The 72,089-nt window shown below is 38.6% G+C and overlaps 1 protein-coding gene across 1 annotated transcript; it reads left to right on the top strand.

Annotated features, from left to right (window-relative positions):
* The first annotated feature begins 31,525 nt into the window (after positions 1-31,525).
* On the top strand, positions 31,526-33,365 carry LOC149139110 (uncharacterized). The gene has a single exon (XM_089448229.1). The coding sequence runs from the start codon at positions 31,711-31,713 to the stop codon at positions 33,229-33,231; it is 1,521 nt and encodes a 506-aa protein (XP_089304355.1). The 5' UTR covers positions 31,526-31,710; the 3' UTR covers positions 33,232-33,365.
* The last annotated feature ends 38,724 nt before the right edge of the window (positions 33,366-72,089 follow it).

The raw sequence follows: 72,089 nt of genomic DNA, 5'->3' as shown, positions 1-72,089 counted from the left end.
CATTTTGTCATGTTTAAATATCGTTTTCTCTTTAAGTCATAAAAATTCATATGTGTTTCTTTTAAAATCTTAAAAGAAAACAAGGAATGATATCATCAGAGTTAGATTAAGTGCTCTTTGTTTTAACTGTATGCTTTATTTATGTTTTCTTCTAAATTGCCTTGATCTGGAGATTCTTAATTGCCTCCATACTTCCATAGTTTATCCCCCTTTTGGCCCATAGTATAGGATTCTTCATTGCCCTTTGCTACTGGCCATACTTCCTTTCCTCATCTTAATCCCTGTTAAGGATTCCTCATTGCCCTTAGCCCTGGTTAGGATTTTCATCCATTTAAACCTGCAGAATTTCTCTTGATGTGTTAACCTGCCCTGTGGACTCTTACCTTAGTAATAGATCTAATCTAGTTAAGCCTTTCTTGATTGACTCCTAAGCTAATGGCCTAAATATTTGCTCTGCCCATGTGTCTTCTTAATTCCACCACCCAATCAAAACAAAACAACCCTGAGCATTAAGAACTAGCCTAAAATCATATTCAAACAAAGTTAAATTATAAAGAGAGAGCCCTCTCTAGACTTAGGTTGGCTAGAAACTGAGTCTAAAAGATTGGTTGGTGGTTACATTAGAAATTTCTTTCTTTAACCTTGAGAAAATTCTGAGTGATAACACCACCAATGCTCAATGAGCTGCGGTTTTACAGGTTCCATCAGCTTCAGATAACCTTCCTTTGGTGAATATTTCCCATGTTTGGCATAGGCCCATATGATCTTATCCTTACCCTCTGATATCTGAATATGGGCTTGAGTTAGAGCCTCTGTATAGTCTTGCCAGTCCTGATGCTACTCAGCGGGAAGATGAATCTCGAGGGTAGATTTCCAAGCCTATTGGAATAAAGTAGAGTTTAATGGATCTGCTATGTGGCCAATATAAGTAATGCCCTGTCCGGTTAAGTATCTTATTATATCAACTCGTAATCTATGGGCATTACCACATCCTATCCAAGGATCTACTCCAATACGAACTGCACTACCATCATGTATTCTCCACGTTAAACCTTCTCGTATGAGAGAGATGGAATTTATCACCGCCTTCCAAATGATAGAAATGCTACTGCTGATCCTTCAGTTCTGCTGGACCCAGTCCATGATGTTAGCTCGGCTGATATATTTTGCATAGGCAACCTTGGTCTAAAGACTATGTGATGTATGTAGAACTTCTTGTACAAATCAGCTCGCTCTGATACCATGTAGAAATTTTGAATAATAAACACATATTCAATGGAGATTATCCTGATCATGTACTATCGCAGAATACATACACAATACATAAGCTCCTCTACGTTGATCATCAATATAGCAGCATCAATAACAATAAAACATCAAGAGCATTCACACATTAACACTGTATGTAACCCGGGGAAAGCATCTCGCTAAAAACCCCACACTATTTGTATATTAATGATTGAGAACATGTAACATTACAAAGTACAATGCTTATCACAAGAAATCCAGTGTCAGCTCCACCTGTTACACACAATACAGCTCAGATCTAATCTCCAAATCTATTCCACTGCTTGCCTGCCTCCACATCTCAATACCTGCTCAAGAATGAATGAGAATGGTTTACCAAACTCGTATTTAACCTCCAAAGAATCACTCACACTGGGAAAGACGTGACGAGAGGCTATAATACTTTGTATTGGCCAATTCATTGGCATACTCAATCCCTTTGATTGTGCAAATCATCATACACAACTATAGTCACAACTGATAGTAATCTGATCCTCTAACACCTGTCCCTGCTGAACTGAACATGCACTGATATGCAACTGAGTTAAATGATGTATTCTATAGTTGCATTATGAGTTAATAATTAGTTTAACAACTCATCATTAGTCTATTTGCAGTTAGACTAATTACAACTAGTTTAACCAAGTCAAACTGAACACAACTCCATCAACTCTACAATTAACTCCACCAAACTCAACTGATTGAATTCTAACTGAAGTCATAAATGCAACAACTCAACTGACCCACAAAGAAAGCGTACTTCCTTCTGACAGCTGCATGTGCCACATTTGTAGCTCAAACTGAAGTGCTCCAAGAGAATAAAATCAAGTTTATAGTCCAAATATTATTATGAGACAATAATATTTGACTTTTCTATTTTTGATAGCCAGTCTAAAAATAGACTTTGATCACTCCTGCTGTGATAACTCCTGCTGTGATCACTCCTGCTGTGGTCACTCTTGCTGTGATCATCCCTGCTGTGGTCACTCCTACTGTGATCATCCCTACTGGGATCCAAAAATAGAACTTGCGCCATAATTTGCCTGCGGGCCCACTTAGTGAAGGTGACTCCTTTCCACTAAGCTCCATCATCTTGTTGCATTCTCAACAAGCATTTCTTGTTGCACACTTTTCAACACTCCCTCTCAACAAGAAAGGCTTCCTCTCAAACCCGATCCTGTAACTCTAGAATGTTCTCCATGCAACACATCTAGCTGGTCCACTTGCTCTGTCATCAAAGTCTCTGACTGCTATTGCCTCTGTCGACTGAAAACTCTGCATCTCTGTGCTCTTCAGTATCTGACTGCTCTAGCCTCTATCACTTTGATCTCTGACTACATCTGTGCTACTGCTAGTTCTATCTCCGAGCATTGCATCTGCACTGCACCTCCCAACTAACCTCCATGTTGGGCTAGAAACACCCTCTGATGTTGAAGCTCTACCTGCTGCTGACAAGTGCTCCCTCTCTAACATTTGTGCTACTGCAACGTCTCCATGCAGATCGTACCATTGCACACCTCTCTGTGCCACCTAGCACTGTGCAAAACACTTGTGCCTCTCGCATTGCTACAGCCTGCTAGCTATGCGTTGTCCTGGGATTCCCTGCACTGTCGCTTTCTCTGCCGCTCCATCCACATCTGTATCTACCTAATTGGTCAGTTCCTGCTACTACACATCGGGGCTCTCGTAGCAAGGTCTCATCCAAGAGGTTGGGTACCTCAAGGATCCTACACCTCCTCCTTGGGACGATCAATCCACATCACCCCACCTCCTACCTAGAGGTATGGCTGCATGCGATCCCTCAGCCCACCTGGCTCAAAGTTTCCCCCTACTGGAGGTCTCTGCATGAGTAGATGTCTCTACTTGATCTCCTCTCAGCTTCCCTTGTTGTGGCTGCTCCACAACCTCCGACGTTGTTGCACCAATCGTGGCTCCTCCACAATCGTCTGAGACTTCTTCTGGTTTTGCATGTTGAGCAGTAATACATGCTCCCTCTCAACTACCAAGTCTCCATCAGTTGCCTCGTTGCTCAAGGTTTTGCATGCATCTTGAACCTCAAGAGCATACAGGTTCTTGACCCATGAACCAATCTGCTTCACCTGTCTAGTGACGATATGTCTAAGGAAAACCTTTCCCTTATTGAAGACAACATCATATCCTCTATCTTCCAGCATTGCGATCAACACCAGTTTCTCTTCAGTCCTGGTACATACTTAACATCGGTCAAGGTAAGGCGAGCTCCATGCTCCCTCTGAAAAATAACTGTGCCGACACTTGAGACACTATACTTCTCATCATTACCCATCCCTATGAGTATCTGGAGATCTTTCTCCTCCAAAGTACAGAACAAACTTTTGTCACCGGTCATGTGGAAAGAAGCTCCAATGTCAAGAAACCAACCACTTCCCATCATGGATGAAACCATGCATGCGAAGAGTGTGAAATCCAACTCAAACTATGAAGCAAGTGCCTCACCTTCAGATCCTTCCCCGGATCCCTTCTTGGATTTCTTCTTTAGGCAATTAGTAGCATAATGACCCAACTCATGACAACGAAAGCATCTCACCTTCGCCTTTTCAACCTTCTTCCCATCATTGGAAGAACTGGATTCGGAAAGAGAAACCTTCCCCTTCCCCTTCTTCGCCTTACTCGCTAAGGCACAGTTCTCCTCATCATGCATAGATGAAGAACTGTCTCTGGTGCGTCGTCTAATCTCCTCTTGCACAAGATCCGATCAAAGTCTCTCCCATCCTGTCAATTTCTCCCTTCCATTCACCGAGTCCTGGTAGCTATGCCAACTCTTAGGAAGGCCAAGGAGAGCCAAGCTCACCAAGTCCTCATCATCGACAGTAACCCCCACACTTCCCAGCTCATCTCGACACTGAGTGAACTTCGTGAGATACTTGGGCATACTGTCACCATTCTCGCATTTGATGTTTCTGAGTTTATCTTTGAGCGCCAACTTCCTCTGATCGCTCTTGGTTTGGAATAGATCTGTTAAAGCCTTTCACATCAGATATGGAGAAGTCTTTGCATGCAGGCTGGACACAATGTGATCCTTCATGCCCTCCAACAGAATGCTTCGACATTTTTCGGTCTTCTTTTGGCAAGCATCAACTTGAGTAGCATCAGTAGGCTTTGGGACATCCGTCTCTATGAACTCCTTTAGCTCGTTATCATCCAATACTGCCTCCATCCTATCCTTCCATGCAATATAGTTTGAGCCACCCTCAAGGGCATACTCCAATCGCAATCCTGTGAAAGACATCTGAGTTTTGACACCAAGAAAACACTACTACAAATTCGAATTCCACCAGCAACCAACTAAACTGCCTCGGATCTAAGATTCGTGAGAACACAATATTTCTTGTACAGAGATCGACTGTATGGGCTTTCACTGAATATCTCACCTTCCAAAAGAAGGATGAATCCAGAGGCTACCTGGCCCAATTATAGACTCTGCCTGAAGAAATAGAACGTAAACACTTCTTGAATAGTAGATCAGATGATCAACAACTCCGATACCATGTAGAACTTCTTCTACAAATCAGCTCGCTCTGATACCATGTAGAAATTTTGAATAATAAACACATATTCAATGGAGATTATCCTGATCATGTACTATTGCGGAATACATACACAATACATAAGCTCCTCTACGTTGATCATCAATATAGCAGCATCAATAACAATAAAACATCAAGAGCATTCACACATTAACATAGTATGTAACCCGGGGAAAGCATCTCGCTAAAAACCCCACACTATCTGTATATTAATGATTGAGAACAGGTAACATTACAAAGTACAATGCTTATCACAAGCAATCTAGTACCAACTCCACCTGTTACACACAATATAGCTCAGATCTGATCTCCAATTCTATTCCACTGCTTGCCTGCCTCCACAGCTCAATACCTACTCAAGAATGAATGAGAATGGTTTACCAAAATCGTATTTAACCTCCAAAGAATCACCCACACTAGGAAAGACGTGAGCAGAGGCTATAATACTTGGTATTGGCCAATTCATTGGCATACTCAATCCCTTTGATTGTGCAAATCATCATGCACAACTATAGTCACAACTGATAGCAATCTGATCCTCTAACACCTGTCCCTGCTGAACTAAACATGCACTGACATGCAACTGAGTTAACTGATGTATTCTATAGTTGCATTATGAGTTAATAATTAGTTTAACAACTCATCATTAGTCTATTTGCAGTTAGACTAATTACAACTAGTTTAACCAAGTCAAACAGAACACAACTCCATCAAATCTACAATCAACTCCACCAAACTCAACTGATTGAGTTCTAACTGAAGTCATGCATGCAACAACTCAACTGACCCACAAATAAAGCATACTTCCTTCTGACAGCTGCATGTGCCACATCTGTAGCTCAAACTGAAGTGCTCTAAGAGAATAACATCAAGTTTATAGTCCAAATATTATTATGAGACAATAATATTTGACTTTTCTATTTTTGACAGCCAGTCTAAAATTAGACTTTGATCACTCCTGTTGTGATCACTCTTGCTGTGATCACTCCTGTTGTGATCACTCCTGCTGTGGTCACTCCTGCTGTGATCATCCTTGCTGTGGTCACTCCTGCTGTGATCATCCTTGCTGGGATCCAAAAATAGAACTTGCGCCATAATTTGCCTGCGGGCCCACTTAGTGAAGGCGACTCCTTTCCACTAAGCTCCATCATCTTGTTGCATTCTCAACAAGCATTTCTTGTTGCACACTTTTCAACAACGTAATGAGCTGCCAACCCAGTTTTGCGGTCAGGGCTCTAGCAAAGATGTCTAGTCTCTTAATACCCCATCCTCCCCATCTCTTAAGCCTTGCAATGGTGTCCCATTTTACCCATGCATATAATCTTCCCTATTGATTACCTTTCCATAAAAATCTACAGCATATGTTTTGCAGTCTAGCTAGAATACCCCTAGGGATCTAGCCCAAGGTCATCCAATACATAGGTGTTGCTTCCAGGACTTCTTTCATAAGGATAAGCCTGCCCGCTCTTGAGAGATATCGATCATACCAGATGTTCAAAGGTTTTTCTACCTTTGATATTAGCCAGGTCCAATCTACAATTTTGTATCCTTGAGGTTTCAGCCTGAAGCCAAGATATCTTAACCCCTCTTCTAGATTAAGTAGGGTAAATGGAAAACATCTTATAGCATATTGAACTTCATGCTAAGAGCATCCTGGAGTAGTCAAGGTAGATTTGCTGACATTGATGACCATTCTAGTAGCCTGCTGAAAGAGGCTGAAAGCATTCTGTATAGTAGTTATATCTCCAATGCTCCTATTCAAAAATATAAGGACATCGTCCACAAATTGTAGGTGAGTAAGAGTACAGTTTTCTGGGATTTTGATGCCCACAATTCTTCCTCTTCTATGTTCAACACTTATGATTCTGCTTAGGCCTTCCATTATGAGGAGTAACAATAGGGGGAAAGAGGGAACCCTGCCTGAGGCCTTGCTCCGCACAGAAAAAAGAAGTAGCAGCTCCATTCAGCCGAACACTATATGAGACATTAGTGATGAAACACATAATCCATTTTATATACATAAAGGGAAATCCCAGGTGAGTAAGAAGCAATCTAATGTATAACTTGTTTACCTTATCAAAGGCCTTCGATAGGTTTACTTTTAGAATCATTCCTTTCAATTTCCTTAGGTGAACTGAGTGGAGAAGTTCTTGGGAAATGCCGATGGCTTCATGAATCTGTCTGTGCCTGAGAAAAGCAAATTGTTCAGGGGAAATATGAGTCAAAAGGACAGGTTTGAGTTTATTGGCAATGATTTTGGCTGTAATTTTATATAGGCAATTGCATAAGGAAATAGGGCGGAAATCATTGAAGGATGAGGGCTTATATGATTTGGGAATGAGCATTATGAACATTGATTTGATAGCAAAGGACATCCTACCAATATTTCAATAGTCCTCCACCACTTTAAGCAAATCATTCCCAAGAATTTAAAAAAAAGCAATGTAAAATTCGATGGTCTATCCATCCGGTCACAGACTCTTGTCTCTTTTGAAGCATTTGATGGTGGCCTCAAGCTCCCCTGGAGTTACTTCCCTTGTAAGCTCATCAACATCCTCCTATTCAACAAACCGAGAGAAGAGTTCTGCTCTGTGCATGACTTCCAGAATGTTGGCTCCCAGGGGGGCCTTGTATATATCTTTAAAATGAGAAATGGCTAAGGAGGCCAAATCTCTAGAGGTGTTAACCATGTGTCCTTGTTCATTCTGGAGCTCCCAAATAGTATTAATTGCCTTTCGACCATTGAAAACCTATGGTAAAACTTTTTGTTTTCATCTCCTTCTTTTAGCCAAATCGCCCTGCTCCTGAATCTCCAACTCTCCTCTCTATCTTTTAGAATTTGGGTTCTCTTCTTAACGAGGAATGAGATGTGATCTTTTTTTTCCTGAGAGGTGTAGATGCCATCTGTATTTGCTTCGAGGGATGTGATAGCTTGTTCCGCTTCTCTTATAATATTATCTTCTTGCTCCCTTTTCTTGTGTGCCCATTATTTGGAGATGCCTTTTAATTCCTTTAGATTGTGGACAAAACCCTCAGCAGAGTCTTCATCATTTCTGATCGGATGAGATTGCCAGTAATCAATTATCAGCTTGATATAGGCAGGATCCTTGAGCCATGAGGAGTTGAATTTAAATGGAGCTTTGATTCTGTGAATGTTATCATCCAGCTCCAGATATATTGGACGATGATCTGATATTCGTCCTATTCCTACCCATTGCCTGATACGGGGGTGAGCAACATGAAAAGCTTCCTTGATAAGAAAACGATCCGGTCTCCTAGCCAGACTGTGTTCACCGATGCGGTTGTTTTTCTAGGTGTACTGGATCTTAGCTGATGGAATGTCAATTCAGTGGTGGCGCTCTAGCATGTTCATGATAACATCGGTTAATCCATCTACTTGAGCCATATGTCCCCATGATTCCATGAAACCCAAAGAGAAATTTAGATCTCCTCCAAGGATGATGTTATCAACCTGCATGAAGGAGGTGCTAAATAGCCTTCTCCAAAATACCGCCCTATTATGACAAGGACCATATACATTAATTACTCTAATATCAGTCTCCAGGGCTATAAAGTAGATGTTAGCCCCAATAAATCCTCCACCACCCCACATATTCCTCAGATCAATTGTCTGGCTTTGAAAACCAATTGCAACACCTCCTGATCGCCTGATACATCTAGAGCATGAAAATTCCAGCCCGACATCCATGATTGCAGTAAAGGAATAATAATACTAGTCATACACAGGGTTTCTTCTAAGAAGATCATGTCTACTAGAGTAGATGTGATAAGTCTCCTCAGAACTAGTTTTTTTTAGGGCTAGCTAACCCTCGACAATTAAAAGATAAAATCTTCATGGAGGGGGAGGGGGGAGGGCATCCTTTGCTCTAAGGACCCTATCAATAGTCTTCTACTTTCCCTGGGCCACCTCCTCCCCGGCCTAAAATTTTGCTCTGGAGAGATTTGAGGGGTGACCCCTAGTAGGCTTCTGAGAAACAAGGGTAACTTCAACATCTAGACCTACTACATCAAGTTCTCTCTCTTTGGTTTTGGACTGAGTAGGGTATCTTGGGGATGATTTTATAGATGGGGAGGGTGGAAGATGAGAGGGGATCGGGAAAGTGGAGGGGTGGAAGGAGGTGTAAATCGGAGGAGGTGGGGGAAGGGTACAGGACAGGAATGATTGTCCTACCAGATGAAGAATCAGGTGATCCACTGAGGCAGTGATGGGGGATGAGGGGAAAAGAACAGGGGTAGCCACAACATGATTGTGCAAATGATATGAGAGAGATGAATGAGATGCAGAAAGATGAGATACAAGAGAGTGAGCAAAAAAAGACATGCCCAATGAGAAGACATCACCCTTGGCTACCCTTGATCGCGTCATAGGAGGAGAGGGAGGTTGAATAGGAGTCTTGCCTTGCTTCTTCCGAACTTGAACAACAGGGGCCTCAACAGTATTCGAGGTCTTGATCTGCTCCTCCGTATGGGTCTCGGTAGTAGGTTGTGGAGGTTATTCGGCTAGGGGATCCAAATCCATTGCTTGAGTACCCAATTTGTTTTTCCTGTTAAGGGGGTAGGCCCTGAAGAGATGTCCCACCTGATGACATCTTCTACAGTGGTATGGGGTCCTTCATAATCAAGTAGTTGTTTGCGCGAGGAGGCTCTCCACTATATCGTAATATGCTCCTGTAAATCTCTTCTAGTTTCCAGATGAACCAAAATCCTCACGTAAGCCATCATGCCTGTAGTCTGGTAGGATTTTTCATATTCCATGTATGTGCCTAAAGAGTTCCCGATCCTTCTGAATATGTCCTTGGACCAATACTGCAGTGGTAGGCCTTGTAGCCTGATCCAAATAGGGCCAACGCCAATTTACTCAGTCTATGGATCAAAAAGAGGCATCCAATGCTTTAGTAACATAGGTACATGTTCAAAATGCCAAAAGGAAGAAAGGACCCAACTCGTATGGTTTGCGCTCGCAAATCTCAGCGTGAACCACCCCCTCACAAATGTTTGAACAAATGGGATATCCGCTAGGTGATGTCCCCAAATTTCTGTATCCCAGGTCTTCAATCGAGCTGCTGAGTAGCTCCTGCCTCTGATTCTACCAACTAAAACCCTATCTGCATAATCCATCATATCACCCCACTGAATATCCTCTTCGAGTCTTAAAATCACGTCTTCTGCCCTGGACTTGAAGCACTTCTGTTTCTTCCGTGGCTGGCAACCGGGATATTGGGCTGCCCAAAAACCCTCGCTGAATCAGGGACCTCAATTGAGGGGTTAGGGTTTAGAGGAATATTGGGTATGGCCTCTGAGAGAGGGGGAATAGAGGTAAAGCTACCTGGAGGGGCATAGGAGGAGGATGGGTTAGGGTTAGCGAGCAGAGGTTCAACGGAGGGAACTTCAGTTATGAGCTCAAACGGGTGGGGCAGTGGGTCATATGATGGGCCTTCCAGATCCGTGGAGGGGTTAATATAGCCCGTAACAAACCCAAGGATAGTTGGGGACGGTAGAGAGAAAACCTACCAAACAGGGGGTTCCTCCAGTAGCACAAAATCAGTATGGACAGGTTCAGAGCGCTGGGGGTAACCTTCAAAATTGCCAGAAAAACCTTCACTGAAGTTTAACATACCTTCTGAGGCGGCATACGTGGACTGCCAGATGGAGCCTTCCTCCAGCGGATCCTCCGAATAATCTACTGCGTCAATATCCATACCGACAGCTGCACCAAAAATGAGGGTTAACTGCCTTGAACAAGATGGCTGACGGGAAACGGCACCAACATGAAAGAAACGGAAATGGTTCACAGTGCAAAACCCCCGAGGAGCAGGTTACGGTGTAGGGAAATGGTAATGGTCAAAGGCGCTCAGGTAAATGTGAACGGAGACGGAGAGACCTGTGAGCATAAAACCCTCACAAGGCGAAAACATGTAATAAAAAATTCTAGCGTATAAAGTAATAAACTGCTAGGGGTTAGGTAAATTACTAAGGTGACTAGGGTAGCTGCAGGTCAGGTTACGGACTGCAGCAGTACCCCTTACCACTAGTAGTTTCCCCTCACCTTTTTCCGCCTTGGACACTCCATCGCCATTAGCTCCTTCTCCTCAAACCTATGACAAATGATTAAGTCAATATTAATATTTATATTTATATTTATATTATACACCGAATAGATTAATATTATAATAATTATATTATATTTCAATTTAATATACAATATATATTTAATATTTCTAATATACTATAATATTATTATTATATTACTACAATACAACTATTACTCTTTTTATTATTAATATATATTATTATATTTTTGTTTATATATATTAATTACACTGAATATATTAATATTATAATAATTAGAGTACATATAATTATATTATATTTCAGTTTAATATAGAATGTATATTTAATATTTGTAATATAGTATAATATTATTATAATAATATAATATATTATTATTATTATTATTATATTACTACAACATAATTATTACTCCTTTTATTATTAATATATATTATTATATTTTAGTTTGTTTATATATATATATATAGAAAAGAATGGTTAGAGATAAATACATATTATTAATAATAACCATATGTCATTATTATATTATGTTAATTATGGTATAGTTTGAAATATAATTGTTAATATAATATTATATAAATATTATAATATTAATATTATTCATATGTGTATATAGCGTGTTACTATTATTTATATTATTATTAACAATTATAAATAGTTAATTTTTAATAGAAATTTTTACATTATACAGCTAATAATTATTAATATAGTTGTATTTGTCAACCACATTAGTAAATGTGGTTGTGCTATTATTATTTTTTACCATATTTTTTCAACTTCAAAAATATTCTAATAATTTACTTATAGTAATAATTTATATTATCTGTAATCAAATTTAGTTTTTAAATAATTAAAAATTAATATAATTTATATCTTTTTAAGGTATATTTATTATTCTTATATACTTAGTAAAATATAAATTATAATATTATTTTTTTAATATTTTCAATATTTAAGAAAGATATATATATATATATATATATATATATATATATATATATATATATATATATATATATATATATATATATATTTCTATATGGATTTGGAGTATGTCTAATTTCTCTTTGGTTAAGAGTTTATTTTCTTTAGACATAAAGACACAATTTAGTGGCCCAAACCTTAAATACATGTGGCCTTAATGAAAGTCTGCCTCTTAAAGACCACTAACAAAACATTAATGAATAAAGACCAAAAATAAAATCCTTCTTACTAATTAAACAACTAAATTATAATAATTTTTTAATAAATTTTTTCATTAAAAATATGTACTCTTCCTATATTCAATATTCCTATATACAAAATATATGCTAAATACATGCTACATGTAAGGTCGTATTCATGAAAATTATAATTATTATATCTTTATATTCCCTTGTACCTTGCTTCTCACAACCTGAAAGTATGCTAACCGTTTAGTTGTAGTTCTGGCTTATGGAAAACTTCCTCGGAAGATACACCGTCCGCTTTGTCGTCCACCGTTGTGAGTGTCAAAATTTTGATTACTAAATTGGCTGAGGTAAGTAGATTAAGGCGCCGGTACTCACTTTACCAAAGTAAAGTCAACAAGATTCATTGCGCTGCAATACAAACGTCATGCCCAAATAAAGACAAATCTCATCGAACAACTTCCCTGGCATAGAAAGCTGGCAAGTGGATAATACGCTTTGCAATGAATTCGTATAAACGTTTTCTGTTTTTAATAAAAATGTTATAATATAATTTATTTTAAAAGATTTAATAAAATTGTTTGTTTGGGTAGTTTAATTGTCAATGGTCTTAACAATGGAATCTTACTGAATTAGTTTTGGGTTCGAATTTTGTGTAATTCCTTATCTAAGTGAAAAGTTAGAGATAATAATTAATTTCTGAAAAAAAACTTAAAACTGTAAATTGTTTGAATTTTTTTATAAAAGTAAAATAAATTCAGCATTCTCAAAATCTTGGGAACTTTAAAAATCTGGAATTTCACAATTATAACTGGTTTCAAAAAATTTCTGCCAAATTTTAATGAAAAAACCCTTTTTTCGAAATACACCTAAACTTTTAAAGTATCACAGTTATACCAACGTACCAGCGTTCAAAACTTTTCATAGAAACAAACCTATGTATGACCGTTACAGTGTACGAGCCTTCAAATTTTTCCCTTCAAAAAAAACCTAATTAAATAAACCCTTGATGAACAAAAAAAAAATGGTTGCCAATGAGATCTAGGTCTGCGACTCTGTCCTCATATGGAAAATAACCAATATCATGATAACGATAAAACGTGGATAAAGATAAGATTTACCAAAATATCATTATTATTACATGTGGAAAAGTGTGGCCCGGGAACATTAAACTCATAATTACTCATACCGAGCAACATCACTTTATCTTCAATATTTCTTCAAAAGACAGATACGTCCTCTGCAAACTTCCATGCATACATTGTTCAAAGTCATCTTTTTCATTATATATTATAATTTACAACACATGCTGGCCACTATTGCAGCTTTGCATGGGAGGCATGTGATTTGGTTCCTTTACAAATATACATTGTCAAAGCAAGGTCATTGCAAGCTAATATACCATCATATCAGAAAACCATTATTGCCTAAATGGAAGGCAACTTTTCAGGAAAAATATCTTGTTTCAATGCGGCGACTTTGTATATATGTTCGTTGTTATGAGACCAATGAAGATTATCATAATACAAAGATCATAAACTCTGTATATTTAACAGAAGTAGGAGAGAGTTTGTCCCTTTAAAACTGTACAGCTTCTCTGTCATGGTCAAGGTTAATAATTTCTTTCGAACTTATTCATTCATAATAATCTTATTCAAACCTCCTTTTGCATAATTTAAAATTCACAGAAACGGTCTAAGGATACTTTACAGTTCGTGTGGAAAGAGGAATGGAATAATTAATTCATAGCCTCAGTTTTCTCACGCCAACCAGATTATAAACATGAATGGCATTTTCCTAAAGATTTGGGAAAGAATTATCCAGAACTCTGCCTTTTTATAAGGTGAAGTTGTGTTTATTATTCTGTGAGGAGTTATTTTTCTAATCCAATATTGGAGTTAGGTTTATAATTCTGCCCGGAGTTACTTATATATTTCAATATTCTTTTACAGTTCGAAAACTAGGGATACAATTCAACGGGCAAATTACTGTTATAGAATGATTTGCTGCCAATACTACTAAACAACAAAATTATAAGATTTATTAACAGTCCGTTTTCCTATAATGTTTTATTCGCCCTAACTCTGCCTATAGACTCTCAAGCGAAGCAGGGATAACGGGTCAATGAATTAATTTCCATTTTGTCGGCAAGTGCTTAAATTAGTGATTTAGATCAAAATTTAATAAAAGTTGGTTTTAAAATTTAAATACCAGAATTTACGGAATTAACAAGTGATATTTGATAAATTGATCTTTATTTTAGTAAAAAGATTTTTGTAACTACACAATTCTGCAGGAACAAAATCTCTTATTTAAATGGAATGGGTTTCAAATATACAATTTAACCTATTTTATCATAAATTATTAAATCAATTCACTCCACACATAGTATCTAGAATATATATGATGGCTATTAAGAACCTTCATAATATAAATATAAATTTGATTTTAAAAAAATTCTTCAAAGGTACTTCATAATCCATGTAAAAGATATCTAACCAGAGGATAACAAAACACTGGATATAAAGACTTCAAACAAAATAAAACATGATAGGCTTATTGCCAATTTACATATACCCTAAGACATGACCTTTGTAGAGGGAGCCACTTTCTTAAGTTAAGTGGAGCTTTAATTACAATGAATCAAGTGGAATAGTGTCTTGAGAGTGGATCTACATAATGATGATTATTGATATTCTCTTGAAAAGGCATAAGGCTGGATTTGTTGGATAGTTTAGATATGTTGAAATAAAATATCCAAGTCCCAAACTATACAGAGAGATTGAAAATATTGATTTGGAGATGGTAGAACTAAAAATGAAAGTTCCTTAAAATCGTTTATTGGTTATTGAAGGGCCATCTTGAGAGCATCGATTTTGCTCCTCCTTGGACTCAATAAAATAAAAAGGGCGTAGTCAAACTAAATTAAATACTGAATGAGATTGAGACATGAGACATTAAAAATAGAGGGGACTTTTATGGAATAAAGATGGTTGAACCTTATGCATTGATGATAAGGTCTTTCATTTTGGCACTATTTGCGAGATTGGTTTGGAGATGAATATGATAATTTTGTCATAAATTGTTAGATTGATTTGGAGATCAATATGAGAATTATTGATTCAAAAAACATGATAGAAGGAATACAAGAAATTAATGAAGGAAAAAATATGTGGAGATCAATATGAGAATTATTGATTCAAAAAACATGATAGAAGGAATAAAAGAAATTAATGAAGGAAAAAAATATGATGGAAGATCCAGAGAAAGAGGGGAATTTAATTAAAGATGTTAGTAATATTTTTAGAATACTCTCCAGTAATGAGTTTAGAGATGCTCATGAACAAAGTTAAAGTAAGACGGAATAACTAATTTAAGACTAAAGAACTAGGCAGAAACTCCACTGTGATTGTTGATGGTTCATCCTATGTTCCAACAAAAATGATAATTCAATATTTTCTTCTCGAGGAAAGAGTACTTTTACACAGCACACAATATTTTATGATAAATTTGATGTAAAATTATTTAATTTAATTCTATATATTTTTCAATTATTTTTAATTTAAAAATTATCATATAAATTAGAAAAATTTAATAATAAAAATTTTAATTTCAATATCAGAAACTGTAATTTCCAATTTCTATAAATTTAACACTATAATGTATTATTTCTATTCATTGTAATTGTTCTATAAAGCAAATTACAATGATCCCAATTCAGAGTTTTTATTTTTTTAAATAACTTAGAAATATATAAATTAAATTAAATTAAAAAATCATGTATACATATTAATGGGTAGAATTTATTTCATTCTAGGGTTTAGAGTATATCCTAAAACTGTTTATGCTTGGTTAAGAGCTCGTCTTCTTTGGATTTAAAGAAACATGTTAACCATGAATTTGGCAGGAGTGAAAGCCTGGCCCCTTACTGACCACTAGGGTGTTATGCTATGCTGAGGAGGGTGGTTTTCCTTAAATAAGGATAATAAATCAGTCTGCATTTGCAGTTAGCAACTAAAGATAACTTTCCTCAATACTAGTTTGACAATTAAATTATAATGGATTTTCTCACCTATAAAAAAAAATAACTTATTACATTCTTTATCAATTATCCACTTCCATATATTTACACAAAAAAAATTATACTGAGCATGAAAATGCCATGTCAAACCTGAAAATGCTTTTAGCCATCTAAGCATTTAGGTGTTTTCTGATACAAAAGCTGTTTTTTTGCTAAGGTGGGACTGTGTTTAAAACTCTATGTCAAACCTGAAAATGCTTTTAGCCATCTAAGCATTTGGGTGTTTTCTGATACAAAAGCTGTTCTTTTCTAAGGTGGGATTGTGTTGAAAACTCTGCGATAAATTATATTTCCCGTATAAAATTGCCACGTTCTTACAGTTGTTCCGAAGGTTTTGTGGTCACTAATGGGTATCTGGCCCGAACAAATTGTCAAATGCAAAGGACGATTAAGAAATAATTTGCTTTTGACATTTTATGCATGTCCCAATGACAATGGTACCTCTGTGTACGCTGATTCGTGTAAACATTGAATCCATGAAACCCGAAGATGATTAGATCTATTACCAGCACATTAATATCTGTATCATGCTTTATATGCTAAAGCATGATACAGATATTAATGTATTAATATCTGTATTATATGTATTAATATGTATTAATATCTGTATCATGCTTTATATGCTTTATATGTGGAAGAAGGTGAGTGGGTCAATTGTTAATTTAAATAATTGCCTCTAGGCTTTGTGGGTTTGGGTTTGAAGCATTTGATGGATCAATCAAATTAAGTAGAGATGCCCTATGATTATATAATCATTTACCTTAAACTTAAATTTTAAGGAAATTATTATAATAAAGTTTATGATATCATTTGCGATAACTTAAAATTTAAGGAAATTATTATAATAACCATTATGATATTATTGGTAGAATGATATTATTATAATAGATTTTTGAATGGGATGGATTTAGAAATTGAATTTCAAATTAATTTTTATAAGTTTCAAATTGAATTTGGGTGAGAGAGATAATAATCATTTGATTATATGATTATGTAGTAAAGTTAATTAAATTAAGAAAATCAATATAATAAAATTTATTATATTATGATATTATTTGTTGTAATTGAATTTGAGCCGCAAGGATTATCATCATTGCTTCTAGTTATCCAAGATAAATCAAATTAATTATCCCAAATTAAAACAAATTTACGCTTTACAATATATTTGATAACAAATTTTCATAAAAAATATTTTATACATATGTGATAAATTGTTTCTTAATAAACATTTTTTTTTAATAATTTAATTAAATTTAATAATAAATTCTTCTCTAACAATTTAATTAAATTTAATAATAAAAGTTTTCTATTTTTTATAAGTAAAAATTAAAAGTAATTTTAGTTTTTATATTTTTTAACTCATTTCAATTGTTAGTTTAGGACGTAGTTTACTTGGTAAGCATGTAAACATGTTATATAAAATATTATGAAGTCTTTGGTTTGATCCCTTCATTAATCTATGTCCATTTTAAGAATATGCATAGTAATGATTAGCCAAACATTAATTATAAATTCCATTAATACCCGAAAAAGAAAAAGAAACTCCTTTATTAATTCATCATCTTAATCCATCAAGTTCTTATATTTTTTAACTCACTTCAATTGTTAGTTTATGAAGTAGTTTACTTGGTAAGCATGTAAACATGTTATATAAAATATTATGAATGTTGAAAATGCAACAAGATGATGGAGCTTAGTGAAAAGAAGTCGCCTTCACTAAGTGGGCCCCCAGGCCATTTTTGGCGCAAAGTCTATTTTTTGACTATGTCTATTTTTAGACATATGGATCATGGTCTATGAGTTGCAGGATGCTATTTATGGATGATTGGTGATGTTGGTAAAAATAGATGGACCTCTATTTTTAGACATATGGGTGGAGTCTATTTTTAGACTGCCAGTCAAAAAATAGAAAAGTCGAATATTATTAGCTCTTAATAATATTTGGACTATAAACATTATCTTATCCTCTTGCAGCACTTTAGTTCGAGCTACGGATGTGGCACATGCAACTGCCAAAAAGAAATACGCTTTTCCTATGGGTTAGTTGAGCTATTGCAAGATGGACTTCAACTAGAACTCAAGTGATTGAGTTTGGTGGAGTTGATTGAGGAGTTGATGGAGTTGTGTTCAGTTTGACATAGTTGAACTAGTTGTATTTAGTCTAACTGCCAAATACATTAGTGATGAGTGATGTGAATTAATTATTAATTAATTCACTAATTATTAACTCATAAATCAACTAAAGAATACATCAATTAACTCATTGCATGGACAGTTCAGTGGAAACAAGTGTTAGAGGTGGGTGAAAGGGTGAGACTACTATCAGTTGTGACTATAGCTCTGCATGAGATTTGCACAATCATTGATTGAGATTGCCAATGAGGATTGCGCAGTACAAGCCAAGGGAATTCGAACTTGGATCTGATCTATTCTTAACTTGGATTGCACAGTAGAGGCAGGCAAACAGTGGAGGAGATTTGAACCTGTGACTTGTTCAGATATGAGCTAGTTTATGTGTAGCATGTGGAGATAGTACTGAGTACTTGTGAGGAGTATTGTACTATGTATTGTTACATGTTCTCTATCATTATAATATACAGATAGTTGGGGGTTTTCAGATGTATGCTTTCCTCATTACATACTGTGTTGATATGTGTGATCGATGTTTCAATGTGCGCATGCGATTGTGTTTTTAATTCCGAAAATTGATGATCAATAGTAGAGGAGGTTATGTATTATGCATGCATTCCGCAAATAGTGTATAATTAGGATAATCTCTGTGAATAAGTGTTATATTATTCAAATTTCTACATGGTATCGGAGCAAAGTTGATCATCAGATCTATTATTCAAAAAGTGATTACATTTTATTTCTTCAGGCAGAGTCTGTAATCGGGCTAGGTAGCCTCTGGATTCATCCTTATTTTGGAACGTGATATATCCAGTAAATGCCGATATAGTCAATCTCTGTACGAGAAATACTTTGTTCTCACGAATTTTAGATCAGAAGCGGTTGAGTTTTGAGCTGGTGGAATTCGAATTTGCAGCAATGTTTTCTTGGTGTCGAAGTTGAAACGTCTTTCAATAGATTGTGATTGGAGTATGCCTTTGAAGGCAGCTCGAATTATATTGCATGGAAAGACAGGATTGAGGCAGTGTTAGATGACAATGGGTTGAAGGAGTTCATAGATGCTGAGGTCCCAAAGCCTACTGATGCTGCTCAAGTTGAGGCTTGGCAAAAGAAGACAGCAAAGTGTCGAAGGATTCTATTGGAAGGCGTGAAGGATCACATTGTATCTAGCTTGCATGGAAAGGCTTCTCCATACTTGATGTGGAAAGTGTTGACAGATTTATTCCAAAGCAAGAGCAACCAGAGGAAGTTGGTGCTCAAGGATAAACTCAGAAACATTAAGTGTGAGAAAGGAGACAGTATGCCCAAGTATCTCACAAAGTTCACCCAATGCCGAGATGAGCTGGGAAGTGTGGGGGTGACTGTCGATGTTGAGGACTTGGTGAGCTTGACTCTCCTTGGTCTTCCAAAGAGTTGGCATTCCTATCAGGACTTTGTCAATGGTTGGGAGAAATTGTCAGGATGGGAGAGACTTTGGTCTGATCTTGTGCAAGAGGAGATCAGGTGGAATACCAGGGACGGATCTTCATCAAAGGCATCTAATGAAGAAAATTGTGCATTGGCTGCTAGAGCAAAGAAGGGGAAGAACAAGAAAGCTTCTCATTCCGGTGCGAAAGGAAAGAAGCAGGACATGTCCAAGGTGAAGTACTTTCACTATCACCAGCATGGACATTATGCCACAAATTGTCCGCAGAAGAAGAAAAATAAGCAAGCTGCTGGATCTGCAGTGGGAGAGGCCTTAGCCTTGCAGTTTGAGCTGGATTTTTTGCTGATTGCATGCTTGGTATCAAGTGTGATGGGATCGGTATGGTTCTTGGATAGTGGTGCATCTTTTCACATGACAGGAGATCGAGATTTGTTTTCTGATCTGGATGAGAAAGATCTTGGAGTGCACATCGAGATGGGCGATGATGGTAGATACAGTGCGACTGGTATCGGTACCATTTCCTTTGAGAGGGAGTCTGGTAAACCATTCGTATTGAAGGAAGTGATGCATGTTCTAGGATTGAAGAAGAATCTTATCTCTGTGGCGATGTTAGAAGACAAGGGATATGATGTTGTCTTCAGTGATGGAAAGGCTTTCCTGCACAGTAAGACAACTAGAGAAACCCGGAAGATAGGGGTTCTAGTCAAGAACCTTTATCAATTGCATGTAGATGGCTGCGCAGCAATGGCATGCAAGGTAGAAGGATTGGTGAGCCGAGATGATGGCGAGCTGTGGCACCGGAGATTGGGCCACCTTCACCATGGAGCCTTGAAGATACTGCAGCAGATTTCTACTGGGCTTCCTAAAGGCACTCTTGCGCAGTCAGATCAGTGCAAGGGGTGTACTTTGGGAAAATTTGTGAAAGCCACCTTTCACGAGAATGATAGTCGCGCCACAACGATCCTTGAGAGAATTCACATAGACGTGTGTGGACCTTTCTCAGTAGCTTCGACAACAAAGCAAAAGTACTATGTGATCTTTGTTGATGATTTCTCTCGAAAGTGCTGGATCTTCTTCATACAGAAGAAGAGTGAGACATACTCAAAGTTCTGTGAGTTCAAAGCATTGGTCGAGAAGGAATCAGGGAAGAAGGTGAAGGCTCTTAGGAGCGACAATGGTGGTGAATTCATCTCTGGCGAGTTTAAGGACTTCTGTAGCGCAGAAGGGATTCGAAGAGAGCTCATAGCTCCCCATAACCCACAGCAGAATGAGGTTGCTGAGCAGAAGAATAGAACGATCATGGGTGCTGCACGGGCGATGTTGCATGATCAGGGCTTACCCCTTCACTTGTGGGCGGAGGCATGCAATACTGCAGTATATGTGCAGAACCATTGTCCTCACAAGATACTTGGCATGAGTACACCCGAGGAGGCTTATTCTACTAAGAGGACTGATATTTCCCATTTGAGGATTTTTGGTTCTCCTGTTTACATGCATGTGACAAAGGATGCCAGGAAGAAGCTGGAGCCAACCGCAGAGGTTGGGATATTTGTGGGGTACATTGATACGCCCACAATTATCATTTGTATTTTCGAGACAGTCACAAGACTGTTGTGAGAAGGGATATCCAATTTCAGGAGGAGAAAGCCATGAAGTGTTCGCTTGAGAGGAAGCCACACTTGCATGCAGATGAGGAGCTATTAATTCCTAAGGATGAGCTTTAGGATGTGGATCAGCCACAAGAGGAAGTTCATGGAGTGGAAGAGACCACTTATGTAGTGCCAACCATTAGAGGGCGAAAGTGCACTACAAAAGTTGAGATATTGGCTCAAGATGCAGAGAAGGTTGTAGGACCACCCACAGTATAGCACAGACAGAGACAGTCACCTGATCGGTACATTGGATACATGGCTCTTGTGAGAAAATGTGTCGTGACTGAGCCATCCTCTTTCGAGGAAGCTGTGGAGGATCCCACATGGGTAGATGCCATGGTGGAAGAGTATGATTTGATTGTTAGAAATAGTGCATGGGAGATTGTCCCAAGACTGGAGGGGAAATCAGTGGTGGGTTTGAGATGGATCTACAAAGTGAAGCAGGCAGCTGACGGGAGTGTGGAGAAGTACAAGGCAATATTTTTTTCCCGAAGCTTCTCACAGATAGAGGGGATCGATTATGATGAGACCTTTGCACCTGTCGCAAGGTATTCTTCCATACGGACGATTCTTGCTCTCTCAGTGTAGATGGGGTGGCACATCCATCAGATGGATGTGAAGACTGCGTTCCTCAATGGAGTCATTAAGGAGGAGGTGTACATAGAGCATCCCGAAGGTTTCGAGATCTTCAGCAGCGAGTCGCAAGTGTGAAGGCTCAAGAAAGCGATGTATGGGTTGAAACAAGCACCTCGTGCTTGGTACACATGGATAGACAGTTATTTCACCAAACTTGGATTCTCCAAGAGTGAGGCAGATCCTAACCTATACTAGATTGTGGTGGAGGGTAAGTTGCTGATCATTGTATTTTATGTAGATGATTTGATTTTGACGGGAGATGAGCTGTTGATACTTTCATGCAAGGAGGATCTTGCTAGAGAGTTTGAGATGAAGGAATTGGGCCTCCTTCATTATTTCCTGGGATTGGAAATTTGGCAACGCAGTGATGGACTATTTGTTTCTCAGGGTAAGTATGCCCGTGAGATACTGGAGAAGTTCAACATGCATCGTTGCAAGCCTGTTGATACTCCTCTTTCTAGAGGTTGGAGGAAGGAGGATGCTACCTCAGCGGAGGTAGTGGATGCCACTGTTTGTCGATAGTTGGTGGGGTCACTTATGTATCTAGTCAATACACGACCCGATATATGCTATGCTGTTAACCAGCTTACACAAGCTACGGTTAAGCCAAACAAGCTCTTCTGGAAGGCAGGCAAGCATGTATTGTGTTATCTCAGAGGAACATCGGGATATGGATTGTGGTACAGATAGGAGGATGAGGTGAATCTATGTGGCTTCACAGATGCATATTGGGCAGGGAGCCCAACGGACAGAAAGAGCACATCTGGAGGGATCTTTCGTATCGGGTCAACAACAGTTTCTTGGTACAATAGGAAGCAGAGATCCGTGGCACTCAGTTCAGCAGAGGCCGAGTATATGGCAGCAAGTTTGGCTGCATGTGAGGCTATATGGATGAGGAAGATCCTGGTTAGTTGTTCGGGTCACACTTGGAGCCTACTGTGATTTATTGTGATAACCAGAGTTGCATTAAACTCTCGGCTAATACAGTATTTCATGATAGATCCAAGCACATTGACATCAGGTACCATCATATCAGAGATTGTGTGCAGTGGAGAATCATGTTACTTTCAAACATTCCCATGGAGGATCAAGATGCTGATATCTTGATGAAGGCACTCACCAGGAGAAAATTCAAATACCACAAAGGCATGATAGGGGTTGCAAATAATCCATATCTTGTTGAGAGGGAGTGTTGAAAATGCAACAAGATGATGGAGCTTAGTGAAAAGAAGTTGCCTTCACTAAGTGGGCCCACAGGCTATTTTTGGTGCAAAGTCTATTTTTAGACATATGTATCATGGTCTATGAGTTGCAGGATGTTATTTATGGATGATTGGTCATGTTGGTAAAAATAGATGGACCTCTATTTTTAGACATATGGGCGGAGTCTATTTTAAGACTGCTAGTCAAAAAATAGAACAGTTGAATATTATTAGCTCTTAATAATATTTCGACTATAAACATTATCTTATCCTCTTGCAGCACTTCAGTTCGAGCTATGGATGTGGTACATGCAACTGCCAGAAGGAAATACGCTTTTCCTATGGGTTAGTTGAGCTATTGCATGATGGACTTCAGTTAGAACTCAAGTGATTGAGTTTGGTGGAGTTGATTGAGTTGATGGAGTTGTGTTCAGTTTGAATTAGTTGAACTAGTTGTATTTAGTCTAACTACCAAATACACTAGTGATGAGTGATGTGAATTAATTATTAATTAATTCACTAATTATTAACTCATAAATCAACTAAAGAGTACATCAGTTAATTCATTGCATGGACAGTTCAATGGAGACAAGTGTTAGAGGTGGGTGAAAGGGTGAGACTACTATTAGTTGTGACTATAGCTATGCATGAGATTTGCACAATCATTGATTGAGATTGCCAATGAGGATTGCGCAGTACAAGCGAAGGGAATTCAAACTTGGATCTGATCTATTCTCAACTTGGATTGCACAGTAGAGGTAGGCAAACAGTGGAGGATATTTGAACCCGTGACTTGTTCAGATCTGAGCTAGTTTGTGTGTAGCATGTGGAGATAGCACTGAGTACTTGTGAGGAGTATTGTACTATGTATTGTTACTTGTTCTCTATCATTATAATATACAGATAGTTGGGGGTTTTTAGCTGTATGTTTTCCCCATTACATACTGTGTTGATATGTATGATTGATGTTTCAATGTCTGCATGCGATTGTTTTTTTAATTCCACAAATTGATCATCAATAGTAGAGGAGGTTATGTATTATGCATGCATTCCGCAAATAGTGTATAATCAGGATAATCTCTGTGAATAAATGTTATATTATTCAAATTTTTACAATGAAGTCTTTGGTTTGATCCCTTCATTAATCTATGTCCATTTTAAGAATATGCATAGTAGTGATTATTCCAACTTTAATTGTAAATTCGATTAAATTCCCCTCCCCCTCCCATAATTAAAATAGATTAAAATATGTGAACCATCCACACTTTGAAACTAAAATTTTGTGATACATAACACTTCATTTTCAGGGTGACTTCCATTTAATTTTCCCCAAATGATTAGATATCTATCTATATATATATATATATATATATAATCAAAATAACTTCATTAATTCGTTAAAAAATTGCATCATTCATTCCATAGACCCTCCACTTTCCCGATTGTAGCAATTCCTTGTAGATTCAAACTGCATATTGTAATATGCTAAAACAATTGACTTGAATATACTCTACTCATCAACGGAAACAATTAAACAATCAATGAAATCACAAAGAATATAAGAGAAATAATTCAATCACACATAACACAATGATTTCATGGGGAAAACCACAGTTAAAAACCCCTGATATCTGTATATTGCATTGATCAGAAAATATGAAAAGATTACAATGCTTTGCTCAAGCCCAAGCAACCTATGCACTATCTCTATCTATCTCATTGTTTCCTAGGCAAGCCATGGATGAATACAATATGCTCTGCTGAACCTTCAGCTCAACCTGCACAATTATTTTCTATCCTCTACCTCACTAACTACCTTTGGCCAATACTTAGCCAAATTTCCAAGCCTCCAAGATCCTACTTCATTGCATTTTTCCCTTGGGAATTAGTCCCTATTTAATTGGGAAATTCCACAATTATGAATTGCACAATCCTCATACATGTTCCTTTGATTTCATGCATCATTAGTTTAAGTTAGATGATTTTACAACTGATAGTACATTGTCCTTGAACTCCAATCTCAACTGGGTCTTTCTCTGATTTGACATGCATGAGTTAATTATGAGCGAATCTTCAGTTTACTAGTTGATCATTGTAGGAAGCACCCCACTACTGCACGTTTCACCCCACTATTGCAGATTACACCCCACTACTGGACCTCACATTAATTCATCCATCAATTGGAACTAGTTTAACTGAATTTAGCTCAGTTGGACTAAATTAAATAATTACAACTCAAAATAAATTCAACTAGTGCTCCTTATTGTAGGAGACACTCTACGTGACTCTAGTTAGACCTTCAAGTTAAATTAACTGAGCTGACTATGTCAAATTAACTTAGTTAACTATTACAAGTTGTCATGAGATGTGGAATTACAACTTAATTCCTAATTTAATTCAAGGACAAAATTAATTTGGATTTTCTTGATGCTATTCTTAACATTCCTTGTTGCTATTTTCAACACTACCTATCAACAAGAAAAGAATTCACCCTTGTTGTTTCTATTGCAACATCTACAACCAAAAAGCTTCCAAACAAAATAAATTGAATCAACTATGTATGCAACTATCTACTTGGAAAATCCCAGATGCGGGTGTGTAACATTGCGTTTTTTACGTGGGCGGCTTAGTGGGTTGGTGTGTGGCTTATTACCACCGCCATTCGGCCTCGTGTGATGCTAGTATTTAAGTCTTCTGCTATCATCTTCAATGCTGCATTAATGCAGCTCATCCCTCCACACTAGCCTGCAAGTTCATTTGTCATGGCGCCCCTCCAAGAATTCATTCATGCTCCTCCCCCACGCTCGTTTTGTTCCCTTGTTACCGCAGAGCCTTGCTCTCAGACCAGCCCAGGGAAATGTTGTGCTCTGGAATGCTGTGTTGATTTATTGCCTAGATTTCATGTTTCACAAAGCCCATTCTGCAAATTCAGTTGTCGCTCATCCTCAGTCTTTCCTAGTGCTCCTCTGTGAGCTGAAGCTAGGCCCCTTTCAGTCCCCCCTACCTTCACAGTATTGCTACCTGTTCAGCACCTCCTACTCTTTTCATTATGCCTAGATTGTGCCAGAGAATGCGCTGCAGGAGGGGAAGTTCCCGTGGGCGAGTTATCCACCAGCCCTCCTCCTCTACTTCGGACTCCTCGTCTTATTCCTCGGACTTCTGCTCTAACCGCTATCCCGTTACCAGGAGTGGTCATGGACGGGGTTGAGGGCAGCATAATTCAGCAGTGCGCTCTCATAATTCTCAATCTCACATAGCTTGTTTTCAGTTCCCATGTACACTCAGTAATTTCTCCTTCATAGTTTCAGTCACCATTGAGCTTTGAGAGGATACTTTTGGTCTGGTTGTTGTGACACCAAGGGTGACTCTGGATATGAGGGCGGAAGATAAGCATGCCACTTCTCAAATTGACAACAAGTAGAGTAAGGATCTTGGTGGCACTGCAACCCAGGACATGAACATTCAAGCTGGTCCGAGCGTCCCTACTAGTGGCAGTTCTTCAGGCAAAGAGGGCCATCCCTCTGAGGATGAAGATCCCTACAAATATGGGTGTCGCATCATTGAAGAGTCGCCTTCCACCTCTCATGAAGCTTAATCAGGTCTGCGTTCAATGGTTTTTGATTCTCTATTGCTCGAAGGTGCTCAATTCCCTCCTGTTTTATAGTCATTATATGCTCTACAGTTCTCATGCTCAGACCTTTTTTCTAAAGTTAAATTTCCGGTTTCCCCTGCGTGGGCAACATTCTTCTGACTGTGTCTTTGGGTCTCAGTTACGGTTACAGTTGTTTAATGGGTCAGATTTCAGTTTTGCTTCCCTGTTTATTTGTATGGGCCCAGTCAACCTGTTTTGGTCTTTGAATTACCTTTGGTTAGTCTTTAGTTTCAATATTGGCGTATTCTGTTTCTATGAACTAGTCATGGTCATGGTCCTAGAAGCTCTTTTGGTCAGTCTTCAGCAAGTCTTTTCGGTCAATGTTCAGCTATGTAATGTGAGCATGCTGCATCTCTGGGCTAGACTTCTTAAGGCCACTGCCTCTTTGTAAAAATATTTTTGTATCAATATAGGAGTATACAAATTCAAAAAAAAAAAAAAAACTATCTACTTGGAAAAATTGTGTTGTTGCTAACTCTGCTACTAAGTCTCCTGCTCCACTGTCAACACTGCTCTGCACTCCTTTGTATCTAACTATCATTGATCCTCCTACTATTGAATACTGTGGCCCCCCCGTAGCAAGGTAATGATCCATGAGGCAAAAAACACCTTAATGGACCCTGCCCAAATTCTGAAACTCTTGGACTAATGTTTCATATCGCCCCACATGACACCTGAAGGTATGGCTACATGTTCTCCTTCTTCCCACTTGGCTCAAAATTCCCACCTACTAGAGGTCTCTGCTTGAGTGAATGTCTCCACTCGGTCTCTTCTTTTCTTCTCCAATTGTGGCTGCTCCATAACTTGCTAGTGCCGCTTTTCAGGCTACTTCTGAAGCTGCATGTTGAGAGGAAATTCATGCTCCTTCTCAACCACCAAGTCTCTAACCTTTTCCTTGCTCCTCAAGGCTTTGCATGCATGAGCTAAATCTGATCTATGCATATTGTTATTGCTACTACTGTAATACTGAGTCTAATCTCCATATATCATGGAGTACTAGCTTCCATAGGGTTTCTCCCTCTAAAACTAGACTCCCTCCGAGTCTTGATCTCCCTATGGGAAAGCTCTCTACCCCTCAATATGCTAATATCAATGATCAAAACTCATTTTTGTGTCACTAAACATTGGCTTATTGATCTGCCCGCTAGCAGCCTTCTAGTTCCATTAAGAAGTCTGCACATAGGGTCTTCTGGATCTGCCCTGAACTAGAGCTCCATCAATCTGCAAGGACAACATCAAATTCTTCTCTTCTATTGTGATTTTAGCTCCAATACCATGTAGAAATTTGTAGACATTTTTACAAATCTAGCTCTGATACCATGTAGAAATTTCTTACGGATTCAAATTGGAGATTGTAATATGCTAAAACAACTGACTTGAATCTACTCTACTCATCATCAGAAACAATTAAATGATCGATGAAATCACAAAGCATATAAGAAAAAGAATTCAATCACACATAACACAATGATTTCTTGGGGAAATCCACAGCTAAAAACCCCTGCTATATATATTGCATTAATAAGAAAATATGAGAAGATTACAATGCTTTGCTCAAGCCTGAGCAATCTCTACACTATCTTTATCTATCTCACTGCTTCCTAGGAAAGCCTTCAATGAATACAATATTCTCTGCTCAACCTTGAGCTCAACATGCACAAGTATTTTCTATCCTTTGCCTCATTGACTCCCTTTGGCCAATACTTAGCCAAATTTCCAAGCCTCCAAGCTTCTACCTCCTTGCATTGTTCCCTTGGGAAATAACCCCTGTTTAATTACGAAATTCTACAATTATGAATTGTACAATCCTCATAAGCCTTCCTTTGATTGCATGCACCATCGGTTTAATTTAGATGATTTGATAACTAATAGTACACTGTCTCTGAACTCCAATCTCAAATGGGTCTTTCTCTGATCTCACATGCATGAGTTAATTATGAGTGGCTCTTCAGTTCATGGGTTGATCACTGTAGGAAGCACCCCACTACTGCAAGATGTGTCCCCCACTATAGGTTACACCCCACTACTGTAAGTTGCACCCCATTGCTGGACCTCCCACTAATTCCTCCATCAGTTGGAACTAGTTTAACTCACTTTAACTCAGTTGGACCGAATTAAATAATTACAACTCAAAATAAACTCAACTAGTGCTTGTAATTGTAGGAGACACTCTACATGACCCCAGTTAGACCCTCAACTCGAATTAACTAAGCTAACTAAGTCAAATTAACTTAGTTAACTATTACAAGTTGTCATGAGATGTGGAATTCCAATTTAATTCAAGGAAAAAATTAAATTGGATTTTCTTAATGCTATTTTAAACATTTATTGTTGCTATTTTCAACACCGATTTCACTCCGACCAGATTTGTTAACTAGGAGAGTAGTGTAAAACCTTAAAAGATAATCCGATTTGCTATAAAAATTCTAGAGGTAGATTGACCACATTGTCCAAACAACAGAAAGGGTCAAAAAACAACAAAGAGTAAACATTTTACATAGGGGGGTTCAGAGCTTAAGCAGTTCCTGGGACCATAGGAGGGTCATGCCCTTCATGCACATGAAAGTCAATATAAGCCAACCTTGCCTCAATCTCACCCAACCTCTCGTTGGATCTGCTTGACTACGATAGATAGATGCAAGGCACTCCAAGATCTCCCCTGTGTGTACTGAACATCATTAATATAGGTAATGGTTTCATTCCTATCGTCACACCTTTGTTGGCGAATGATGTCGAGACTGGCATGAATGTCCCTTAATTTTTTTGCCACATAGGTTAGATTTCGAGGCTGTAGCACATGACCAGGTGATTGCATACGAGCATGGGCCACCTCGTCTTCCAAGAACGCTTCCTCTTCATTGGCCCGCTCTGCCACATGTTCGACCCATTCACCAACCTCACCTCGAGAGCCGACTCTGCGACGTGCCCACCTACGTTGTCTTTGCATGTCTACCAAAGACCCTTCACACCAAATTTCTCCACCTAGGACAAAGCCCCACTCCTATCGACCCTTCTTATTAAACTTATCCAGAAAAGGGACCATGACCACCCAACAACTGTAAAATGCACAAAGTTGGCTTATGTACCAATTTTCAAGCTAGTTTACCAAATTGTCCAAGTCTGGACCCTCCACCAGGGTTGTTTGGAAAGATAACCTCCCGAATTTAGCACCCCAAAGCTCTGAGACACAATGTTTGCTCAAAGCACCACCCTCGCTAAAAGGGAAACCAGCGAGGGTGGCCCAGTTTTAATAAAAGACATATATCCAATAGCAAATAGAATAAGGATGGTTCCTCCTCTTACCAGAATTCTTACACTACCGCGATAACTTTACTCGAGACTGAGCTCTACCTACTGAGCGCGGGGGTCCATAGTTGTAGCCTCCTTTTCAGACTCTCCTACCGAATGCCCCCAACCTTGCTCTCTAGGGTCCCAAACCCCTCTCACCGATGCTTGAACACAACTTGCTTTGCACACAAACCACTCTTGCCCATCTCCTCTCGATACTAGGGTGTCCCGACGAGTGGGCATGCATAGGTGAGGAACCCATGTAAACTTTGTAACAATAAAACCACTCACCCAACCTCCCATACCAAGGAACCAAATGCAATGTAAGATGCTAAAGAGGTGGGCTCTATAGCATGATAACTCCTTCTCGATGTTTCTGAGCAGACGATGCCACTTGCTGAGAACGTCATCTTTCATAGCTCCACATTTCATATCACAGTGTTTGAGGACAATGTTTATACCACCTACCCACCATCCTATAATGTATTTGTTGCCTTACTCACCCCAATAGGGAAAATATATTAATTAAAAAATTTAAAGAATTGAAATAAATTTTAATAAGAATTATCTTATTAAAAAAATAATAAATAACTTTTCCCTAACAATTTGACTAAATTGAATAATAAAAATTTAATTTTTTATAATAAAAAATGATAACTGCATCAATTATAGCATTCCATTTATTATATATTCAACTTATTTCAACCCTTACTTTAAAGAAAACAAGAAACCGATTAATCTGAGGGTTAGCTTATTCCAATCCTTACACTGTTAGTCGTCTTAGCACTATCATATAGTTATGACAAATCTATGGTACGTTCAATTATGACAGCTTGTTTGAGTGACGCCAATTGTATCAGTTCACAGCGTGGTTTGGTGAATCAGTAAAATTCATTTAGCTCGGCGTTCATAAGATTTCTCAACAAGCCAAGCCAACCAAACCTGACCTGACAAGTTTACTTTTCGGATCACATTTCTGCTACTCCGTATACTCACTATTATATAGTGTAAGGGATACAGGTACTTATTCTACTGCATTGATCTCCGAATCTCTGTGAAATTGCTGTTAGGAGGATGAGAAGACTTTGTGAATTTGGCGACTACATCCAAATTTTTCTTGCTCTCGAGTTTTACAATGTTATTTACCAGGTTATTTAATGGAGGATCGATGAAATCCTATGTCGATGACTATAGTGGTAGTGATAAAGGCGGGTCTCTTTCATTGGGCCCAATACTTTATTTTTTCCTCCTATGATTACAAAAGCGTGCTGCTAAGCCTAACTTTCCTTGGTCTGCCTCACGGAAATCGTGGTACATTGTCGAATTAAAATTGGTTTGGACCTTATTTAAGAACAAACAAAGTACAAAGCGCCATGAATCTGGCCCAAGAAGAGGAGATGCTACACGTTTCCCTGTAAGATTGATACATAATATTGTGCCCTTCGAATCTCTATTTGAAATCCAGTATATGGCAGGAGGATCAAGAATGAAGAATTAGGGTTTTGGTAGATTGAGTAATTCTCAAGGGATGGGGAACACGCGCTTTAGATTGGCACATGTAATGCCCAATGTATGGTTTTACAAGCTTAGAGATATTGGCCGAACCAGAAACCAAAGAAAGCTTCTTGAGGCGAGGAAGCAAAGAGTACCAGAATCTGCCATTGCTCTACCTAGAAGAAGTTATTATTTTGGCAGGGGCGAAAGGGGTTATGCTTTGTCTCATCCAAATCGCAAGGCCTCTGTTGTAACTCCATTTCCAGAGCAAGCAAAGCAGAGAAATGAAGTTGATCAGCAGATGAATGAATCCAAGAGAAAAAGCAAGGGGAAGAAGGAGATAACTAGCAAATGCAGATCAACTACATTGATTGACTCAAGAATCTCTGCTGGTTGCAACTGCAGAACTACTGTCAGCTCAGTGTGGAAAACAAGGGAGGTCACAGATGATAATATTTGGAGCAGTGAAAGCTTAGAAGATCATGAAGCTCAGCAAATATATCAATGTTCTAGGCAACCTGAAAAGAAGAATTACAGCAGGCAATCTATGGAGAAATTAGAAAGAACCCAGCTTGGTCCTCCAAAAACTAGCAGTTTGCAGAGGCCTCAGCTAAGCAAACATGTTCTTCAGTATGGTTCTAATAATGCGGCTGGATTGCCCAGCCCTGTACAAGATGAGGATGATCAGGACTGGAGACAGAATTTTGATCAGCCCCTTGGGAAAACTGTGAAAGAAATGTTTGATCTGGTTGATGAGCCGTTCATGGTGAGTACCACAAGTATCACTTGCTCTAGCTCCTGCAGTTGTAGGTCAAGTGACTCCAATTCATTAACTCCAGAGGAGCTATCAGAGGAAGAAATCAGCGAGGATGTGCCATTGTTCAACATAAAATCTCCTGATCCAGGCAGCAGTACTTCGATTTCGGAGATGAAGCAGAAGAAATTTGTTCAAGAATTGGAGCTGGAGAGCTTTAAGGCTCCATCAACTAGATTCAGAAATGCAGAGCCCATGCCAAAGATTACTCTTCCAAAGAAAACCCAACAACACTCTGAGAAAATCTCTGCTCGTAACAAGTATGATTCTGGTCAACCCAGTTCGAGTTCTCACATGAATTTCGACAGATATAAAGCATTGGACACGAAGCAGGACAAGCCTGGTAAATCAAGGTCCAGAGTCTCATCCAAAGTAGAAGAAAATCCGAAGGATTCTTTACCAAGACTGAGAGGAGGGTTAAACAAGCTCAAGCTCGATTCTCAGAATGGTTCACATGGTGGTTTGCCCGAGTATGAAAATTGTGCTGAATTTCCTGGCAATTCAGCTAAGAATATTTCGTTCTCTGATAGCTTTGCGGTGGTGAAATCCTCGTATGACCCACACAAAGATTTCAGGGATTCGATGGTGGAAATGATCCTGGAGAACAATATTCGCTGTTCAACAGATCTTCAGAAGCTGCTTCGATGCTATCTGTCCCTGAACTCTGATGAATATCACAATACCATCATCAAGGTTTTTGAGCAAGTCTGGTCAGATTTAACAGATTTAAATTTGAGATAGAGATTATATCTAAATCAACTGTATTGTTATTTATAGGTATATCAGTTCTAATTCTTAAATTAGAACTTGAGTCTATCAAAAACCCAAATGCTATGTAATGTTTATATCCTTTTATTTTATTATTGTTATGCTTTACAAGCTGTGCTCTTTCTCTGTAAGGAGGGACCATTCCTGCCACCATTGTTGTTGTTTAATATACTTCAGCTCAAAGCACATGCAGACTTTGTTTGGATCATCTGATCATGTATCAAGTGTACGACCAGAAGAAGAAAACGAAATAATAAGGACGATAAGTCTCTGAGTAGTTAGCTATCAAGTTGATGAGGTAAATTTGATTCAGTCAAGTTGTTAGTTGTTTTTGGGTTCCATGGTTATAAGTAACTATAGTTTAATAACCTATTTAAAAACGAAAAACTCCATGCTATTAAATTCTAATGACAAGTAAGATCCTAACAACAATATCTTTAATTCAAATTAAACTCACATCAGCTGGTGAGTTGGTTCTAGGTGATTTTTGGGTGAATCAGAGTTGAGCAATATCATAATATTTTTTTCCCTGAGATGAGATTTGAGATTCTAACGTCACAATGAAAAAAAGGGGGTCTGTCTGTATAAATGACACTGACTGACTGCAATTTTTGACTATTTATTAATGGCAGAAAATCTTCCAAAATTTCTGTACAGATAAATTGCAGTCAGGTATCTATCACGGATCTCGCAGGACTTAGGTTGGTGGTAGATGTCAATTTCCATGATCATGTAATCAGTTAAACAATCCCATCTCAAAATATTTGATTGGAGAAACTCATTAATGCATAACTGGAACTCATCAAATTCCTCATCAATGAAATTCATTAATGTGTAATTAGAACTCATCGAATACCTCTGGTTATTATCCAATCACGGTTCATTATCGTTTTTGAATGTGAATGTTTTCAAAGTTGGTGAAAAATGTGAATTTATGGAATTCAATTGTGCAGGTTTCTCGAAATGTCCGACCTGGATACTTTACCCAAACACACATTATCAATAAGACATAAAATAAAATAAATATATTCTGATTAAAAATTTAAGTTTAAATTTTGAGCATATAAATGTATGGAATTAAATAGGGTAATTTTTTCGAAATACTAAATTTCATATTCAAAAGTGAAAACACTTATTATAAAAAAATAAAAATAAAATAACTAACCATTATTAAAAACATATATATATATATATTATTATCTAATTTTAAGGTCACTATCAAGCCAGATATTAAATTAGTGTATGAGACCCCTTGTTCGTAAGACAAGGGACCCATCTAGGCCCAGCCATTTACTACTAAAACTAATTGAAAAGTGAAACTTAATATACTATTCCAATTAAAATTAAGAATCCAAACTTAAGAAGAATTTTTGATATTGTTGGAGAATATTATTATCTAATTTTAAGGTCACTGCCAAGCCAGATAGCAAATTGGTGTATAAAACCCCTTGTTTGTAAAATAAGGAACCCACCTCCACTCAACCATTTAAATACTAAAACTAATTGAAAAATAAAATTTAATATATAATTTGAATTAAAATTAAGAATCCAAAGTCAACAAAAAAATCTGTGATACTGTTGGAGATTTCGCTTCTCGGCTTTGATGTCAAAGTTTAAGGGATCCGTTCATATTGTGGCGTCCATATCGTTTGAAATTACTTAAATTTAAAGGATTTGTTCGGAATATGGCATGCATATCTTTGGAAAATCAGTGAAATTGTCTGTAAACGGGTCGGTGTATTTGTGAGAGGGCCCGGGCTTCACGGGAATGTATGTGAAGGATGATTTCACTCCACATATCTGAAAATTGTTTTGTGTTGCAGAAAGTAGCGAGATGCATGCAAAAAAAAAGAGCATATATCAGTGTCAATGAATCACTGTTTTCAAACTTTTTCCATAAAGATAAAAATGTCATTTTCACATCTGACAAAGGGGTGTGAGAACGATGAGGCGTAAAACAAGGTCAAGCAGCATTAAGAAACTCTAATGAAAACAGAAAAGAAAAAGGATGATATTATTATTATTTTCATTAAATTAAATATATATATATATATATATATATATATGTAAATAAAAAGTTTAAATATTTAATATAATTTTAGTAAATTAATAAATAATAAAAAATATTAAAAGATTATATATTATTAAGTTATACCGAAGGAATTGGTATTCATCATAACTTTTGGTACTTGGTATATTTAATATCTAAGATGGATAGTATTTATTGATATTTTTTTATTTATTTTATTTTTTAATTTTTCTCTTTTGAGATAGGGTTTTAGAATGTTTATTTAATTATTTATAATGAGTGTTTATAATTATAATTTAATTATTTATAATTAAGATGATAACAATTTATTTTGGAATGGGGCTTTCAGAATTTTAATTTAATTATAAATAATTGTTAGGTGAATGATTAAGCATTTAGTTATTAATAATTATTATATGGATGATTGTGTATTTAACCTTTGCAAGAATATCCATATAATATTTTCCATAATTTTAATTTGATGATCAATGATTATTGGGTGGATTATTAGGATTTAACTTCCATTGAATATCTATGGAATATTCTAAGTAATGATGATGATGATGACGAATGCCCACTAACACCAATATTGTCTATCAAACCTTATGAAAGAGATTAATTGAGATTATTTAAAATTTTATTTGTATGATCCAAAAGAAGGGAGATGAGGATTCCTAGATCACCATAGTTTTGTTAACTTAACAAGTCAAGAAGGCTGGTAGTGTGACAAAGACTTTGAAAATTAGAAGGGATGTGAGTAAAAGTTTTGCAATCCAAGAGAAAATGTTTTTCATCCTCAACCCTCTTAATATTGCAAAGGTGGAAGACTTTTCATCTGAAGGTTTTTTGGGAATTGATCAACACCTTATTTCACTTTGAAGTTCATGAGAATTAGTTCTTACCTCGGCAATGTTCATTTTCTCCTTAGTGTTAGTCAAGACACACAGTTAATTATGCTTTTCAAGTTTGGGGTTGATCACCTCCTTATAATGCCTTAACTTCATTTTCTCCTCTAACTCTTCATCATCCCAAAACTTATCCCTAAATTTAGAAGTAAAGATATTTTTAATATTATCCTTATTCTCCAAGACAATCTCCTCTTTTACCTTCCAATGGTCTAGCCAAGACTGGATATCTTTATGTCAACCTTGCTTGAGTCGGAGGTGAGGGTTTTGGCTAGAGTTAGAAGCAATCTCAAGGAATCTCTTGGTTTCCATGTTGTATAGCTTCTTTTTATACATGAGATACCTAGTTGTAGCCATGCATTCAATGGGGGAAATGCTAGCTTTAATAAAGAGGATAGGGTAGAGAGTATTTTCTTTAATCTTGAGGTTGTAGGTTGTAAATTTCATTTAGATCAACTCAATCTTCCTCCACAATTATCTAGATATTCTGCAACCTGAAACCTCACATCCATATAGAATAATAGGGGTGATGAGAGTCTCAAAGAGGAATTTTATTTTATTCCATACCCAAAGATATCTCATCTTACAATCGTTTTCAAGGCCATAATAAGCTTTCCAACCTCTAATTATCCTTTTCTCAATGCTATAATTCCAATTGAGCTGACGATGAATGTCGATTCCCATATACTTGTATGAAGAAAATTTCTCCAAGTAGTTACTATCATACATGAAAATACCATAGTTGATATTTTTGGATAGAGCATTGAGATTTATCTCAAATATAGTTATGGCCTTTTTATTTTCAATTTAATTAAAAAATTTCATGTCAACAAGGGTCATTTAACTCTTATTGCTTATCCTTGCTTTATGATGATGATTGTTTATAGGGTCTACCAATTTTGATCCCTAGATGGTTTGAATCCAAAAGCCTGTGGTTTATGGGCCCATGAACATGGCTCCTTTTGCATGGTTTGCAACAATGGAGCTAGCACTCCTCTAGATCCCCAAATAAAACAGCACACAAGATCTGGTGTTCGACCTGACTATATGAGTTATGCCCGTGTCAGTGATTGGGCTAGTTGGTGCTACTTAGGACTAACTATTGACCAACAAAGGATTTTGAAGTTAGGGAGGTCGGGTTGACTCTCCATTGTTTCCCCACGAGTTGTTATTTGAAAACAATTCACTCGAACTGATCCTCCTTCAGTTTACTCAATCCACTTGTATTCACTCATGACTTGGTCAGGGCCGACTACGTTCATACCTATATGATTGGGAGGCTGACGATGTTTATTACGTTGACTATGCCTACTAAGGCCAAGACCAACCAAGCTACTGGGTCCCACCTGAAGTTTGGTTTGGGATATCATTCAATAATCGACCTTGTTCAAGGGTCAACACCCCTTATCTTGACTATGTTGGCTAACTCAAGGCCTAAATAATGGCTACTCAGGGGCAAGAACACCTTCCACATGTTAACTTGTCCTTTTGGCCTGAATACACTTCATCCCAACTAAGACTAGATTTTGAACCCTTCCAAAGTTAGCTTCATGTTGAACTTTCATTGCTTGATGATCACTCGCCTCTCAAAACATTCCAAGGTTGTTCCTATTCTTTTTCTTAGCCATACATGCCATTTGAAAATCGATAAAGAGTGGCTAAGTGGTTTCTAATGCAATTACACGACAAGGTGGAGGATTCACGCGCTCAATTCCTGAACTAAACCCTTCATTTCAAAGTGGTTCTACAGGGATACAACCATTCGACCAATTGGTACTTTGAGCCCATAAATAAAATGGGAACACAATAGATCTTATTAATGAGAATCTTCTAGACTTTGAACCTGTTCAGGAGTACACCATTCTTGCCATTTACTCTAGCCCAGATCACACTCGTTCATGGTGTTGAATTTGTGATCCCCAAAGCAACACACATTGGTGCTTTATGCTAAAATCAAGACCATAACTTATCCCAAAAGAATTCTTCTAGAAATCACAACAAACTCATCTATTTCTTATGTCTCAAGTCTGACATAAATGAATTAAGTCAAGTTTCTATTACTCAGAACAATGATATGTATAAAGCATTTACAATGTCTCACTACCCAAGTTACTTATCAATCTCTCTCTCTCTCTCACTTTATTCTCTTCTCTACCAAGAGCTCTCTTTTCTCCTCCACAAGAGCTACCTACAAACTTCTCTATATTGAATAGAAATAAAAACAAAATATCTTGACAATACTAATAAATGGGACACCTGCCCCATGAATATGAAACTGCCTAACTCCTAATCCTGGCATTTTTTATGTTTGTGAAGGTCCACTTGGACATAAATCACTAACTCACTACAACAAACTAACAACCCAACAGTTCCAGATTCCTTCTAGAACCAAGATGTTGGCATTGATGTCAATAGGGTTGATGCTACTTGGTATATGCCTGATGATGTTAGTAGTCCTCTTGATATGTGATGAGTGTTTGGATTGGTGGTCTTGTTTGGTTTGCATTGATGTCAACTTGGTTGTGGCATGACTTAGTGGAGGCGATTTGGAGGCTGAGTAGAGAGGGATTCAGGGCATGTTGTGTTGGTTGAAGATGATGCTGCTGCGGGAGATTGGATTGCTTCTACAGGTGTTGCATATGTTTCTACATCTATTGGAAGCATTGGAGGTGCCTCTATTAGCATTGGAGGTTGTTGGATGACGTGATGTTGTTGTTGCATGTGTTGAGTTAGAGATGTTGTTACAGGTACAGGAGGTGCTTGGACATGTTGTGGTTGTTGCTTGAGGAGATGGAGCTGTTGATCTTAGTGATGAGGTTGGAAGACTATGTATTGTTTGTCACTGACTTGTTGTAGGAGTTTTTGGCCTATTTCATCAGTTGCAGACTTGTCATAGAGGATTATATGTGTGTTTTGGAGCTGATGAAGGTGTTCTTGAAGTTTGGAAAAGATTTGAACTGACTTGGTCATTTTTTTCCTTCATCCTCTACCCAGTCGCATGGATGGTGAGTCATGGGAGAGACTAAAACTTTACAGTCACTAGTAGGCATTCCCGTGGAAGTGATTAAGGAGCTCCAGTCGAATTTGGCTAGTGTTGTGCATGCGACTGGGCATTTTCACGAGAGTTTCTCTGCATTCCTCGAACAACTCAGCTAATTTTGGTATTATGGTGATGTTATTGATAAAAGAAATTTGGTATATGGTAAGAAAAGGTTGTGGGGCCTCTAGAAACTAACGAAAGTTGAAAATATAAAAAGGCAAGTGGAATTAGTGGATTTATCAAGTCAATGAGATGAATCTAGAACAAATCAAAAACATGAACAAAGTTTGTGAAGCTTAGTAGTTCTTGGTAATTATTGACTTGAGCACCTCAGTTCATATATATATTTGAGGAAGCTCAGTGATAGTATGGTTGATTCTCCTGTGTATGGAGTGAGTGTGAGTTTGGAGGATCGTATGCAAGATGCGTGAGTTGTCTAATGCAGAATTTCTGAAGCAGTTTGTAGGTGTTGCAGTGCTGACCATAATATGTTTCAACCATCATGTTTGTGTAGTGAGTGAGAAGATGAAGTGTGGATTGGAGAAATGTTTGGTGAGATTATGGTACAGTTTTTAATGTAGTCTTGGATTTTTATTGTGCTTTGACGATATATTGCTACAGTTCTAATGTTGAGCAGTTTATTAGTTCTAGTCTGAAATATTTTGAAACAAGAACCACATAGAGGAGTGGAGTTAGAGGACATCAGTGAAATCAATATAAGTGAGCATTTTTCTCGATCCAATGGTGGTTGGATAGTTCAAAATAAACTGGGCGAGGCTTGTTTCTCGAGGTGGCTTCTAACAGATAGGAGTGTGTAGAGTCAATTGATAGTTCAGGAGTAATTGGGCCAGGATCGTTGATCGTATTGTACTTTAGCAGATGGTAGTCCGTAGTTCCAAACGAGGAAGAGTCTCCATTTTATAGTAGCCATTTATATATCTATGTAAATAATTTTCTTCACTAATAGAATATTTGAGCAGCACAGTAGCAGGGGGTGGCTGCTTGCCTTGGAGAGAGTTTTACAACATAAATATTTGTTTCCATTGTGTTTATTTCTTTCATGGTTTCATGTTTATGTTTGATGCTCTGATCTCTACTTTTGTGTTTCAGTTTATGCATGGTTAAAGGATAATTATTTGGAGAAATATTTATAAGTGCCTTCACTATTGATTCACCCCTCCGTCCTCCTAGTAGTGATCTAGTTTCCAACAGAAGACACTTGGAATTAAATTAAAATTTCTAAATTTATACTTTATATAAATTTACATTGGCAAATTTCTATGGTCCCTTTAGGTCAAGGAAAAATGATTTTCTTAGGGGTTGATGCCCCTACATCATACTCCCTAGGAGGAAAAAATATATGACTGCATGTTCATATATATTCAACTACCACATTCCTTTGTCATCCAAAACTCCATTTTTTTTTACTATTAGCTCACTCACCGGATTGTCTTGCATTTGTATTTAATTTTTCGAGAACCCATGTTTGGTTTTACTGCTACTTCCCACATACTTTGTTGAGGAAACATCTTTTAGTCAACCTTATGCTATAGCTAACGACTTGCTCACATTCTTTATAACATTTCTCTGGTACCTCTCTCTCATTAGGGTCCCCAATTCCTCTACTTCGGTGGCCGACTCATTCCCTTCTTGGCTAAACTATTTTGGAAAAACACCTTCAAAAAATTAATGGATTCAACTACCATCCATTCTCCTTCTCCATCACCGTCCAAAAAAAAATTACAATTTCGTTAATTGCAAGTTTTCAGTTTCCTTTCAATATAGATTTCTACTCCTTGCTCCTTGGATGAAAGTGAAATAAATATTTACTTTCATGAGGTATATTTGTCTCATGCTTCCCTTCATTTCCTTCCCTTGGCATCATTTCTTTCCCTCCTTCCAAAATCCCAATAGTTATTCCATCATAATTTTCTTCCAAAAACTCCATAATGGTTGGGTTCCATTGTTTGGTTGTCCCCTTTGTGATGCCTCCACAAACTACATTTTTATATCCAACAAACTATATTATTACACCAAGGTGTGCATTTACTCAATATATTGGTCACATTATCCCTCAACTAACCTAAGACTTTCTAGTTGTGTTTGTCTTTAACTAGCCAATTTCAGTCTCCTTCAGGAAAATTTTCTTGCTCCCCATTCTTTTGGATGATCAACTCAACCTTGGGTACTGCAAAATATGCATGCACGTATAGTATGCCAATTTTGGAAACATGAGGCCTTCTAGTCCCTTATGTTGTCTTCTTCAAGAATTCCTCATTTTGGTGTCTTTTATGAGACATGGTTGTCTCAACCTCTCCCATGATAGATTTCAAACTATGTCTTCCTTTCATGCCTTAGGTAGGTATTTATTTATCCTCCTCATTCCTTATGATAGTTGTATATAATTATCCTTTTTTTTCATCTCTAAGACTTGTAATCATTCAAAAAATATCATATTTAAAATTATAAGGCTCTCCAGCCTCATTTATTCTCATACCTCCAAGTTGATCTAAACCTTTCTCTCATTTCATGAGACTCTCATGTATTCTCCTTTCACAATATTCTACTTTCTTAAGAGTTGCAAAACTCTTACCTGATGTTGGTTCACATGTCTCTTTCTTAGTTTTCTAGGCATACTTCTCATTTGCTCCTTTCTCCACTTCCAATTTTTCATGTTGAATATACATCGTTAGATCCATTATCCTTTATTCTAGAGAACTTAACTGATCCAGGTGGATATTGGTGGCCACCTGCCAAGTCCACTTAGACCCCCACCATTGTTTCTTTCAGCTTTTCAGCTTCCTTAATTGTAGAACAGTTTACTATTTTTAGCAGTTTTTCGGGTCCTAAACTTCTGGAGCTGTTTTGATGCCGCAAATGACATTTTTTGGGAAAACTGGGAGCAACATGGGTCCATGGAATGATGTTTCTCTTCCCAAAGTTGTAGTTCTTGGATAGATATTTTTAATGAGATATTGTATGCATCAAACATAGATTGTATGCCAAAGTTACGACCCCGGGAAGTTGATGTACCAATTTACCCAAACGGGGCCCACAGTTTGGTGTTTCATCTTCTAGGGTTAGGTTTTTGGATGTTTAGGGCTTTCCATTGTTTCTCAACAATAAATAGGCCTTCGAGCCTCATTGTAACATAGTTCAAAGGCATGTAGCCACCACATCTCTTCTCAGAGATAAGGTACCATCGCCCTAGCTGTTTATTTCCATTTTCTATTTGTAAGCATATCTCAGTATTTTACATTTATGAAATGAAGTATTACTTCCACTGCATCTTTGTGTTTATGTTTATCTCTGTAATTTGTTGCGTTATTTTTTAAATCCAGATCAGTGGTATCAGAGCGGTCTACTTTTTCTCTGTTTTTCTTTGCATGTCCCTAACGAGGTCAGGATATAAGGAGTTAGGGCTTGAATTGGTCGAACCTTTGTAAGACCAGCCTTGCAAAACCTGATGGCCTCCCATGGCGAATGAGAAGAAAGACGAGGGAGTAGGAAATCCTATCAAAATCTTGCTCGAAGAAGCCCTCGAGCGACAAAGGAACACGATGATGGACAACTTTGCCTAGATCCTTCAGCAGCTACCCAAGGGCGACGCATCAGCTTCCCACAGCTACTCTGGAAACGCCACATTGTTTAAGATACAAGTTAATTTTTAAATACCCATATTCGAGGGTCAGATAGATGAAAATGCCATTGATAAATGGTTAAACTTGCTAGAGGGTTATTTTTCTGTTCATGATTTTTCCAGTCGAGAAAAGATTATTTTCGCTCTTCTCAAAGTAACCCCCCACATCAAGGACTGGTGGGACACCTACTACGAGTAGAAGGATGAAAGTACCAACTCACTATTTTTAGCTGCACCCATCTGGAATTCATTCTGGGATGTCATCAAGGAGCAGTACTACCCTGTCAGAAACTATGAGGATCAATACCTAAAGTGGACCATGCTACGACAGGGAAGGGACCAAGACGTGTTGGAGTTTACCAATATTTTCCATACCCTTCACACAAAGTTGGGTATCAAGGATTCGAAGCAGCATTTGATACTCAAATACCGCGGCTGCCTGCACAAGTACATCCGAGAAGAAATAGAATTCTTGAACATCTCCTCGCTCGGCACGACATACCGATATGCCGTCAAGGTCAAGAAAAATTTTAAACAGAAGAAGCGGGACTTTGGATCTGCAAATCCAAAGCAAGGGAAAGGTGCCCTCAAACCACAGAACAAAGGACAAAGCCAAGGTGGGGTGGCCCAAGACAACCCACCAAAGCTGCAAGCAAAGAACAACGCCGCGAAGTTGAAAAAGGACACGGGAAAATGGTGTGAGTTCCATAAGAGCTCCACTCACAACACAAGTGAGTGTCGGGCCAAGTAGTCACTGGCGGCTGAGCTAAAGATTTCAGAACCTGATAAGGGGAATGAAAAAGGGAAGTAGATTATCGATGCAGAGCCCAATGCCACCATTGCCACCATGAAGATCCAGAAGGAGGAACCTGAAGATCCAGAGGAGGAGGAGCGTCTCTTCCACTCCCAGATGTGGGTAAAGGGATCCTCGCTACAGTTCATTGTCGACAGTGGGAGCTAAAATAACCTCATTTTGGCAGAGTTCATGAAGTGGCTGGGCTTATTGACCACAACACATCCATAAACATACACCATCGGGTGGCTTCACTAAGGACGGGATCTTCGTGTGAGCTAGTAATGTCGCCTTCCATACAACATCAAGCCCTTCATGGATGAGGTATTCTGTGACATTGCTCCCATTGAAGGTTGCGATGTATTACTAGGACAACCATACTTGTGGAAGCGACATGTTGTGTATGAATCAAGGTCCCACACTGTTATTATTACTTTTGGAAACAAGTTGTACAAGATACCGGAGGTAGCACCACCTACTGCCATCTCTTTGGTTACTACAAAACAATGCAATAAGCTCATTTCCAAAGCCGGGAATTTTTTTTCCTGATGATATGCCCTCAAGGAAAGAAGAAGACAATGGTCATGACCTCTAGACAGGGCCCCTTCGCACGACAACTACAAATGGACAAGGTCGTGGAGGAGTATGAGGACATCTTCACCTCCCCCGCAGGGGTTCCTCTGCACTGTCAAGTCAAGCACTCCATCGATTTGACCCCAGGTGCGATGCTACCTAATGGACCAATCTATTGGCACTCTGTTCTTGAGAATGATGAAATCAAGAGGCAGATTCAGGAGTTGCTATAGAAAGGTCACATCCGTCTAAGTTCATCACCCTGTGGGAGCCCGATCATGTTGGTATAGAAGAAGGATGGGACTTGGAGACTCCGTATCGACTATCGGGCACTGAACAAGATCACTGTCCATAATAGGTAGCTGATCCCATGGATTGATGACCTCCTGGACCAACTGAAGGGGGCAAAATATTTCAGCAAGATCGGTTTGAAGTCAGGATATCACCAGGTACCAATCGAACCCGCCGATGTGTGGAAGACTACCTTCAAAGCCAAGGAGGGCCTTTTCGAATGGTTGGTTGTGCCTTTGAGATTGACGAATGCTCCTGCAACCTTCATGAGGCTAATGGATGGCATCTTGCGGCCATTCACCAACTCATTTGTAGTGGTATACTTGGATGACATCCTGATCTTCAGCCAGAGTTGGGAAGAGCACCTCCAGCACATCCAACAGGTTCTCCAAACATTGCGGCAACACAAGTTATGTGCCAATTTAGAGAAATGCACTTTTGGCATGACCCAGGTTTAGTATTTGGGATACATTATTGATGAACAGGGGGTGCATGTGGATCCAGCCAAGATCCAAGTCATTCGGGATTGGCCTTCTCTAACCACTCTAACGGAGCTCCGCAGCTTTCTAGGTCTTGCCAACTTCTATCACAAGTTCGTGTTGGGATTTTATCATATCACTTGGCCCTTGAGTTAAGTCACCAAGGGAGGAGAGAAAGAAAAATTCTTTTGGTCTAAATCTCAACAGAAGGCATTCAAAGAGTTGAAAGACCGCCTTTGCTCAACACTAGTGCTCGCATTGCCAGACTTGCAACAACCATTTGAGGTCAAGACAAATGCCTCTAACTATGCTATTGGGGCAGTCCTTACTCAACACGGGCATCCAGTGGCATATCATAGTGAGACACTTTCAGACACAGTCCGGAAGTATCCCACTTATGACAAAGAGATGTATTCCATTATGTAGGCCTGCCAACAATGGAAACATTACATTTTGGGGAAAGAAATGGTCATCCACACAGACCACTAACCCCTTCAGTTCATACAGACCCAAGGGAAATTACAGAATGATTGCCATCAGAAGTGGTCCACATACTTGCAACAGTTCCATTTGAATATAAAGTATAAGAAGGGCAACAACAATAACGTTGCAGATTGCCTCAGTCGACCATCGATCATGACATGAACCACCATGCTAAACTCTTGTGGGCATGAGACTTCTGATTGGTCACTTCTCTACAAAAGCAACCCAGGCTTTTGCCACACATACCAGACACTCTTGGAGGGTCGGCATGTTCTAGATTTTCACCTCCAAGATGCCCTGTTATGCCACCTGGGTCACCTTTGCGTTTCTTCAAGCGAGCGTGCCAAGATGATTTGGGAAGCACACTACAATCAAGCTACTGGGCATTTTGGGGTCGAGAAAACGGTGGCAGTACTACAAAAGTATTTCTACTGGCCGAATCTTCAATAGGATGTCAGGAAGTAAATCAAATCATGTATTGCCTGCACCATTGCCAAACCAACAGGCAAGAAGCAAGGCCTCTATACCCCGTTGCCTACCCCTAGTCAACCTTGGGAATCCATCTCCATGGATTACATGTCAAGCCTTCCTTCCACTAAGCATGGAAACAACTTTGTTTTTGTGGTCGTCGACAGGTTCTCGAAGATGGCCATTATGGCAACCTGCAAGAAGAATATCACAGCAGAAGCTACTATTAAACTCTTATTTGAATGGGTGTGGGTGCACTTTGGGATCCCATAGTCTATCATCTCAGATCGGGATAACAAGTTCCTTAATACTTTTTGGTCCAATCTCTAGTCAATTCTAGACACCAAACTCATTAAGTCCACAACCTTCCATCCTCAAACTCATGGCCAGACAAAGGTTGTCAACAAGATGATTGTACACATTTTGCGCATGTACAACTCAAAGCATCCACGCACATGGGATGAGAGCCTCCCCTATGTTCAACACAGCTACAACCGGGCTCTCCATAACTCGACTAGCCACAGCCCTTTTCAGGTGGGCTTGGGATTCCAGCCACTATGTCCCATTGATGTGGCCATGCCATTTGCAGCTACTCACGTGGATTCGGCTCATTTCTAGTCCAAAACAAATAAGGCAAACAAATTCATTGAGCACATCCAACATATTCGCCAGCAAGTCCATGACATTTTGGAGAAATAAAATGCCAAGTACAAGCAGCGACATGATCAACATCGCGTGCCACACAAGTTTCAAGTGGGCGACAAAGTCTGGTTGCATTTGCAAAACGAACGCCTTACTAGAGCCTATCAGAAACTCAGACCACTTTGATATGGTCCTTACACCATTACCAAGGTTGTGGGAGACAATGCATTTGAGCTCAGAATTCCACCATTCCTTGGCTTGCACCCAGTGTTCAATGTGGACCGCCTTCGGCCATACTTTCCACCATTACTAGACACATCTGACATTACAGAATAGCTGACACCCATAGAGTTAAATCTAGATTGCATGGAACAAGCTAAAACTGATCAGATCATGGACACACAAATCAAGCATACTCGCCAACAGAACATCCAACTGTATCGAGTTGTCAAAGCAGGCCAACTCCTTCACTAGGGCAAGTGGCTCACCAGGGACCAAGTTCAGCAGAAGTTTCCTCATCTCATGGAGGAACTCAACGCAATGGGGACCATTACTTCCTAAGGGGAGAGGAATGATCCAGGTGGATATTGGTGGCCACCCACCAAGTCCACTTGGACCCCCACCATTGTTTCTTTTAGCTTTTCAACTTCCTTAATTGTAGTACAGTTTACTATTTTTAGCAGTTTTTTAGGTCCTAAACTTCTGGAGTTGTTTTGAGGCCCTAAACGATGTTTTTTGGGAAAACTAGGAGTAACATGGGTCCATGGACTGATGTTTCTCTTCCCAAAGTTGTAGTTCTTGGATAGATCTTTCTAATGAGATATTGTACGTGTCAAATGGAGATTGTATGCCAAAGTTACGACCCCGGGAAGTTGATGTACCAATTTACCCAAACGGGGCCCACAGTTTGTCGTTTCATCTTCTAGGGTTAGGTTTTTGGATGTTTAGGGTTTTCCATTGTTTCTCAATAATAAATAGGCCTTCGAGCCTCATTGTAACACAATTCAGAGGCATGTAGCCACCACATCTCTTCTCAGGGATAAGCTACCATCGACCTAGCTGTTTATTTCCATTTTCTATTTGTAAGCATATCTCAGTATTTTGCATTTATGAAATGAAGTATTATTTCCATTGCATCTTTGTGTTTATGGTTATCTCTGTAATTTGTTGTGTTCCTATTTAAATCGGGATCATTAACTCCTCACACAAATCAACAAAACTATTTTGAATTAGGATCGCAAAAACCATATAATCTTCATCCTCCCTCATCCATTCTTCTCCCTTGAACTCTGGCTATATTTCTTCCAATAACTTAGTTTCTTTATCATGCTCCATGAGTATTGCACGTAAACTTTGTCCATCATCTATCTCACCCAAATATAGAGATGCTCCTCTTAAACATATATTGTTTCCTCTATCTCCAAAAGGGTATTCTATATTCTACTCTTCTTCCATGATAGTTTAGGATGATTGTCTTCCCTCGTGGCCTTCATGACCTACACATGAAAAAAAATCATTATTTTTAAAAGTGTGATCTCTTAAGTGTTGAATTTGTAACTATGGTCAGTCTAGATAATGTAAATTTGGTCACTTGATTTAATTATATTTTTTTCCATTGTAAATCATATCTATAAATCTTTGATTCAAAACAAATTTATATCAAGTCAAAGTTTCATTGCAACTTTTAAAAGATGTAAGTTTGATTTTTTGAAATGAAAAATTTGGCTCAAAAAGTGACAACTTGGCTTCCCTCCAAGTCAAGTCAGCCATGGGCAAGAGACATGTCCATTCACACTATTAAAACTACTATGTAAAGTGTTTTCATTCTGTATTTTTGAGGTTGAGAGAGTAAACACATTGGACAACATCAAAACCACTTTGGAAGCTGGAATGTAGCCCTGCCAGCTTCATAGAGGGATCTCTATGTTTAATTTAGCTTCATTTTCATATGAGTTTTAGTCTAGTTATGATTGTACTTGGTTGTTTTGATTTGATTGGTTTGGTTTATTTGAGTGTTATAATTCCATTGGGCTATGGAGTTTATAAATTAAGCTAGATTTGGCATCAAATTTTAGAGGAGTTCTCACAGGGCAAGCTAGGTTGCACTGTTTGGATCTTTTCAGAAATTGAATGAATTGTGGAATGGTAGAAGTGTAAGGTTCAGTAGAAACCAAGGAGTAATTAAGAATTCCTTGATTTGAATTTAGTGGAAAACATTAAAATTACCAACAGCCAAAATAGGGTGCTCAAACTAACAAATCCTATTTATCACAGTTTTTGTTGACTAATTTAGATTTTTAGAATAACAAAGAAAGAAAAACAACGTTTAAACAAATAAACAAAAGGAACACACCACCATTTAGTACACCACATGAATCCTGTGAAAGGTCCCTATATTATTGATGCTCCAGTACTTTGAAAAATACAATATGTAGAAGAAATTACATTTCGGAAATCAATCCTTAATACTTCAAAAAGTGAAGTATTTATACTAAAAATTACATAAATCCTTTACAAAATCACTGTCAAACCATCAGTGTATTATTAGCCTAATTACAAAAAATATGATCTAATCCTCATAAACAAATAGGCCACGTAGACAGCTGAAAATAAAGGTAGACCTGTTTTGATGGTTTCGGTTGCTGAGTCAACCCGAAACTGTGCTAATTTGTTGAACTGACTGTCGTGTTGGCTGATGTATTGGACACTATCTTACTACTCCAAAATTACCATTTTAATCCAGTAAATTGACTAGTTCTTCCCGTCTCATTTCATCTGGTATGGTCAATTTTGTTACCCTGCAGTAAATTTCATCTACCTCTATGTATTTGGCAAAAGTCGGCTTCACAGTAAAAATGTGTTTTACCTCATTCTGTATGTAAAAATCATTTGATATGGTTTCCAAAAATTCCCTTGATGTCATACTACCCTTTATTACACTAACATTGATACTGCTTCTGGCCATTTCTTTCACCTTCAGGACATAGTCTTCATAGGTGGTTAATTTCTCATTTATTACATAAATGTTGGGCAGTCCCTTCTGGATCAATGTTTCAATTCTATTAGTGAACCTGTTTACTTGCAGCTCCAAGGTTTCACATCTTTCTTCCAACTCATCAATAAGGTTCCTCTTTGTCAAGACTTTCTTAACTTCCAAAATAGTGGCAGTTCTATCATTGATCCTGTAGAAAATTTGAGGTAGGTTAACCTGATAATGCAATATAAATCAAAGCAGAATACTATAACCTAATTCTACTATCAATTTTGTGGAAGCTTAAAGATCGAGAGGAAAAATATAACAAGAAGAAGAAGAATCAATGGCACAATACACATGAAAATACTTTGGGGAAAGCCTCCGCTAAAAAACCCACACTATTGTAATATCATACATGGTGGAAATACATAGGAATTATGCAAAGGCTTAGCTCTCACAGCTAGCCAGTTCTCAGTATAATCCTCAAAGATGCTCGTAGACAATCTTGACTTCTCTCCGACCTTCCACTCTACCCTCCAAGCTCCTATTTCCTTGTGTTGTTCCTCGTGGATGATTTTCCTTCAACCAAGTGGATGATGTCTTCCAAAACTCCGCAATCCTCAAGGATTAAATCCTTGACTGCATGCATGAGTTTAATCTTTGAGAAAAAACATGCAATTGATAGTACACTGTCCTTGAATTTAATCTCAACTGGGTCTTTCTCAAAATAGACATGCATGAGCTTTTGATGAGGGAATCTTCAGTTAACTGGAGTAGCACTAGTTGAGTGCATGCATGCATCAACTAACTGTTAACTCACTATTAATTCCTCAAACAGTTTGGAACTAATTTAACTGGACTTAACTCAGTAAACTAAGTTAACTAATTACAACTCAAATATAACTCAATCTTATCTCCTTAATTTAGGGGATAACTCTTGCATGACTTCAGAAAGACTTCTAACTTGAATTTCTCCAACTAGTTAATTTAAAATAAATAAATTAATTATTTCCAAGTAGCTGTTAAGACTAAATTCAATTTTAATTCACAATTTAATTCAAGGAAACATTGAATTGGAATATTCTTGTTGCCATATTTCGACACTCCCTCTAAACAAGAAAGAGATTATCTGCCACACCAATCTTGTCTCTATAGAACTCGAATTTGCACTTTGACAATGCCTTTGTCAAAATGTCAGCATCTTGCTCCTCTATCGAAATATATTACAACAACATGATCCTCTCGACCTGTGAAAAGCCACGGGAAACAAATCTTTCCTTATGCTTCTCCACACTACCATCAACATCTTGCTTTACGTTGTAAATCCAACAGGAACTCACAACTGACTTGTTCTCTGGTCTCAGAATCACGTCCCAAACACTGTTATGAACTATGGAGTCATACTCCTCCACCATCGCATCAACCCAAATCGGCTACTGCACTACTTCCTCAAAGGAAGATGGCTCCCTCTCAACACATTCCCCATCAACGGCCATGTATCTAGTGTACCTCTCAGGTGACCTCCTCTATCTGTGCTGAGGAGATGGTGTTCTCACATTCTCTCTTGCATCCTCCAACAATTTGTCACCATCTCTTGTGTGCTTCTGTCCATCTCTGGAAAACTCTTCTTGAGTGGATGTGTACATTCTTGGAACCTCTGCATGCGTTTGCTTCGCATCAGTCTGAGGCTCCTCCTCCTTAGGAGCCAATAGTTCCCCCACAGTCTGTAGTTGGAGCTCCCTCTCAAGGGAAACTCACACGGCCTTCTTCTCATCAAACTTGAGATCTCTACGAACCACTGTCCTCCGATTGGTAGGCAAGTACACCCGATAGTTATGAGGTGTATTAGTGTACCCCACAAATATCCCCAATTCCGTTGTCGGCTCAAGCTTCTTCTGTGCATCCTTTGTCGCATGGTAATATACCGATGAGCTAAAGATCCTGAAGTGACCCACATCTGGTCTCTTACAGGAGAAAGCTTCCTCTACTGTCTTCATCCCAAGCATTTGATGCAAGCTTTTATTCTACAAATAGACTGTTGTGTTTCGTGCCTCATCCCAAAAGTGAAGTGGTAAGCCTTGGTCATGCAGCATTGCCCGTGTTGCTCCTATAATAGTTCTATTCTTCCTCTCAGCCACCCCATTCTGTTGTGGGTTAGGATGTGTCGTCAACTATTGTTTAATTCCTTCCACTGCACAAAAGTCCTTAAAATCTTAAGAGACATATTTTCCATCATTGTCACTTCTCAAGGCCTTGATCTTCTTCCCCAACTCTTTCTCGACCAAATCTTTGAATTCACAAAACTTTATGAAGGTTTAGTCCTTCTTTTGCATGAAATAAATCCAACATTTATGAGAATAGTCATAAATGAAATTCACATAATACCTTTGCTTCATTGTGGATGTCGTCGAGAATGGTCCACACAAATTAGTATGAACTTGCTCTGAGATAGCCTCTACTCGATTGTCTCAATCATGAAAGGAAGACTTGGTGTACTTTGCCAAGGTACAACCTTTGCATGTGTCAACTTTCTCAAGTTTAACTTTGGGGAGTCTTGTAGATATCTGTTGCATTATCTTCAAAGCCCCACAATGAAAATGGCCCAACTGCCTGTGTGATAACCCCCCAATGTCTTGGCTTTGCACCAATTCTACTTTCGTACTCAACGCTTCACAATCATCTACCTCTAGTTTATAGAGATTCTTCACCCGAATCCCTATCCTCTTGGTCTGACCCATGGCTATGTATCTTAGGAACACTTTTCCTTTACTGAAGACAACATTGTAGCCTTTGTCCTCCAACATTGTGATTGATACCAAGTTCTTTTTCAGTCTAGGCACATACATCACATCTGTCAAGGTGAGAGGAGTTGCATGCTCCCTCTGAAAAGCAACTGTTCCCACTCTTGAAACACTATACCTTCTGTCGTCGCCCATCTCTATGCGCATCTTGAGGTCTTTCTCCACCAAGGCACTAAATAAATTTTTATCACCAATCATGTGGAATGAGGCTCCACTGTCAAGATACCAGACACAACAATTCATTGATGACACCATGCATGCAATGAGGGTAAAGTCCATTTCGAAATGAGAGGCTAATGCCTCACCTTCTCATCCTTTCGAGGATCCCTTCTTGGACTTCTTCGATGGGAAATTAGTCGCATAATGATCCATATTGTGACAATTAAAGCATCTTACTTTAGACATGCCACACTTCTTCCCTCCATGAGAAGAATTTGATTTGAAATGGGAAGCCTTCCCCTTCTCTTTCCTTTCCTTACTTTCTAAGGCCAAATTTTATTCATCATCATTCTTGGATGAAGAACCATCTTGTGTGCTCCTCCTGATCCCCTCCTGCATTAGATCTGACCACAGTCATTCCCAATCCGACAGTTTCTCCCTTCTATTCATAGAGTCCTCGTAGCTATTCTAACTTTTTGGAAGGCCAAGGAGAGAGAGTCTCACCATATCATCATCGGCAGTAGTTATTCCCACACTGTCAAGCTCATCTCTGCAGGTGGTGAGCTTGTTCATATATGTGGAAATAGTATCACCCTTCTCCATCTTGATTCTTCGAAGATTATCCTTGAATGCCAATTTCCTCTGGTCACTACTATTCTGGTAGAGGTCCTTCAATGTCTTCCACATTGAAATTGGAGTATCCTTCCCATGGAGACTCAAGACAATATGGTCTCAAACTCTGTCAAGGATGATCCCTCTCACCTTTGCCACACACTTCTTCCACTCAGCCAACTCTTGTGCATTAGTTGAAGCTGGCTTTGGGATTTCTATATCAAGGAATTACTTCAAGCCATTGTCTTCTAATATAGCCTCCATTTTCTATCTTTCCATGCTATGTAATTCAAGCTACCTTCCAAGTCATACTCGAGTCTCAAGCCATAGAACGCCATTGGCCAACCTTGAAGTATGATATGAATTCGATTTGCACCTGCAACCCCAAACTTCAAACTTCGAATTCCCTTCTCAGTATGCTATTCACAGCTTCGATACCATGTAGAAAATTTCTACAAATTCGGCTCTGATACCATGTAGAAAATCTAAGGTAGGTTAACCCGATAATGCAATATAAATCAAAGCAGAATACTATAACCTAATTCTACTATCAATTTTACGGAAGCTTAAAGATCAAGTTGAACAATATATCTAGAAAAGGAATAATCAATGGCACAATACACATGAAAATACTTTGGGAAAGCCTCAGCTAAAAACCCCAGACTATTGTATTATCATACATGGTGGAAATACATAGGAATTATACGAAGCCTTCGCTCTCACAGCTAGCAAGCTCTCAGTACTATCCTCATAGATGCTCACAGGTAATCTTGGCTTCTCTCCAACCTTCCTCTCTGCCCTCCAAGATCCTATTTCCTTGCGTTGTTCCTTGTGGATGATTTTCCTTCAACCAAGTGGATGATGTCTTCCAAAACTGCGTAATCCTCAAGGATTAAATCCTTGACTACATGCATGAGTTTTCTCTTTGAGAAAAAAAACATGCAACTGATAGTACATTATCCTTGAGTTTAATCTCAACTGGGTCTTTCTCATAATAGACATGCATGAGTTTCTAATGAGGGAATCTTCAGTTAACTGGAATAGCACTAGTTGAGTGCATGCATGCATCAACTTATTGTTAATTCACTACTAATTCCTCAAACAGTTCGGAACTAATTTAACTGGACTTAACTCAGTAAACTAAGTTAACTAATTACAACTCAAATATAACTCAATATTATCTCCTTAATTTAAGGGATAACTCTCGCATGACTTCAAAAAGACTTCTAACATGAATTTCTCGAACTAAATTAATTTAAAATTAATTAATTAATTATTTTGAAGTGGTTGTAAAGACTAAATTCAGTTTTAATTCACAATTTAATTCAAGGACAAATTAAATTGGAATATTCTTGTTGCCATATTTCAACACTCCCTCTCAATAAGAAAGGTTTTATCTGCCACCTCGATCCTGTCTCTATGGAACACAAATTTACACTTTGATAGTGCCTTTCTCAAAATGTCAGCATCTTGCTCCTCTGTGGAAATTGATTGCAGCAACATGATCCTCTCGACTTGTGAAAAGCCATTGGAAACAAATCTTGCCTTATGCTTCTCCACACTACCATCAGCAACTTTCTTTACCTTGTAAAGCCAATGAGAACTCACAACTGACTTGTTCTTCGGTCTCACAACCACATCCCAAACACTGTTACGAACTATGGAGTCATACTCCTCCACCATAGCATCAACCCAAATCAGTTGCTGCACTACTTCCTCAAAGGAAGATGGCCTAGTCTCAACACATTCCCCATCAAGGGCCATGTATCTAGTATACCTCTCAGGTGACCTCCTCTATGTGCCCTGAGAAGATGGTGCTCCCACATTCTCTGTCACATCCTCCAACAATCTATTAGCTTCTCTTGTGCGCTTCAATCCATCTTCCGAAGACTCTGCTTGAGTGGATGTCTCCACTCATGTAACCTTTGCATATGGCTGCTCCACATCAGTCTGAGGCTTCTCCTCCTTAGGAGCCAACAATTACTCCATAGTGTGTAGTTGGAGCTTCCTCTCAAGGAAAACTCACATGGCCTTCTGCTCATCAAAATTGAGATCTCAGGAAGCACTGTCCTCCGACTGGTAGGCAAGTACACCTGATAGTTGTGAGGTGTATCAAGGTACCCCACAAATACCCCCAACTCTGTTGTCGACTCAATATTTTTCCGTGCATCCTTTGTCACATGGCAATATACCGATAAGCCAAAGACCTTGAAGTGACCCACATCTGGTCTCTTATAGGAGGAATCTTCCTCTGGTGTCTTCATCCCAAGTATGCAATGCAGGCTTCTATTCTGCAAATAGACCATTGTGTTGCATGCCTTAGCCCACAAGTGAAGTGGTAAGCCTTGGTCATGCAACATTTCCCGTGCTGCCCCTACAATAGTTATGTTCTTCCTCTCGGCCACCCCATTCTGTTGTGGGTTATGAGGTGCCGTCAACTCTAGTTTAATTCCTTCCACTGCACATAAGTCCTTAAACTCTTGAGAGACATATTCTCCACCATTTTTTCTTCTCAAGGCCTTGATCTTCTTCCCTGACTCTTTCTCGACCAAAGATTTGAACTTACAAAACTTTGTGAAGGTTTGGTCTTTCTTCTGCATGAAATAAATCCAACATTTACGAGAATAGTCATCAATGAAAATCACATAATACCTTTGCTTCATTGTGGATGCCATCGAGAATGGTCCACACAAATCAGTATGAACTCACTCTAAGATAGCCTCTGCTTGACTATCTCGATCATGAAAGGAAGACTTGATGGACTTTCCAAAGGTACAACCTTAGCATGTGTCAACTTTCTCAAGTTTACCTTTGGGAAGTCCTGTAGATATCTATTGCATTATCTTCAAAGCCCCATGATGCAAATGGCCCAATCGCCTGTGCCAAAACTTGCTAATGTCTTGGATTTGCACCAATTCTACTTTCGTACTCAATGCTGCACAATCATTTACCTCAAGTTTATAGATATTCTTCCCCCGAATCCCTATCGTCTTGGTCTGACCCATGGCAATATGTCTTAGGAATGCTTTTCCTTTACTAAAGACAACATCGTAGCCTTTGTCCTCCAACATCGTGACTGATACCAAGTTCTTCTTCAGTCCAGGAACATACATCACATCTGTCAAGGTGAGAGGAGCTCCATGCTCTCCATGAAAAGCAACCGTGCCCACTCCTGAAACACTATACCTTCCATCGTCACCCATCTCTATGCACATATTGAAGTCTTTCTCCTCCAAGGCATTGAATAAATTTTTATCACCAGTCATGTGGAATAAGGCTCCACTATCAAGATACCAGACACAACTCATCATCGATGACACCATGCATGCAATGAGGGTAAAGTCCATTTCGAACAAAGAGGCTAATGCCTGACCTTCCGATCCTTCTGAGGATCTCTTCTTGGACTTCCTCGATGGGTAATTAGTCACATAATGTCCCATCTTGTGTCAATTAAAGCATCCTACATTAGACATGTTACCCTTCTTCCCTCCATGAGAAGAATTTGATTTGAAATGGGAAACCTTCCCCTTCTCTTTCCTTGCCTTACTTGTTAAGGCCAGATTTTCTCCATCATCATTCTTGGAGGAATAACCATCGCTTGTGCTCCTCTTGATCTCCTCCTGCATACGATCTGACCACAGTCATTCCCAATCCAAAAGTTTCTCCCTTCCATTCACAGAGTCTTGGTAGCTGGTAGCTATTCCAACTCTCTGGAAGGCCAAGGAGAGTGAATCTCACCATATCATCATCCTCAGTAGTTATTCCCACATTTTCAAGCTCACCTCTGTAGGTGGTGAGCTTGTTCAAATATGTGGAAATAGTATCGCCATTCTCCATCTTGATTCTTTGAAGCTTATCCAATTTCCTCTGGTCGCTATTGTTCTGGTAGAGGTCCTTCAATGTCTTCCACATTGAAAATGGAGTATCCTTCCCGTGGAGACTCGAGACAATATGGTCTTGAACTTCCTTAAGGATGATTTGTCTTGCCTTCACCACACACTTCTTCCACTCAGCCAACTCTTGTGCATTAGTTGATGCTGGCTTTAGGACTTCTTGATCAATGAATTCCTTCAAGCCATTGTCTTCTAATACAACCTTCATTCTATCTTTCCATGCTATGTAATTCGAGCTAACTTCCAAGCCAGACTCGAGTCTCAAGCCATAGAATGCCATTGGCCAACCTTGAAGTATGATATGAATTTTATTTTCACCTACAACCCAAAACTTCAAACTTCCAATTCTCTTCTTAGTATATTGCTCACAGCTCCAATACCATGTAGAAAATTTCTACAAATCCAGCTCTGATAACATGTAGAAAATCTGAGGTAGGTCAACCTGATAATGCAATATAAATCAAAGCAGAATACTATAACCTACTTCTACTATCAATTTTGTAGAAGCTTAAAGATTGAGTTGAACAATATAACGAGAAGAAGAAGAATCAATGGCACAATACACATGAAAATACTTTGGGGAAAGCCTCAGCTAGAAACCCCACACTATTGTATTATCATACATGGTGGAAACACATAGGAATTATACAAAGCCTTAGGTCTCACAACTAGCCAGCTCTTAGTACAATCCTCATAGATGCTCACAGGAAATATTGGCTTCCCTCCAGCCTTCCTCTATGCCCTCCAAGCCCCTATTTCTTTGCATTGTTCCTTGTGGATGATTTTACTTCAACCAAGTGGATGATGTCTTCCAAAACTACGCAATCCTCAAGGATTAAATCCTTGACTACATGCACGAGTTTTCTCTTTGAGAAAACACATGCAACTGATAGTACACTGTCCTTGACTTTAATATCAACTGGGTCTTTCTCAGAATAGACATGCATTAGTTTCTGATGAGGGAATCTTTAGTTAATTGGAGTAGCACTAGTTGAGTGCAAGCATGCATCAACTCATTGTTAACTCACTATTAATTCCTCAAATAGTTTGGAACTAATTTAACTAGACTTAACTTAGTAAACTGAGTTAACTAATTACAACTCAAATATAACTCAATCTTATATCCTTAACTTAAGGGATAACTCTTGCATGACTTCAAAAAGAATTCTAACTTGAATTTCTACAACTAACTAATTTAAAATAAATTAATTAATTATTTCCAAGTAGTTGTTAAGACTAAATTTGATTTTAATTCACAACTTAATTCAAGGACAAATTAAATTGGAATATTCTTGTTGCCATATTTCAACACTCCCTCTCGAAAAGAAAGGGATTATCTGCCACCTTGATCCTATCCCTATGGAACTCGAATTTACACTTTGACAATGCCTTTGTCAAAATGTCAGCATCTTGCTCCTATATCAAAATATATTGCAGCAAAATGATCCTCTTGACCTGTAAAAAGCCACGAGCAACAAATATTTCCTTATGCTTCTGCACACTATCATCAGCAGCTTTCTTTACCTTGTAAAGCCAATGGGAACTCACAACTAACATGTTCTTCGCTCTCTGAACCATGTCGCAAACATTGTTACGAACTATGGAGTCATACTCCTCCACCATAGCATCAACCCAAATCAGCTGTTGCACTGCTTCCTCAAAGGAAGATGGCTTGGTCTCAACACATTCCCCAGCAAGGGCCATGTATCTAGTGTACCTCTCAGGTGACCTCCTCTGTCTACGTTGAGAAGATGGTGCTCCCACATTGTCTCTCACATCCTCCAACAATCTATCAGCTTCTCTTGTGCACTTCCATCCATCTCTGGAAGACTCTACTTGAGTGGACGTATCCACTCCTAGAACCTTTGCATGTAGCTACTCCGCATCAGTCAAAGTCTCCTACTCCTTAGGAACCAACTGTTCCTCCACAATCTCTAGTTGGAGCTCCCTCTCAAGGGAAACTGACATGGCCTTATTCTCATCAAACTTGAGATCTTTGCAAACCACTGTCCTTTGACTCATAGGCAAGTACACCCGATAGTTGTGAGGTGTATCAGTGTACCCGCCAAATATTCCCAACTCTGTTGTCTGCTCAAGCTTCTTCCATGCATCCTTTGTCACATGGAAATATACCGATGAGCCGAAGATCCTGAAGTGACCCACATCTGGTCTCTTATAGGAGAAATCTTCCTCTGGTGTCTTCATCCCAAGTATGCAATGCGTCCTTCTATTCTGCAAATAGACCGCTGTGTTGCATCCCTCAACACACAAGTGAATTGATAGACCTTGGTCATGCAACATTGCCCGTGCTACCCCTACAATAGTTCTGTTCTTCCTCTCGGCCACCCGATTCTGTTGTGGGTTATGAGGTGTCGTCAACTCTCATTTAATTCCTTCCACTGCAAAGAAGTCCTTAAACTCTTGAGAGACATATTCTCCACCATTTTCGCTTCTCGAGGCCTTGATATTTTTCCCTGACTCTTTCTCAACCAAAGCTTTGAACTCACAAAACTTTGTTAAGGTTTGGTCCTTCTTCTGCACGAAATAAATCCAGCATTTACAAGAATAGTCATCAATGAAAATCACATAATACCTTTGCTTTGTTGTGGATGCCATCGAGAATGGTCCACACAAATCAGTATGAACTCTCTCTAAGATAGACTCTGCTCGACTATCTTGATCATGAAAGGAAGACTTGGTGTACTTTCCCAAGGTATAACCTTTTCATGTGTCAACTTGCTCAAGTTTACCTTTGGGAAGTCCAGTAGATATCTGTTGCATTATCTTCAAAGCCCCATGATGCAAATGGCCCAACCGCCTGTGCCACAACTCGCTAATGCCTTAGCTTTGCACCAATTCTTCTTTTGTACTCAATGCTACACAATCATCTACCTCTAGTTGATAGAGATTCTTCACCAAAATCCTTATCCTCTTGGTCTGACCCATGGCTATATGTCTTAGAAACGCTTTTCCTTTACTAAAGACAACATTGTATCCTTTTAACTCCAACATTGCAACCGATACCAAGTTCTTATTCAGTCTAGACACATACGTCACATCTGTCAAGGTGAGAGGAGCTCCATGCTCCCTCTGAAAAGAAATCATGCACACTCCTAAAACTCTATACCTTCCGTCGTCACTCATACTTATGCACATCTTGAGTTCTTTCTCCTCCAAGGCACTGAATAAATTTTTATCACCGGTCATGTGGAATGAGGCTCCAATGTTAAGATACCAGACACAACACATCATCGATGACACCATGCATGCAATGATGGTAAAGTCCATTTCGAACTGAGAGGCTAATGCCTCGCCTTTCGATCCTTCTGAAGATCCCTTCTTGGACTTACTCAATGGGAAATTAGTCACATAATGCCCCATCTTGTGACAATTAAAGCATCTTACTTTAGACATGTCACCCTTCTTCCCACCATGAGAAGAATTCGAATTGAAATGGCAAGCCATTCCCTACCCTTTCCTTGCCTTACTTGCTAACACCAAGTTTTCTTCATCATTATTCTTGGATGAAGAACCATCTCGTGTGCTCCTCCTAATCTCCTCCTGCATAATATCCAACCATAGTCATTCCCAATCTAACAGTTTCTCCCTTCCATTCACAGAGTCCTGGTAGCTATTCCAACTCTTTGGAAGGCCAAGGAGAGAGAGGCTCACCATAGCATCATCGACAGTAGTTATTCCCACACTGCCAAGCTCATCTCTGCTGGTGGTGAGCTTGTTCATATATGTGGAAATATTATTGCCCTTCTCCATCTTGATTCTTCAAAGCTTATCCTTGAGCACAAATTTCCTCTAGTCACTACTATTCTGGTAGAGGTCCTTTAATGTCTTCCACATTGAAAATGGAGTATCCTTCCCATGGAGACTCGAGACAATATGGTCTCGAACTCCCTCAAGGATGATCCATCTCTTCTTCGCCACACACTTCTTCCACTCAGCCAACTCTTGTGCATGAGTTGAAGCTGGCTTTGGGATTTCTTTATCAATGAATTCCTTCAAGCCATTGTCTTCTAATACAGCTTCCATTCTATCTTTCTATGCTATGTAATTCGAGCTACATTCTAAGGCATACTCGAGCCTCAAGCCATAGAAAGCCATTGACCAACCTTGAAGTATGATATGAATTTGATTTTCACCTGCAACCCCAAACTTCAAACTTCAAATTCCCTTCTCAGTATACTATTCACAACTCTGATACCATGTAGAAAATTTCTACAAATCCAGCTCTGATACCATGTAGAAAATCTGAGGTAGGTTAACCTAATAATGCGATATAAATCAAAGCAGAATACTATAACCTACTTCTACTATCAATTTTGTGGAAGCTTAAAGATCGAGTTAAACAATATAAATAGAAGAATAAGAACCAATGGCATAATACACATGAAAATACTTTGGGGAAAGCCTTAGCTAAAAACCTCGCAATATTGTATTATCATACATGGTGGAAATAAATAGGAATTATACAAAGCCTTAGCTCCCACAACTAGCCAGCTCTTAGTACAATCCTCGCAGATGCTCACAGGCAATCTTGGCTTCTCTCCAACCTTCTTCTCTGCCCTCTAGGCTCCTATTGCCTTGCGCTGTTCCTTGTGGATGATTTTCCTTCAACCAAGTGGATGATGTCTTCCAAAGCTACGCAATCCTTAAGGATTAAATCCTTGACTGCATGCATGAGTTTTCTCTTTGAGAAAACACATGAAATTGATAGTATATTGTCCTTGACTTTAATCTCAACTAGGTCATTCTCAGAATAGACATGCATCAGTTTCTGATGAGGGAACCTTCAGTTAACTGGAGTAGCACTAGTTGAGTGCATCCATGCATCAACTGACTGTTAACTCACTATTAATTCCTCAAACATTTTGGAAGTAATTTAACTGGACTTAACTTAGTAAATTGAGTTAACTAATTACAACTCAAATGTAACTCAATCTTATCTCCTTAATTTAAGCGATAACTCTTGCATGACTCTAGAAAGACTTCTAACTTGAATTTCTCCAACTAATTAATTGAAAATAAATTAATTAATTATTTCCAAGTAGATGTTAAGACTAAATTTTATTTTATTTCACAATTTAATTCAAGGACAAATTAAATTGGAATATTCTTGTTGCCGTATTTCAACAGATCCCTACTTCTTCAAGCTCATATTTGGCCTTACAATTCAAGAATTTGATAATGTTGGAGGCTTTGGTGGGCATCTCTCCAAGATTCTCTCTTCCCTAAATGATCTAGGTGGATGTTGGTGGCCACCCATCTATCTCACTTGGACCCCCACAACTGTCTCTTTCAACTTTTTAGTTTCCTTAATTGTAGCACAATTTACTATTTTTAGCAATTTTTCGCTTGCTAAACTTCCAGAGCCATTTTGAGGCCCTAAACAACATTTTTTGGGAAATATGCGAGCAACATGTGTTAATGGACTGATGTTGCTCTTCCCAAAGTTTTAGTCCTCGGATAGATATTTCTAGCGAGCTATTGTGCGTGTCAAATGAAGATCGTATGCCAAAGTTACGAGCCCGGGAAGTTGATGTATAAATTTACCCAAATGGGCCCACAGTTTGGCATTTCAACTGTTTGGGTTAGGTTTTTGGATGTTTAGGGTTTTCCATTGTTTCTCAACAATAAATAGGCCTTCGAGCCTAATTGTAAGATAGTTCAGAGGCATGTAGCTGCCACATCTCTTCTCAGAGATATGATACCATCACCCTAGCTGGTTTATTTCCATTTCTTTTTGTAAGCATATTTCAGTATTTTACATTAATGAAATGAAGTATTATTTCCACTACATCTCTTTATTTATTGGTATCTTTGTAATTTTTTATGCTCCTGTTTAAATCTGGATTAGTGGTATCAGAGCGGTCTACCTTTTATCTATTTTTCTTTGCATGTCCCCAACGAGGTCGGGATATAAGGATTTAGGGCTTGAACTAGTCGAACCTTTGCAAGACCAGCCTCACAAATCCTGACTTCCTCCCATGGTAGACGAAAAGAAAGAAGAGGAGTTAGGAGATCTTATCAAAATCTTGCTCAAAGAAGCCATCGAGCAACAAAGGAACCTACTGCGAGTAGAAGGATGAAAGTACGAGCTCAATATTTTCAGCTGCACCCACTTGGAATTCATTCGAGGATGCCATCAAGGAGAAATACTACCATGTCAAAAGCTATGAGGACAAATACATAAAGTGGACCACATTGCGGCATGGAAAGGACCAAGATGTGCTGAAGTTCACAAACATTTTTCATACCCTTCGTACATAGTTGGGTATCAAGTATTCTGAGTTGCATTTGGTACTCAAATATTGCGGTTGCCTACATAGATACATCCAGGATGAGATGGAGTTCTTGAACATCTCCTCGCTCAGAACGGTGTACCGATACGCTGTCAAAATTGAGCGGAAGTTTAAACAAAAGAAGTGAGACTTTGGATCTGCAAATCCTAAGAACAAAGGACAAAGCCAAGGCGGGGTGAACCAAGACAACCTGTCGAAGCCGAAAGAAAAGAACAACACCACGAAGTCAAAGAAGGACATAGGAAAGTGGTGTGAGTTCCATAAGAGCCCCACTCACAACACAAGTGAGTGTCGGACCAAGAAGTCACTAGTGGCCGAGTTGAAGGCTTCCGAATCAAATGCATGTTCCGACCCTCAGTTAGATTCTGAATAGGGGAATGGCAAAGGGAAGAAGATCATTGATGCAGAGCCCAGTGCCATTGTTGCCACTGCCAAGATCCAGAGGAGGGGGAGCATCTTTTCCACTCACAAATGTGGGTGAAGGGTTCACTGTTGCAATTCATTGTTGATAGTGGAAGCCAAAAGAACCTCATTTCAGCAGAGGTCATGAAGCAGTTGGGCCTACTGACTACACCACACCCACAACCATACAGTATCAGGTGGCTTCACTAAGGATGAAATCTCTAAGTCCGTCAGCAATGCCACCTTTCCTAAAACATCAAGCCCTTCACAGATGAGGTATTGTGTGATGTTGCACTGCTTGATGTTTGTGATGTCTTATTAGGCAAACCATACTTATGGAGGTGACATGCTGTGTATGAGTCAAGGCCTCACGCTGCTATTATTTCTTTGGGTAATTCATTATACAGGATACCATAGGTATCCCCACCTACTGCCACCTCTTTGATCACTACTAAGAAATGCAACAATCTCATCTCCCAGACTAGGAAATTCATTTTCTGTCTAGTTCGCTCCTAAAGTAAGGGGAAGATCATTGTCACATTTATGAATCCCATGAAAGGTTCCTTGCAACAGAGGGATATAGTCATGTAAAAACATAGGAAGAACTCTCTTCACCTACAGGGTACCACACAGGTTTCAGGTGGGTGACAAATTCTGGTTGCATTTGCAGAAAGAATGCCTTACAAGAACCCATCAGAAGCTCAGACCACTCGAACATGGTCCTTACACCATTACCAAGGCTTTGGGAAATAATGCTTTGGAGTGCAACATTCCTTCATTCCTTCACCTGTACCAAGTGTTCAATGTGTACCCCCCTCGACCATGCTTCCCACCATTACTAGACACATTAGAGATTGTAGAACAGCTCATGAGGGACCAAGTTCAGCAGATGAAGGAACTCAACGCAATGGGGACCATTGCTTCCTAAGGGGGTAGGAATGATCCAAGTGGATGTTGGTGGCCACCCACCTATCCCACTTGGACCCCCACAACTATCTCTTTCAACTTTTCAGTTTCCTTAATTGTAGCATAGTTTACTATTTTTAGCAAATTTTCGGGCCCTGAACTTCTGGAGCCGTTTTGAGGCCCTAAAATACGTTTATTGGGAAATCTGGGAGAAACATGGGTCCATGGACCAATTTTTCTCTTCCCAACGTTATATTCCTCAAACACATGTCTCTAACGAGCTATTTTGCATGTCAAACGGAGATCGTATGCCAAGGTTACGACCCTGGGAAGTTGATGTACCAATTTACCCAAACGGGGCCCACAATTTGGCATTTCATCTCCTAGGGTTGGGTTTTTGTTGTTTATGGTTTTCCATTGTTTCTCAACAATAAATAGGCCTTCGAGCCTCATTGTAAGACAGTTTAGAGGCATGTATCCGCCACATCTCTTCTCAAAGATAAAGCTACCATCGCCCTACCTAGTTTATTTCCATTTCTGTTTGTATGCATATTTCAGTATTTTACATTAATGAAATGAAGTATTATTTCCACTGCATCTCTGTATTTATGGGTATCTCTGTAATTTTTTGCATTCTTGTTTAAATCCGAATCACTATACAATAGTTTCTATAGCCTTTTCTATCAGTTCTTTCTACTCAAACATGATTTGGATAGAAGGCCAAATCTCATTTATATAGTCTAGTATATTCATGCAAATGGTTTCCTTGGCTTGGGCTAAGGTTTGACCAATTGAAGTGTCCCTTTCCACCTTCTGCAACTTCTCCAATAGTCTCCAGGATATATGCATTTCAGTAACCTGAGAAGCTTCAACGTTGGCCTTTTTCACTTCTAAAGCTTTGAGTTGGCCTTGCAAATTCTCAATCTCCTTTGATTGGAGTGGCATGTTCTCTAGTGTCTTTTTACTTGTTCAACACTCATATTTTGAGTGGAAGAAGTGGTCGTAGTGGTTGTTCCTGTTGCTGGAAGCTAAGAAATGGGTATGGCATCCATGGGGACAATGGCCATCTTCTTACTCTTTTCTTTCTCCCTTACCATTTTCTCCATCTTTGACTCCATTTGTCTAATCTGTATATTTTTCTCTATGATCAGCTTCATCATGTTTGCTTTTTGTGCTTCGCCTTCTTCAATATCCTTGGTCAATGGATCCTCTATGGCTTGCAAATTGAGTTGTTTTCTCAAGGCTACAATTTCCAGATTCTTATTTTTAATAATATCCTCAGCAACATTGACATTTTTAGGGTAATACCCTATCTTTAGTATCATGTATTCCAAATACTTCATCTTGTTATCCTTGGCTAAGGAGGAAACTTTCTCCATTTTTAGCTAAGATTGAACATTAGCAAATGAAAGCTGCAATTTAGATAATGATATAGTAGTGTTAGTCAATGTGGAAGATATCATTTCACAAGTTTCCTTGCTTATCACCATTTGATCAATGGGATGAATGTCTTTTGTGTTGAACTCAAAGGTATTACTCTTGTAGTTTGTTGCTGATTTTGGTTGTAGAACTTAAGCCTCAAGGAAGTCCATCTACATTTTTCCATGCTCTATGTCAAAGACTGACAACAACCCACTCTGTGAACTGGAGGTATTCTTCCAAAACTGATTATAAGTAATATTTTTTAGAATCTCATTTCTGAGCTTAATCTGCCTGTACCTGTCAAAAACCATCTTATCCTTTTCTGTTTGGACATTCTGTGGCTCTAGATCAGTTTCCTTCTGACCTTGTGAGGATGAAGGTCTAGTAGGAGATGTTGTGAATTTTTTGGTTGCAGGTGGTGAATCTATGATTATGATGGCAGCCTGTTCTTTTTTTTTTGGCCATCTCTACTCTAGGAGGCAACTTTTTCCTCTTCCTGTAGCTGATCTTGAACCATTTGGCTTCACTTCCCATCGTTGAGGATGATCCTTCCTCCCTCTATATTTTTATTGATTTTTCACGAGGAGTGGGTGTCTCAGAACTAGAAGTGGAAAAGAGTTGTTCTTCAACTTCCTATAAAGTGTATTTTGTCCATTCTAGATGATTGACATACTGGTCTATTTTAGGCCTTGAAGTATGAATGTAAGGAGTGCTTTTATTCTCCACTCTGAGCTTTGAGATAATGCCACAAGGGTAATAAGACCATGTAAAGCTCAGACTGGCCTTCATTTCTTTAAGCATTTTATTTGCTTCTTCCCCTGCTATCCTTGTGTTACATATAAATGGGCCCACCTGTGCCTTTATTCTGAATTGTGATTTCTTCTTGGCCACTAAAAAATGGATGTCATCCAAATTCAACATCTGTCTAATATACTCCAGGGAAAAAGTCCTCATGGGGAGGTGTTTGGGGAGTTTTTATGGTGCCAATCCACAACCATACACCATTATCTCTGTATAATTTTGGTATAAATACCAATCCTTAGTCTTTGCCTGATTTGTTAGGTGTAGAATTCTCTTGATTTCTTCACTGATCCTGGGTTGAATTTCACTATTAAGGATATTCATGGTAGGATGAACACAATATTCAATGAATTGTTTATAAGAAAGATCCTGATGTTCTTTCATGACTAGTGAGGTCCAAAAGATCATTGGCTATTGATTTCCTGCATCATCAAGCTTCTGTATTGCAAAATTGAATTTTCCTACCTGATAGTAGAGGAACATATAAATAAAAAAGGAGGTGTAATTAAACTCCTGTTATGTGGGAAAATTTATGAATTTTTCATGAATATTGTCAGCTAAGAATTGACTAAAATTAAACGCAATGGAAGGCTTTCTATCTGTGGAAAATATGGCGAGGAATACTACAATGGGCTCATCTACCCACTGATCATAATAATCACCTAAAATGTAGGAAATCATGGATATAATTTGTTTGGCCTAATCAGGGAAGGTAGAAGAAGGATATGGAGGAATCTTTTTGGATAACTGGGAATTCTCAGGCAAGATTATTTCAAATATTTTGGCTCTGGTGGCGAAATCCAACTTCTGATAAAGCTAGATGAGGGCTTCTAAGGAGAAAGGAGTATTATTTTCCACAATGGGAGCCAACATAATTTGGTCTATGGACTAGGTAGTAATTGTGAACAGAATGTCACCTGAAGGGGCCATGATAGCTCTTTGAGCAGGGACATAACATGCTTGACATATTTTGGTAAACTCAGGGGTTTGGAATGTCAAGGGGAAAATGTAATGGGGAAGGTTGGACTCCCAAAGCCCAATTTCATTGGTTTTATCTACATGTTCATCTTCTAAGCAACAATATAATTCAAGAAAATTACATTCACATTGGGCTTCATTAATCGTGTAATCCATGTTAGCCATAGGAGTATAATATAAGTCTACAGAAGGGGGAATCAAAGGATTAATAGGTTTGTATTGGGTTTTTGTCTTCGGAGGCATGATTATAAAAATCTCAAAAACACAAGGAATTGAGTGAAAGACAAGAAGAAATTAATCAGAGGAGATTAGTGAGCAACAATTTGGATAATGAACTGTGCGGTGAAAGAAACAAGGAACTGTTAGGTTTTTTGTCATAGTCTGGTCACCAAATAGCTCTGAGAGTCATCGCTATCAAAATTTGTCAGTTTACAAAGAAACAAAAGTGAAAAGTGTAGAAAAAGCTGTAGATTCACAAGCTAACGCAATTTGCTAAAGAAAAAGACAAGAATCTACTTCTACTCTTTACAGCGGAAGCCCATAAACATTGAGCAAACAATAATCAATAGAGAAAGAGAATCAAAGGCACATAATACAATAAATATCTGGTGAAAGCCACAAATCAAAACCCCACTATCTGTTTTGTATTAATCCGGAAAATCAAGATGAAATTACAACGCTTTTTCTCTCTAGAACAATTTCAACGCTCAGTAAATTCAAGCTCCAACTCATAAGAAAGCTCAAGGCCAAAGCTTAGCCAATTCACAAGCTCTCCAAGTCTCTATGCCAATGTGTAATTCCTATGAAGGATAGATTGTATTTAAAGGGAAAAAAACCTCTAAAAATATCGTAATCCCTCAAGGATCAATTACTAAGTGCATGCACTATCAATGCAACTCAGAAAAATCTAAAACAAATAGTACATTGCCCCTACACTCTAGTCTCAACTAGGTCTTTCTTAGAATCAACATGCATGAGCTTTTGATGGTGGAATGTTTAGTTAACTAGAGTAGCATTAATTAGCTCACTAGTGTCCTAACTGACTGTTTACTCACTATTAGTTCCTGCAACTAATTGGAACTAATTTAACTCGACTTAACTCAATAAATTGAGTTAACTATTTACAACTCATTCATAACTCATCCTTAACTCCTATAAGTTAGGGAGAACATATACATGTCTTTTAAAAGACTTCCAATTCGAATTTCCTAAATTAATTAAGTTAATTAAACTTAACTAATTATTTTCAAATTGCTATGAGAAAATAATTTTATTTTAATTCACAATTTAATTCAAGGACAAATTAAACTGGAATTTCTTGTTTCCATTTCTCAACACTCCCTCTCAACAAGAAAGGGATTATCCACTACCCCAATCTTGTCTCTATGAAACTCAAATTTACATCTTGGTAATTCCTTTATCAAGATGTCATCATCTTGCTCCTCTGTGGGAATGTAATCTAACAACATGATCTGCCTCAATACACAATATCTGATATGATGATACTAGATATCTATATGCTTGGACCGATCATGAAAAACTAGATTTTCAGAGAGTTTGATACAACTCTGATTATCAGAATAAATCATTGTCGGATCCATCCATTGACCAAACAAACCAACCAGGATCTTCCTCATCCAGACAACCTCACATGTTGCTTGACATGCAGCCATGTACTTTGCCTCTACCAAACTGAGTGCAACCAATCTTTGTTTCCTTCTGTACCAAGAAACTGCGACTGACTCAATACTAAATATCCCTCCTAATGTGCTCTTTCTGTCAGATGGAATCCCCACCCAATCTACATCGGTGAATCCTTGAAGATTCACTCCCTCTATCCATCTATACCACAACCCAAACTGAGTAGTTCCTTTGAGGTATCTCAATATATTCTTTGTCGCCTTCCAATATAGCTTGGTAGGCCTAACCATCGGTTGACTAGGCTGGTTAACTGCATAACACATATCTGGTTGTGTGTTCACCAAATACATGAGTGAACCCACAAGCTTCCTATAAATAGTAGCTTCCACTACTTCTCTTGAAGTAGCATCCTCCTTTCTGTAGTTATCAGCTAGAGGAGTCTCCATGGGTTTACTACTCTCCATGCGAAATTTCCTGAGTATCTCATTGGCATACTTTCCTTGATAAGCAAACAACTCCCCATCTCCCTACCATACCTCCATGCCAAGAAAGTAATTCATGAACCCCATTTCCTTCATATCAAACTCTCTTATAAGATCCTCCTTCAAAATTTGATGAGCTTCTCATCACGTGTTGGTATGAGATCATCTACATAAAGTACAATGATCAAAAGCTTACCTTCCACTAGTATGTGATATAGGGTTGCATCTACTTCACTCTATGTGAGCCCCAACCTAGTGAAGTAGCTATCTATCCTGGTGTACCAAGCATGGAGTGTTTGCTTCAGACCATACAATGCTCTCTTGAGTCAGCACACATGTGACTCACGGTCAAAGGTTTCAAAACCTTTGGGATGCTCTATGTACACCTCTTTTTCAATCATGCCATTGAGGAAGGAATTATTCACATCTATATAATGGATACTCCAACCCATCTGTGCAGATATTGCTAAAATACATCTGATAGATGAGTACCTTGCAACAGGAGAAAAGGTTTGATCATAGTTAATCCCCTCTACCTATGAAAAGCCACTGGCCACAAATCTGCCCTTATGCTTCTCAACACTACCATATGCAACTTGATTTACCTTATAAAGCCAATGGTAGCTCACAACTGACCTGTCCTCTTGGCTCAGGACCACATCTAAAACAGTGTTTTGAACTATGGAGTCACACTCCTCCACCATCGCATCAACCCAAATTGGCTGTTGCACTGCTTCCTGAAAAGAAGATGGCTCTGTCACAATACATGCACCCATAAGTGCCATCTATCTAGTGTACCTCTTTGGTGACCTCCTATGTTTGCATTGAGAAGGGGGTGCTCCCACATTCTCCTATGAATCATCCAACAATATGTCAGCCTATCTAGTGTGCTTTATTCCCTCTCTAGAAGACTCTTCCTGAGAGGCTGTCTCCACTCTTGAAACGTCTACATGTGGCTACTCCACATCAATTTAAGGCTCCTCAACCTTAGGAACTAAAATTTACTCCTTTGCATGTAACTCAAGCTCCCTCTAAAGGGATACTCACATGGCCTTCTCCTTATCAAACTTGACATCCCTGCGAACCACTGTCATCTGACTGGTTTTCATGTACACCCGATAGATTTGGGGAGTATCAGTGTACCCCAAAAATATCCCCAACTCTATTGTTGGCTCAAAATTCTTTCGTGCATCATTGGTCACATGGCAACAAACAGATGACCCAAAAATCCTGAAGTGACCAACATGTGGCCTCTTACCAGAATAAGCTTCCTTTGGTGTTTTAATATCAAGTATCCGATGTGGGCTACGGTTCTGAACATAAACCGTTGTGTTGCATGCCTCAACCCACAAGTGTAATGGTAGGGCCTTATCATGCAACATCACCCTTGCTGCCCCTACTATGCTCCTGTAATTCATCTTGGAAACCCCATTCTATTGAGGGTTATGAGGTGCCGTCAACTCTCGTTTAATCCCTTTCACTGCATAGAAGTTCTTAAACTCATTGGAGACATATTCTCCAGCATTAGCACTCCATAGAGCTTTAACCTTCTTTCCTAACTCGTTCTTGACCAATGCTTTGAATTCACAAAACTTTGTGAATGACTAATCCTTTCTCTGCATGAAAAATATCCATCATTTACAAGAATAGTCATCTACAAATATAACATAATACCTATGTTTGGTGGTGGAGATTGTTGAGAATGGTACACACACATCTGAATGGACTCTCTCCAGAATAGACTCTGCTTGACTATCTCTATCTTCAAAGGAAGACTTGGTGTATTTTCCCAAATTAAAACCCTTGAATGTATCAACTTGCTCAAGCGTACCTTTGGGAAGACCGGTAGAGATTTGCTACAATATCTTCAAAGGCCCATGATGAAAGTGGCCCAATCGCATGTGCCACAACTCACTGATGTCTCACCTCAACATATTTTCCTTTTTTGAACTCAAAGCAGCACAATCCCTTACCTCTATATTATAGAGATTCTAAACTCAAATCCCTATCTTCTTTACTTGACCCATGGCTATGTGTCGAAGGAATGCCTTTCCTTTCAAAAAGATCACATCATAGCCTCTATCCTCAAGCATGGCAATAGAT

This window comes from Pinus tabuliformis, chromosome X (assembly GCF_031772625.1).
Source record: "Pinus tabuliformis cultivar Carrire ecotype Pingquan chromosome X, CPIR1, whole genome shotgun sequence".
NCBI classification, from domain to species: domain Eukaryota; kingdom Viridiplantae; phylum Streptophyta; class Pinopsida; order Pinales; family Pinaceae; genus Pinus; species Pinus tabuliformis.
This window is presented reverse-complemented; position numbering and strand designations above follow the sequence as displayed.

Excerpts from the sequence above, each read along its gene's own strand:
- LOC149139110 (XM_089448229.1), top strand. The coding sequence starts at position 31,711 with ATGGGGAACACGCGCTTTAGATTGGCACATGTAATGCCCAATGTATGG.